The sequence below is a fragment of the Bombina bombina genome, chromosome 10, assembly GCF_027579735.1.
Source record: "Bombina bombina isolate aBomBom1 chromosome 10, aBomBom1.pri, whole genome shotgun sequence".
Lineage (NCBI taxonomy): Eukaryota > Metazoa > Chordata > Amphibia > Anura > Bombinatoridae > Bombina > Bombina bombina.
The window spans coordinates 6,426,551-6,498,639 of NC_069508.1; the positions used below are offsets into that span (position 1 = coordinate 6,426,551).

General features: G+C 44.0%; 2 protein-coding genes across 2 annotated transcripts; both read left to right on the forward strand.

Moving 5' to 3' along the window:
* The first annotated feature begins 35,448 nt into the window (after positions 1–35,448).
* Positions 35,449–36,450, forward strand: LOC128641083 (probable G-protein coupled receptor 88). The gene has a single exon (XM_053693646.1). It carries the CDS (start codon positions 35,449–35,451, stop codon positions 36,448–36,450), a length of 1,002 nt encoding a protein of 333 aa, XP_053549621.1.
* Positions 36,451–41,181: 4,731 nt separating this feature from the next.
* LOC128641123 (probable G-protein coupled receptor 88) lies at positions 41,182–42,183 on the forward strand. Its single transcript, XM_053693695.1, has one exon. The coding sequence runs from the start codon at positions 41,182–41,184 to the stop codon at positions 42,181–42,183; it is 1,002 nt and encodes a 333-aa protein (XP_053549670.1).
* The last annotated feature ends 29,906 nt before the right edge of the window (positions 42,184–72,089 follow it).

Consider the following 72,089-nt stretch of genomic DNA (forward strand, 5'->3'; position numbering starts at 1 on the left):
CAGCCCATTCTACTAGAGCTGTGGCTTCCACTTGGGCCTTTAAGAATGAGGCCTCTGTTGAACAGATTTGCAAGGCTGCAACTTGGTCTTCGCTTCATACTTTTTCCAAATTTTACAAATTTGACACTTTTGCTTCTTCGGAGGCTATTTTTGGGAGAAAGGTTCTTCAGGCAGTGGTTCCTTCTGTATAATGAGCCTGCCTATCCCTCCCGTCATCCGTGTACTTTTGCTTTGGTATTGGTATCCCAGAAGTAATGATGACCCGTGGACTGATCACACATAACAGAATAAAACATAATTTATGCTTACCTGATAAATTCCTTTCTTCTGTTGTGTGATCAGTCCACGGCCCGCCCTGTTTTTTTTTTAAGGCAGGTAAATATCTTTTAAATTATACTCCAGTCACCACTTCACCCTTGGTTTCTCCTTTCTCGTTGATTCTTGGTCGAATGACTGGGAGTGACGTAGAGGGGAGGAGCTATATGCAGCTCTGCTGGGTGAATCCTCTTGCATTTCCTGTTGGGGAGGAGTTATATCCCAGAAGTAATGATGACCCGTGGACTGATCACACAACAGAAGAAAGGAATTTATCAGGTAAGCATAAATTATGTTTTTTTTTTTTAATTTTTTTTTATGGTTCATACCAGACTGCTGATGTGACATGGGGAACACACACATTCAGTCCTAATACTGTCACAGTTCAAAGTACTCTGCTTATATTTTTTTTAAAAACTGTGCCAGACCATGCCGGTGTCATGTGACATGCCAAGCTAGTGCCATGTGCTGTTTTAGATGTGCACTGTGCAGCACTGAATGCAAAGCCCTAACTCGGCATCCAGCCATTTCCCACTGCATCAGAAAAGGTCCTACTGGGGTTACCACTGTTACCAGGTCACTGCTCTGGTGGTGGGGATTGTTTCTGGGTAGGGCTGACTGTAGGCGCATGCAGCAGAAAGCTGGAGCGTCAGGCACATGAGGATTTGAGCATCTGTGCAGCTGCATACACTGCTGTCTTCAGTCTAGAGGCTCTGTGTCTCATCTCACACTGTATCCATGCAGCCTTGCACAGACAGCATCCAGTCTACTGGTCCCCTTAGCCCTGCTCTTTCTGCTGTGGCCCTAAGATCAACTAACTGAAGTTTGTTAGGGGAATAGTGCTTTGTAGAAAGGTGTCAGTGGGAAGAATAAGTGAGTGCACACACGCCCCTCCCCATGCAGCATTGTCTAGTTCAGGATGAGAGGGAACTTGTTCCTAGCAAAGAAGCGACATGTGCTGGTGTGGCTGATGTATAGCGTCATGCTGATAATTCACACATTAATGTAAGGTTTATTTTTATAGTTTTTATTTTTTCTCTGTCTCAGATTTTACAGCTTCCCATAGTAGTTCTGCTGTTCCAGTCAGTAAACTTATATTTGTCTGCACCTCCATGCTTCCTCCTTTACCTTGCTTTGCTCCTGTTGGCTGCCCTAAATCTCTTTAACCAGCTAACCTCACACCAGAATCACATTGAAAAGAATATTAAATTAATCCACAGTGGAGGAATTTATAAATTTATTTAATCGTACTGCTTAGGTCCAGTTTCACATATTGCAATTTTTTTTTTTTAAATGATTAGCCCAGCAGTGGATGATCCACCGCTGGGCTAATAAAAAAAAAAAATTGATTTAGTTGTTTTTTGGGATGTTGGGGTGGAGAGCGAAATTGCATGGGGTGGGGGGGGCCCAAGAAATTTTTTGCCCAGGGTCCAATCAATATTAAAGACGGCCCTGATGGCCGCTATTGTACAGACATGGCCGCTATTTTTAAGTTTTAGGTCAAAGTTGTAAACAAAATGATGCTTACTTTATTCATTGTATTCAGGATAGTGAGAGTTCACCTGTGGGATTAAAGCCCTGTCCCCTAGGAGGAGGCAAAACACCCAACATAATCCCTCCCACTTTCCCATGATTCCTCACTGATACATATGGCCAAGAGACAGGAGAAAATTAAAAAAAGCATGAAAGATAAAGCACGGTAAGTGACGTGCAAACTGGTACTGCTGCCAATATAATGAAGAAACAAGGGCGGTTCTCGTGGACTCCCCATCATGAAAGAAATTAACCCTTTCATGACATAGGCAATTGTCCAAGTTCTGAACGTAAACAAAACCTTGAATTTCAGCTATATGTCTTTTCAACCATAATTTACCCCTTTCACATTAAGTGCACCCACACTAATTATATATTGTTTTTTTAGAGGACAGATAGGGATTTCTTTTGGCATCAAATATATGTTTCTCAACTATAATTTTATATGAAAAAATTCTAAGTAAGTGTGAGAAATTAAGAAATGTTAAGTTTGCCAAACGATTTTATTGTGAATATCATCATCCTGATATATATTACTGCAATAAAACACCCATACTTGTGTTCAGTGATGTCCCATGAGTATAACGATACCCCCCATGTAAGGTTTTCTGAGATTTCTGGAATTTACAAGGCCCAACATGGGGCCTACCCATTTACATAGAAATCTGCCACATTCATTTTCTGGGCTTAAGTTGCCTTTCATACATTATAGCAGCCCAGGAATGAAAATTACCCCATCATGGCATACCATTTACAAAAGTAGACACCCCAGGGTATTCCAAAAGGGCCATGTCACGCCTTTTTGTGAGGCCCTTAGTCACAACACCTGGCCAAATGTAGTGGTCATATTTTTTTAATGCATTTTTTTACACTATCACTGCCTTTTTTCTATTTGGATAATCATCCTTATTTGTTTTACTGCTATAATACACCCATATTTGTGTTCAGTGATGTCCCATGAGTGTAACAATACCCCTCATGCACAGGTTTTATGGGGTTTACAGAAGTTAGAGGGCCAAATATAGGGTCTGCACATTTACATGGAAATTTGGCACATTGATTTTCTGGACCTATGCTGCCTTTGAGACAGTATGGCAGCCCAGGAATGAAAATTACCCCCCTCATGACATACTATTTGCAAAAGTGGATAACTCAGGATATTCTAAAAGGAGTATTTTAGTTGTTTTGTATAACTTATCATGGCCTTAGAGTGGATGGGCTTAACATATAAAGGGGCAGGACAAGGTCAGGGGATTTATGAAGTTAGGAATACAGAATAATAAAATAAATTAGGAACAGATACAGGTTGCTTTCAAATTAAAAGTTTAACTCTGTGTGATGTATTCGAAAGCAATTGGTGATACAGAGGTCAGGTAGAGAGGAACAGTCAGGGCAATGTTAACTAAAATCCCTCCTCACTCCTTTTTTATAGAAGACTCTGCATCTTTTCTGGGGTTTTCATTTGCAGGCAGTGGGGGGGTCCTAGTGAGAAAATGCCGGCCGCAAAGTTGCTGGACATTTTCAGAATGAACAGTGGGAGGTTTAGGGGTCTGGTTAAACACAATATCAGATGTTACATTTAACACAAATTACAAAAAAAGTATAAGGTTTCCCTGTGCCTGATTTTTTGTACAGCACATATGCATTATATACTGCGATCTGCATAATATAAAAGGCTACTTTTTTGTACCAAGTTCTAGTTTTTCTTTGAATTAGATATGGCTGCAGGCACCGGTCAGCTCAATCTACCTCCCATGTTTTTGTTGTACTCCACAATGCACTTTGGCTTTAGGATCTGTGCAGATCTTCCCTTCACAGACACTGGCACTGTAGCTTCATCGTGCATTGTGGAGAGCATGTACACATCTTTTTTATCAGTGTACCGAAGGGACAGTAGCTCATTGTGGCGTAAAGCTGACGTTGTGACGTTTTTTTCCATACGTCAGCTTCTGGGGGAAACCTGTGCGATTTTTTCTTGTTGTGCCACAGGCCACAATTTCAAAATAAAATAAAAATGTTAATAGCTCTGTGCTGGTGTAAAAATTATCGAGCCACAAATGGTACCCTTTATTTAGCAGGGGTAGTAGGAGATCCCACACAATTTTCCCACTTGTGCCAACTGAATCTGGGCAGCCAGGTAGATCCAAGTGGCTATTTTTACCCTGGTAGATGTGAAATGCCCAGGTATATCCAGTACTGCATTCACAGAGTTTATAAAATGTTACCCTATAGCGGGACCTCTTGGATGGTATATATTGCTTGAAAAGCAATCTCCCCTTAAATGAGGGACTCATCTATGCCAATGTCCTGCTCAGGGATGTACAATTCTTCAAATTTTTGGGACAGGGGGCTTATCAGGGGCCTTAGCTTATATAACCTGTCATGCAGGGGGTAATTTCTGGGGGGGGCACTGGGTATTATCATTAAAATGGAGAAACCGCAGCAACTGTTCATATCTGTCCCTCTTCATAACCCCTGGAAAAAGAGGGTTAGCTAGGATGGGGTTCTGGCTCCAGTATGAACAGATGCTGGGTTTCTTCACAATCCCCATTACTAATGTCAGAGCCCAAAACTTTTTAATCTCCGGTATGTCAGTGGGGTGCCAGGTATTTTTTCTGACATACAGAGATTGTGGATTTTTTGACAGATACTGGCTGGCATATAAATTTGTTTGAGCAACTATATGCTCAAACATGGTATCCGTCAGAATCAGGGAGAGATAGTTTATTGGCTCACATACTGGAACATCAGTTGTGATGCCAGGAGTCTCTGTAAATTCGGGCATTTCCGGGACAGTTAAATTTGGGGGTAGCCAATTTTGGTAATTTGTTAGACGCCTCCTTTTATTTTGGCGGGCAGGGAGCACCAGCATTAGATGAATCACTCAGGGGCTTTATATCTGATGCCGTAAGGGTTGCGCTGAGCAGAGAGGGTTTCACTCGCTGAATCGTCGGCAAGAATGGCAAAAGCCTCTTATGCTGAATAGCGTGCCATAAGGGATTTTTTTCTCTACCAATTACCACTTCACCTCCCCCAAAATCCCACTAAACCACCCAATTACCACCTCCCAATTACCACCCACCTTTTCTCACCCACCCTATTCCCTCACATTTTTTTAATGATTTTTTTATAAATATATTTTAATATAAACTTAAAAAAAAATTAGAAAAGCACTGGGAAGGGCGGTGATTGGGAACAGCAGGGAATGGGGTTAACAGTAACTAAAGATCCCCATAAATAAACTTTTGGGCACTGATCAAAGTCCTAACAGGCTGATCACAGTGATATTAGATTGATCACAGTAGCAGCTCTGTGATCATCAGCAAAAAAATATATATATTTTTTGTATTTATATTTTTTTCTCCCTCTCTATCTTTCTTACAACACACACCAATGCTAAACTGTCTTCCTCTCTCCCTCATATCTCAGTGAGGGAAGAGAGGAAGCGGATAGAGAGGAAGCGGATACACTTGTAGCAGCCAATGATTCCACTCATTGGCTGTTACAGTGTTACAGGGGACAATCGATACACCCCCTCCATGCTGATTGGATCCTGGAGGAGTGCCAAAGGTTTTACGCACGTCCCCCAACCTGATCCATAACGGAGAAAACAACAGAGGGGGCACAGGAGGTACAAACCGTTAGGACGTTCTATTCTGTCATAACGGCACTAAACCCCAGTGTAATTATGATGGAACAGAATGGCATAACAGCGTTAAAAGGTTAATTTATCAGGTACGTATATATTTTGTTTTCTTTCATAAGATGGTAAGAGTCCACAAGCCATTAAGTGGGATCCTATACCCAAGCTGCAAGTCCACAAAACCATTATTAAATATGGCTGGAAAACAGTTTAGGCAGGTAAAAGGCACTGAAAAACTTTCCTACCAAAAGCAGCCTTAGAAGAGGAAAACGGGACAAAATGGTAACATTTAGTTAAAGTATGCAAAGAGGACCATGTCGCTGCCTTACTGTGTTCAGTGGAAGCTTCATTCCTGGAAGACCAAGAGGTGACACCTGCTCTAGTAGAATGAGCAGTAATTTGCTCTGGGGGAGACTTTACTGCTACCAAGTATGCTTTGCAAATCAAACCGTTAAGTCAAGCTGCTAAGGTAATTGCTGCTGCTTATTGTACCTTGCAGGGACCAGGGAGATGAATACATAAAGAAGATGTATTTCTAAATTATTTAGTGGCCTAAAGATAAAACTTCAAATCCCTGACCAAATGCAAGTTGTGAAGTAATCTCTCTTTAGTATCCCTTGTAGCTGGAAGAGAGATGGAGACATAATTTCCCAATTAATGTTTTCTAAAGATACCACTTTAAGAAGGAAACACTAGTTGTGCTGATGAATATTTAAGTAAGGGGACTCACAGTATAGTGCAGAAAGTTCAGACACTCTTCTGACCGAGGAAATGGCATAAGGAAAAGAACCTTCCAAGATAACAGTTAAGTACTGGTTTATCCTATGATTCAAGTGTGAAGCAATGAGGTCTATGCCTTGCCTTCCCCAACAACTCACATTTTGGTTGAATACTTCCTGAATCAGGGACCATTCGCCAGGGTGATGGTATTGACAACTGAGAAAATCTGCTTCACAGTTGCCCACACCCAGAATGTGGATTGCAGAAATCATGCAATAACGGCGTAATGCCAAAGTCAGAATGTGAGCTACCTCTTTCATCACTAAGGAGTTTTGAGTACCTTCTTGATGATCGAAAAAGGTTTGATCTGCCTCCCCACCAGAACTTCGTCTGGATTGGGGACTGTACCTTTGGAGCAGGGGGTTGGCTTCTTGGCCTGTATGGACTTAGATCAATAGGAACCAGGCTTCCATGTGGACTTGGAGGTATCTGACTTTTGACATACTGAGCAGTGGAACCTTTGCGTCTTGGAATGAAGAAAGGAGTGAAAATATCCAGCTGACTTAATCCTGCCCCAAGCTTTTTTTTTCCTGCAACAGGAAAGCTTCTTTACCTCCAGTGACTGTTGCAACAATAGCATCCAGTCCAGGTCCAAACAAAATCTTTCCCTGGATTTTTTTTTTATATATATAAAATATCAGCAGAACATGACTTGAGCCTTGAGGCTCTTCTAGCCAGAACATTTATAGCAACACTCTTTGCAGTAATGCAAGTTATTTCAATAGATGCATCAGACATGAAGTAGTTTGCAGTCTTGACCAACCTCAGTTGATCCTGGATTTCTTTCTCAAAAAATTGTCACATTAAACTGCAGTAGCTGCAGGGACATGTTACACTGACAGCTGGACAAAACATATAGCCTTCCATCTGGAAGAATCATCTGTGAAGGATTTCAAGATTTCTGTCCATTGGATCCTTGAAAGAGGTCCTGTAAGGGAATGGTAGTACCATCTGTTAGTGATTAGGCCAGAAACTGAATCAGGTACAGTATTTCATATCTGTAAATATTTTATTATATCTTTTCATGTGACAACACTGAAGAAATTACACTTTGCTACAATGTAAAGTAGTGAGTGTACAGCCTGTATAACAGTGTCAATTTGCTGTCCCCTCAACATAACTCAACACACAGCCATTATTTGGCAACAAAAGTGAGTAGACCTCTAAGTGGAAATGTCCAAAATTGGGTCCAATTAGCCATTTTCCCTCCCCGATGTCATGTGACTCGTAAGTGTTACAAAGTCTCAGGTGTGAATGGGGAGCAGGTGTGTTAAATTTGGTGTTATCGCTCTCACACTCTCTCATACTGGTCACTGGAAGTTCAACATAACACCTCATAGCAAAGAACTCTCTGAGGATCTGAAAAAAAGAATTTTTGCTCTACATAAAGATGGCCTAGGCTATAAGAAGATTGCCAAGACCCTGAAAATGAGCTGCAGCATGGTGGGCAAGACCATACAGTGGTTTCACAGGACAGGTTCCACTCAGAACAGGCCTCACCATGGTCGACCAAAGAAGTTGAGTGCACATGTTCAGCGTCATATCCAGAGGTTGTCTTTGGGAAATAGACGTATGAGTGCTGCCAGCATTGCTGCAGAGGTTGAAGGGGTGGGGGGTCAGCCTGTCAGTGCTCAGACCATACGCCGAACACTGCATCAAATTGGTCTGCATGGCTGTCATCCCAGAAGGAAGCCTCTTCTAAAGATGATTCACAAGGAAGCCGCAAACAGTTTGCTGAAGACAAGCAGACTAAGGACATGGATTACTGGAACCATGTCCTGTGGTCCGATGAGACCAAGATAAACTTATTTGATTCAGATGGTGTCAAGCGTGTGTGGCGGCAACCAGGTGAGGAGTACAAAGACAAGTGTGTCTTGTCTACAGTCAATCATGGTGGTGGGAGTGTCATGGTCTGGGCCTGCAGGAGTGCTGCCGGCACTGGGGAGTTACAGTTCATTGAGGGAACCATGAATGCCAACATGTACTGTGACATACTGAAGTAGAGCATGATAACAACCCCAAACACATCTCCAAGATGACCACTGCCTTGCTAAAGAAGCTGAGGGCAAAGGTGATGGACTGGCCAAGCATGTCTCCAGACCTAAACCCTATTGAGCATCTGTGGGGCATCCTCAGATGGAAGGTGGGGGAGCGCAAGGTCTCTAACATCCACTAGCTCCGTGATGTCGTCATGGAGGAGTGGAACTCCAGTGGCAACCTGTGAAGCTCTGGTGAACTCCATGCCCAAGAGGGTTAAGGCAGTGCTGGAAAATAATTGTGGCCACACAAAATATTGACACTTTGGGCCCAATTTGGACATTTCCACTTAGGGGTGTACTCACTTTTGTTGCCAACAGTTTAGACATGAATGGCTGTGTGTTGAGTTATTTTGAGGGGACAGCAAATTTACACTGTTATACAGGCTGTACACTCACTACTTTACATTGTTGCAAAGTGTAATTTCTTCAGTTTTGTCACATGAAAATATATAATAAAATATTTACAAAAATGTGAGGGGTGTACTCACGTTTGTGATATACTGTACAGGGAAGATAGATGGCTTTTTTTGAGTGTCTTAATGAAAAACTAAAGTCAAAATCATTCATATAGAACACACAATCATAAACAACTTTGCAATTCAGATCTATTATCAAAATGTGCACAATATGTTTGAGGCACCAGTTACTACTGACCGTGTGCAAGAGATCACAGTGTATTCAGATATGAGTATGTGATTAGCTGATGGCTTACAGCCGAAACGCGTAAGCAAGCCTATCCCTTGGTGCTTATGTGTGCGCTCTGAACATGCACTTTCTGCTCTTTGACCATCTGTTTTTAAAGATTTTTTTCAAATAAAGGACTTTTATTTCACTGAATTTCAGCCGTCCGCTTTTGCTTTTTCACTATGGTAAGATTAGCTGATGGCTGTCACATGATACAGTCATATGCACACTGTCTGAGGCATCAGCTACTACTGAGCATGTGCAAGAGATCACAGTGTACACTTTGCTTACACCCCGAGTCTCAGTGATGTAAAAGATATATATGCCAAATTTCAAGAAGATTGGATAATATTTAGTGGTTGCACACTTTGATCACTTTTATCACAAACTAGTGAAATTTCTAACATTGAAGTGCTTTACACTAATGGTCTTCTCATGTATTTCTTACATCTTTTGCAGGTAATTGAACTTTAAAATGGGAACCAAAAGAGGAATTTGGCTGCTAGAAAAGGTGCCTAGTGGTGAGTTTTTAGGAGCTTGGCTTCCTTCAAAGGAACAAGTACTTTTAGTTTTTATTTACCATCACAAGGAAATGAAAGAAACACTTTCGGATGCTGCTAAATCTACCAGTTCTAAACTACAGGAAGTGTGGAGGAAAGCAAATATCCCTGTTAAGACGGAGGAGAATATCCGTGCTGGTATACAGAACAGAAGCTGTACAAAGAATACCAAAATCTGGGTAAAGAGAAATCGAGAAACACAGATAAATGTGAAATGGCTCATTTGGAAAGGTGATCTCGTCGAGTTATTTGACATTTCCCGACAAAATGTGATGGACATGAATAGCGTATCACAAGAAGATAAAGAATTTCTTAGGTCACAAAGAGAAGATCGTATGAGTTCGTCAATGAGTGGAGTAGACAAGGTTTTCGCCTCGAAAATAAGAACTAAGTGTACAAAAGAAGAAAAAAAAGATTCATACAAGAATAAACAACATTACATTCAGGATCCCAGGGGCACTGCATCAAGCAAGGTGGGTGGCAAAGGCGATATATGCACTTAAAATGATCCTCTTCACTAAACAGTTGAATATTCCTCAGCGACAATTGGAAGGAATGAAACGGGTTGCACATTTTGTCAGCCTCATATGTGTTCGCTTTTGGCATGAGGCAATTGTAAGTCGATGGGCTCCAAAGAATGATTTGGATTTGCTACAGCTTCTGAGCACTTACCCAGATGCAGACGTCACAAAATGTGCTCTCACAGTTGCTAAGAGACACCTTTGGCATCTGTCAGAAACAAACGTAGGATTGGCTTTTTTGGACGACTGTATTACTCAGGCTGTTAAGGAAAATATGACTAAAAATTTAGAAACTAAACCTGCAAAGAAAAAGGAAGTGAAACGATTAGAGGGTAAAAACATGGTTTATGAAGGAAAAGACCTGAGCCATTTCGTTACTAATAAAACAAAGACGTTCTTTGAATTGTTTGGGATTCACGACGTGACAGAATACTGCAGTGATTCTCTAACAAGCCATGTGCACGCTCTGTCAATGATACCGCAGAAAGAGGAATTGCTCTGATAAACAAGTATAACGAATCGGTCAGGGATGAACAACAAAAACAATTCTTGTTGAGGGTAGTCGAGCATCACAGAAAAGTCGTCACCAAGCGAACAAAACAAGGGATTGCATCGTTCAAAGTTGTTTAATATAAAACATTTTGCCTATCATATTACCTATTAATCTTAGTGTATAGTTCTAATAGTAGTTTAAGTTTCTGATTTCTAGGTTTCCCAATAAAAGTAATTAACATTGACAAATCGTATTTTTTGCCTACTTTTATAAAGCAGATCAAAGTGCGCAACCTCTAAATATTATCCAATCTTCTTGAAATTTAGCATTTGTATCTTTTACATCACTGAGACTCGGTGGGCGTAAGCAAAGTCTGCAAACATTTTACAGTTTATTTTTTGCCTTAGAAAATGAAACACCCTAATATACTGTCTGTGATTAGCTGATGGCTGTCACATGATACAGTCATATGCACACTGTCTGAGTCATCAGCTACTACTGAGCATTTGCAAGAGATCAGTGTATACGTATATGAGTCTGTGATTAGCTGATGGCTGTCACATGATACAGTTATATGCACACTGTCTGAGTCATCAGTTACTACTGAGCATGTGCAAGAGATCACAGTGTATACGTATATGAGTCTGTGATTAGCTGATGGCTGTCACATGATACAGTTATATGCACACTGTCTGAGTCATCAGCTACTACTGAGCATTTGCAAGAGATCACAGTGTATACGTATATGAGTCTGTGATTAGCTGATGGCTGTCACATGATACAGTTATATGCACACTGTCTGAGACACCAGTTACTACTGAGCATGTGCAAGAGATCAGTGTATACGTATATGAGTCTGTGATTAGCTGATGGCTGTCACATGATACAGTTATATGCACACTGTCTGAGTCATCAGCTACTACTGAGCGTGTGCAAGAGATCACAGTGTATATGTATATGAGTCTGTGATTAGCTGATGGCTGTCACATGATACAGTTATATGCACAATGTCTGAGGCACCAGTTACTACTGAACATGTGCAAGAGATCACAGTGTATATGTATATGAGTCTGTGATTAGCTGATGGCTGTCACATGATACAGTTATATGCACACTGTATGAGGCGCCAGTTACTACTGAGCATGTGCAATAGATCACAGTGTATACGTATATGAGTCTGTGATTAGCTGATGGCTGTCACATGATACAGTTATATGCACACTGTCTGAGTCATCAGCTACTACTGAGCATTTGCAAGAGATCACAGTGTATACGTATATGAGTCTGTGATTAGCTGATGTCTGTCACACAATACAGTTATATGCACACTGTCTGAGTCATCAGCTACTACTGAGCATTTGCAAGAGATCACAGTGTATACGTATATATGAGTCTGTGATTAGCTGATGTCTGTCACATGATACAGTTATATGCACATTTACTGAGGCACCAGTTACTACTGAACATGTGCAAGAGATCACAGTGTATACGTATATGAGTCTGTGATTAGCTGATGGCTGTCACATGATACAGTTATATGCACACTTACTGAGGCACCAGTTACTACTGAACATGTGCAAGAGATCACAGTGTATATGTATATGAGTCTGTGATTAGCTGATGGCTGTCACATGATACAGTTATATGCACACTGTCTGAGACACCAGTTACTACTGAGCATGTGCAAGAGATCACAGTGTATACGTATATGAGTCTGTGATTAGCTGATGGCTGTCACATGATACAGTCATATGCAAACTGTCTGAGTCATCAGCTACTACTGAGCATTTGCAAGAGATCACAGTGTATACGTATATGAGTCTGTGATTAGCTGATGTCTGTCACATGATACAGTTATAGGCACACTGTACTGAGGCACCAGTTACTACTGAGCATGTGCAAGAGATCACAGTATATACGTATATGAGTCTGTGATTAGCTGATGGCTGTCACATGATACAGTTATATGCACACTTACTGAGGCACCAGTTACTACTGAGCATCTGCAAGAGATCACAGTGTATACGTATATGAGTCTGTGATTAGCTGATGGCTGTCACATGATACAGTTATATGCACACTGTCTGAGACACCAGTTACTACTGAGCATGTGCAAGAGATCACAGTGTATACGTATATGAGTCTGTGATTAGCTGATGTCTGTCACATGATACAGTTATAGGCACACTGTACTGAGGCACCAGTTACTACTGAGCATGTGCAAGAGATCACAGTATATACGTATATGAGTCTGTGATTAGCTGATGGCTGTCACATGATACAGTTATATGCACACTTACTGAGGCACCAGTTACTACTGAGCATCTGCAAGAGATCACAGTGTATATGTATATGAGTCTGTGATTAGCTGATGACTGTCAAATGATAGTTATATGCACACTGACTGAGGCACCAGCTACTACTGAGCATGTGCAAGAGATCACAGTGTATATGTATATGAGTCTGTGATTAGCTGATGTCTGTCACATGATACAGTTATATGCACACTTACTGAGGCACCAGTTACTACTGAGCATTTGCAAGAGATCACAGTGTATACGTATATGAGTCTGTGATTAGCTGATGTCTGTCACATGATACAGTTATATGCACACTTACTGAGGCACCAGTTACTACTGAGCGTGTGCAAGAGATCACAGTGTATATGTATATGAGTCTGTGATTAGCAGATGGCTGTCACATGATACAGTTATATGCACACTGTCTGAGACACCAGTTACTACTGAGCATGTGCAAGAGATCACAGTGTATACGTATATGAGTCTGTGATTAGCTGATGTCTGTCACATGATACAGTTATAGGCACACTGTACTGAGGCACCAGTTACTACTGAGCATGTGCAAGAGATCACAGTATATACGTATATGAGTCTGTGATTAGCTGATGGCTGTCACATGATACAGTTATATGCACACTGTCTGAGACACCAGTTACTACTGAGCATGTGCAAGAGATCACAGTGTATACGTATATGAGTCTGTGATTAGCTGATGTCTGTCACATGATACAGTTATAGGCACACTGTACTGAGGCACCAGTTACTACTGAGCATGTGCAAGAGATCACAGTATATACGTATATGAGTCTGTGATTAGCTGATGGCTGTCACATGATACAGTTATATGCACACTGTCTGAGGCACCAGTTACTACTGAACATGTGCAAGAGATCACAGTGTATATGTATATGACTGTGATTAGCTGATGGCTGTCACATGATACAGTTATATGCACACTGTCTGAGTCATCAGCTACTACTGAGCATTTGCAAGAGATCACAGTGTATACGTATATGAGTCTGTGATTAGCTGATGTCTGTCCCATGATACAGTTATGGGCACACTGTACTGAGGCACCAGTTACTACTGAGCATGTGCAAGAGATCACAGTATATACGTATATGAGTCTGTGATTAGCTGATGGCTGTCACATGATACAGTTATATGCACACTGTCTGAGACACCAGTTACTACTGAGCATGTGCAAGAGATCACAGTGTATACGTATATGAGTCTGTGATTAGCTGATGGCTGTCACATGATACAGTTATATGCACACTTACTGAGGCACCAGTTACTACTGAACATGTGCAAGAGATCACAGTGTATATGTATATGAGTCTGTGATTAGCTGATGGCTGTCACATGATACAGTTATATGCACACTGTCTGAGACACCAGTTACTACTGAGCATGTGCAAGAGATCACAGTGTATACGTATATGAGTCTGTTATTAGCAGACGACTGTTACATACATGATACAGTTATATGCACACTTACTGAGGCACCAGTTACTACTGAGCATCTGCAAGAGATCACAGTGTATATGTATATGAGTCTGTGATTAGCTGATGGCTGTCACATGATACAGTTATATGCACACTGTCTGAGACACCAGTTACTACTGAGCATGTGCAAGAGATCACAGTGTATACGTATATGAGTCTGTGATTAGCTGATGGCTGTCACATGATACAGTTATATGCACACTGTCTGAGACACCAGTTACTACTGAGCATCTGCAAGAGATCACAGTGTATACGTATATGAGTCTGTGATTAGCTGATGGCTGTCACATGATACAGTTATATGCACACTGTCTGAGACACCAGTTACTACTGAGCATCTGCAAGAGATCACAGTGTATACGTATATGAGTCTGTGATTAGCTGATGGCTGTCACATGATACAGTTATATGCACACTTACTGAGGCACCAGTTACTACTGAGCATGTGCAAGAGATCACAGTGTATACGTATATGAGTCTGTGATTAGCTGATGGCTGTCACATGATACAGTTATATGCACACTTACTGAGGCACCAGTTACTACTGAGCATGTGCAAGAGATCACAGTGTATACGTATATGAGTCTGTGATTAGCTGATGGCTGTCACATGATACAGTCATATGCACACTGTCTGAGTCATCAGCTACTACTGAGCATTTGCAAGAGATCACAGTGTATTCAGATATGAGTGTGTGATTAGCTGATGTCTGTCACATGATACAGTCATATGCACACTGTCTGAGTCATCAGCTACTACTGAGCATTTGCAAGAGATCACAGTGTATACGTATATGAGTCTGTGATTAGCTGATGGCTGTCACATGATACAGTTATATGCACACTGTACTGAGGCACCAGTTACTACTGAGCATGTGCAAGAGATCACAGTATATACGTATATGAGTCTGTGATTAGCTGATGGCTGTCACATGATACAGTTATATGCACACTTACTGAGGCACCAGTTACTACTGAACATGTGCAAGAGATCACAGTGTATATGTATATGAGTCTGTGATTAGCTGATGGCTGTCACATGATACAGTTATATGCACACTGTCTGAGACACCAGTTACTACTGAGCATGTGCAAGAGATCACAGTGTATACGTATATGAGTCTGTGATTAGCTGATGGCTGTCACATGATACAGTTATATGCACACTGTCTGAGTCATCAGCTACTACTGAGCATTTGCAAGAGATCACAGTGTATACGTATATGAGTCTGTGATTAGCTGATGTCTGTCACATGATACAGTTATAGGCACACTGTACTGAGGCACCAGTTACTACTGAGCATGTGCAAGAGATCACAGTATATACGTATATGAGTCTGTGATTAGCTGATGGCTGTCACATGATACAGTTATATGCACACTTACTGAGGCACCAGTTACTACTGAACATGTGCAAGAGATCACAGTGTATATGTATATGAGTCTGTGATTAGCTGATGGCTGTCACATGATACAGTTATTATATGCACACTGTCTGAGACACCAGTTACTACTGAGCATGTGCAAGAGATCACAGTGTATACGTATATGAGTCTGTGATTAGCAGACGACTGTTACATACATGATACAGTCATATGCACACTGTCTGAGTCATCAGCTACTACTGAGCATTTGCAAGAGATCACAGTGTATACGTATGAGTCTGTGATTAGCTGATGTCTGTCACATGATACAGTTATATGCACACTGTCTGAGACACCAGTTACTACTGAGCATGTGCAAGAGATCACAGTATATACATATATGAGTCTGTGATTAGCTGATGGCTGTCACATGATACAGTCATATGCACACTGTCTGAGTCATCAGCTACTACTGAGCATTTGCAAGAGATCACAGTGTATACGTATGAGTCTGTGATTAGCTGATGTCTGTCACATGATACAGTTATATGCACACTGTCTGAGACACCAGTTACTACTGAGCATGTGCAAGAGATCACAGTATATACATATATGAGTCTGTGATTAGCTGATGGCTGTCACATGATACAGTTATATGCACACTTACTGAGGCACCAGTTACTACTGAGCATCTGCAAGAGATCACAGTGTATACGTATATGAGTCTGTGATTAGCTGATGGCTGTCACATGATTCAGTTATATGCACACTGTCTGAGACACCAGTTACTACTGAGCATGTGCAAGAGATCACAGTGTATACGTATATGAGTCTGTGATTAGCTGATGTCTGTCACATGATACAGTTATAGGCACACTGTACTGAGGCACCAGTTACTACTGAGCATGTGCAAGAGATCACAGTGTATACGTATATGAGTCTGTGATTAGCTGATGGCTGTCACATGATACAGTTATATGCACACTGTCTGAGGCACCAGTTACTACTGAGCATGTGCAAGAGATCACAGTATATACGTATATGAGTCTGTGATTAGCTGATGGCTGTCACATGATACAGTTATATGCACACTTACTGAGGCACCAGTTACTACTGAGCATCTGCAAGAGATCACAGTGTATATGTATATGAGTCTGTGATTAGCTGATGGCTGTTACATGATACAGTTATATGCACACTGTCTGAGACACCAGTTACTACTGAGCATGTGCAAGAGATCACAGTGTATACGTATATGAGTCTGTGATTAGCTGATGGCTGTCACATGATACAGTTATATGCACACTGTCTGAGACACCAGTTACTACTGAGCATGTGCAAGAGATCACAGTGTATACGTATATGAGTCTGTGATTAGCTGATGGCTGTCACATGATACAGTCATATGAACACTGTCTGAGTCATCAGCTACTACTGAGCATTTGCAAGAGATCACAGTGTATACGTATATGACTGATTAGCGGATGACTGTCACATGATACAGTTATATGCACACTGTCTGAGGCACCAGCTACTACTGAGCATGTGCAAGAGATCACAGTGTATACGTATATGAGTCTGTGATTAGCTGATGGCTGTCACACTATACAGTTATATGCACACTGTCTGAGGCACCAGCTACTACTGAGCATGTGCAAGAGATCACAGTATATACGTATATGAGTCTGTGATTAGCTGATGGCTGTCACATGATACAGTCATATGCACACTGTCTGAGTCATCAGCTACTACTGAGCATGTGCAAGAGATCACAGTATATACGTATATGAGTCTGTGATTAGCTGATGGCTGTCACATGATACAGTTATATGCACACTTACTGAGACACCAGTTACTACTGAGCATGTGCAAGAGATCACAGTGTATACGTATATGAGTCTGTGATTAGCTGATGGCTGTCACATGATACAGTTATATGCACACTGTCTGACGCACCAGTTACTACTGAGCATGTGCAAGAGATCACAGTGTATATGTATATGAGTCTGTGATTAGCTGATGGCTGTCACATGATACAGTTATATGCACACTGTCTGAGGCACCAGCTACTACTGAGCATATGCAAGATATCACAGTGTATAAGTATATGAGTCTGTGATTAGCTGATGGCTGTCACATGATACAGTTATTATATGCACACTGTCTGAGACACCAGTTACTACTGAGCATGTGCAAGAGATCACAGTGTATACGTATATGAGTCTGTGATTAGCTGATGTCTGTCACATGATACAGTTATATGCACACTGTCTGAGACACCAGTTACTACTGAGCATGTGCAAGAGATCACAGTGTATACGTATATGAGTCTGTGATTAGCTGATGTCTGTCACATGATACAGTTATATACACACTTACAGAGGCACCAGTTACTACTGACCATGTGCAAGAGATCACAGTGTATACGTATATGAGTCTGTGATTAGCTGATGGCTGTCACATGATACAGTTATTATATGCACACTGTGTGAGGCACCAGTTAATACTGAGCATGTGCAAGAGATCACAGTGTATACGTATATGAGTCTGTGATTAGTGGACGACTGTCACATGATACAGTTATATGCACACTTACTGAGGCACCAGTTACTACTGAGCATCTGCAAGAGATCACAGTGTATACGTATATGAGTCTGTGATTAGCTGATGGCTGTCACATGATACAGTTATTATATGCACACTGTCTGAGGCACCAGCTACTACTGAGCATATGCAAGATATCACAGTGTATATGTATATAAGTCTGTGATTAGCTGATGGCTGTCACACTATACAGTTATATGCACACTGTCTGAGGCACCAGTTACTACTGAGCATGTGCAAGAGATCACAGTGTATATGTATATGAGTCTGTGATTAGCTGACGGCTGTCACATGATACAGTTATATGCGCACTGTATGAAGCACCAGTTACTACTGAGCATATGCAAGAGATCACAGTGTATATATATATGAGTCTGTGATTAGCTGATGGCTGTCACAATACAGTTATATGCACAATGCACACTGTCTGAGGCACCAGTTACTACTGAGCATGTGCAAGAGATCACAGTGTATATGTATATGAGTCTGTGATTAGCTGATGGCTGTCACACAATACAGTTATATGCACAATGCACACTGTCTGAGGCACCAGCTACTACTGAGCATGTGCAAGAGATCACAGTGTATACGTATATGAGTCTGTGATTAGCTGATGGCTGTCACATGATACAGTTATTATATGCACACTGTCTGAGGCACCAGCTACTACTGAGCATATGCAAGATATCACAGTGTATATGTATATAAGTCTGTGATTAGCTGATGGCTGTCACACTATACAGTTATATGCACACTGTATGAGGCACCAGTTACTACTGAGCATGTGCAAGAGATCACAGTGTATACGTATATGAGTCTGTGATTAGCTGATGGCTGTCACATGATACAGTTATATGCACACTGTCTGAGGCAACAGTTACTACTGAGCATGTGCAAGAGATCACAGTGTATACGTATATGAGTCTGTGATTAGCTGATGGCTGTCACATGATACAGTTATATGCACACTGTCTGAGACACCAGTTACTACTGAGCATGTGCAAGAGATCACAGTGTATACGTATATGAGTCTGTGATTAGCTGATGGCTGTCACATGATACAGTTATATGCACACTGTCTGAGACACCAGTTACTACTGAGCATGTGCAAGAGATCACAGTGTATACGTATATGAGTCTGTGATTAGCTGATGGCTGTCACACTATACAGTTATATGTACACTGTCTGAGGCACCAGCTACTACTGAGCATGTGCAAGAGATCACAGTGTATACGTATATGAGTCTGTGATTAGCTGATGGCTGTCACATGATACAGTTATATGCACACTGTCTGAGGCACCAGTTACTACTGAGCATGTGCAAGAGATCACAGTGTATACGTATATGAGTCTGTGATTAGCAGATGGCTGTCACACTATACAGTTATATGCACACTGTCGGAGGCACCAGCTACTACTGAGCATATGCAAGAGATCACAGTGTATACGTATATGAGTCTGTGATTGGCTGATATCAGTCACACAGTGCATGGGGAAGGAAAATTGAACTGACTTTACAATTTGTCAGAAAAAAAATCTAATTTGAAATTCAGAGTTAGTGCATTTGCATTGTGTTTTTATTATGCATTTGTTGATTATGCAAATCTGCTGTATTAATCTCTTTAACAGATTGTTTTTCCATAGATGGAGGATCTTCAACCTCAGAGAGCCTGTATGTGCTCCAACCAGAAATGAACGCATCTTCTGCTATTTCATCCGCAGGGTTTTTTTTTTTTTTTTAAATAATAGTCCTCAGGTAACCAGGATTTACCTGTAGGCGGGGCTTCCACATAGACCATGTCACGCCCTGGAAATCAGCGCCATTTTAGACGCATCACAGATCTAGCTCCACCCCTCGTTACACACCCACATCACACAGTGAGGCCGTTTTGCATCAAACACCACAGGCGGATTAGGTTTTATAATAAAAGCCAAACGTTTATTATCATCCATAAGATCATGTAGAAACACAGCAGCGAAAGACACAAAATATCTACAGCATGCAACGGAGACCGGGCACCTAGGCAGACATGTTTCATGCTGTACACACACTTGTTCACTGCTCTCGGGAGTAACCGTCTCTTCCACTTTATATTACAAAACTTCTAAAGGTACAGTACAAGTGTACAAAATCCTTATATACAATTGATTCATTCTATGCTACATTCTTATTTGAGGATATATGTTACAATTTCAGTAAGTAAGGAAATCAGTCAAATATTTATCTAGTGCATACACAATGTTAGTGGTACATATTACAACATATTAGTGATACATATTAGTGGTACATATTAGTGGTACATATTACAACATATTAGTGGTACATATTAAAACATATTAGTGGTACATATTAGTGGTACATATTAGTGGTACATATTACAACATATTATTGGTACATATTAGTGGTACATATTAGTGGTACATATTACAACATATTAGTGGTACATATTAGTGGTACATATTACAACATATTAGTGGTAGCTATAATACCTGAAAATTCATATGATTATTTCGACTTGTAACTTTTAATGGTTGAATTTTCATTCATCCCTTATATACAAATTCTGGTTAGAGTCCCTTAAGATAACAGAATACAATCATATCCCACAAAAATGAATATCTAAATATGATACAAACAGATATATTATTCATATTATGAAAACATATCTATCTATCTATCTATCTATCTATCTATCTATCTATATACATGTGACAAAACCAATCTCGCCATTGTACATTGGAGGGCCTGTTATGGAACATTCTTTGGGCTGGAGGTACATGGGCTTAAGGATACCCAGAGACTGCATGGAAATATGGAATGTTATATGCTGGACACCCCATGTACTTTCATAACTCTGTCTTATGTCTATGTCACCCTGTATCCATAAATACAGGATGGGTACAGGGTGTGAGTGCCCCTTGTGGGAGCAATTGTGACTCTATAAGCCAAGTGGGCATAAAAGACTTTATAGCTAATAAGAACTGTTCCTATATTCAGTAATAAGATGTATTCTATGTATGTTTCAGATCTGATTGTGTCTCAGGAGTCTGTCTGGGTAAACTGATTGTGTCCTTGTGTGATTATGTTAACTAGACTGCCCAACATCAGATTGTCTGAGTAAACGTTCTTCCCTAGTTAATTAACTTAATATGTTAATCTGTTTTACCTGTGAATAGACAAGCCAAATGTGTTTAAGTTGTTATCTGCCTAAGTAAAGTATTTAAGTAATATAATTCTATTGTATCATGTCAAGGGCGCTTCTCCCTTTTATCTAATGTACAACATTCTTTCAACCCCCATCTGAGGGGGGGTCAAAAACCTGTATAAATCTGTGTGCTGCCTTCAAATAAAGTTGTCATTCTGTTTTAAACCTGAAACTGGCTGGGTTGTGAATTGCTGATTCCCTATGCAGGACATTGTTCATCTGGTATTAACCCTTGGTACACAGTTGGTACCGTAACATTGGTGGCAGCGGCGGGATGAACCTTATCGCCCAGAAGAGCAACTACACAAGCCAGTAACCTCAGGAAGAGGGGGATTATTACAATACTGACTAAGATGGAAAAGAGAAAAGTAAATTTTGCAGCTTTTAAAAACTTCCTGGAAACAGAAGGAGAGATTGATGGGTACCTTGCGGATTTTGAGAGGCAATGTGCACTACACAAGGTACCCGCAGAGGACTGGGTCACGATATTATCTGGAAAATTATCCGGCCGGGCCAGAGAGGCTTTTCGGGCCATTCCAGATGAGGAAGTCAGGGATTATAATACTGTAAAAGAGGCTCTGCTCTCCAGGTATGCGGTTACACCGGAGGCATACCGGAGGCGGTTCAGAGACACTGTTAAATTAGCTGGAGATTCCTACCTTGAGTGGGCATGTAAGGTGCACCGCACAGCAGCTCACTGGATAGCGGGGTGCCAAGCCATATCTGGGGAAGAGGTGCTGCAGCTATTCCTGTTGGAACATTGCTTCGACAAGTTACCCGCAGGAGTTCGAGAGTGGGTTCGGGACCGTAAACCCTCCACCCTGCAGGAAGCGGCTCGCTTGGCAGATGAGTATACGGATGCCCGCAAACTGGACACTGCTACCACTAAGCCCCCTGCTAGAGTGGAGTACAGACCCCCAGTCACCCCAGCAGCTGCCAGTTACCAAACCCCGGCGCACCGCTATACCACACGGCCTCCGGCCACGAACTACCCTCAGAGAGCCCTGTTCAATTTGCGGTGCTACTCACAACCTATTCGGTGCTTTAGATGTAAGCAACTAGGGCACAAAAGACCAGAGTGTCCCCTAAATGCAGCGAACCAAGCGCAGTCCTGGAGAAGACCCGCCGGCGGAATCCCACGTAATCCTCAGCCTACGGCCCGCTACATAGAGGCGCAAGAATGCTGGAGCATCCTACATGAGGCAGACCTTGTGCAAGCTGCCCATCGGAATAACCGGCAACTGGTTAAAGTGAATGGGAAGAAGGTCAGTGGTCTACGGGATACTGGTGCTACCATGACCTTGCTTCAAAAGAACTTGGTGTCTGAGAAACAGTACACGGGAGACACTGTGGCTGTGAGGTTAGCAGGGGGCGATGTGTTCAGCCTACCTGTTGCCAGGGTACATTTGGATTGGGGAGTGGGCGCTAGACCTGTGAATGTGGGGGTCAAGAAGGACTTACCTGCTGATGTTCTTCTTGGAAATGACTTGGCCCCCCTTGTTTCTGCCTACGCTCCTATGGGTCCCGCTGATGTTAACTCTGTGACTACCCGTGCCCAGATCCATGCAGCAGAGACTGACCCACCTGCTGCTAAGCCCCAGGACGATGAGCTCAGTAAATCTCTATCCGCTATTGATATGTGGAGGTCCCGTTACAATGCGCTGATGAAGGAGAAGAGGAGCGCAGAGGAAAAAGCACGTTTAGAACGTGAATCTCTGCTAGACAAGCTGCACCGACAGACTGCAGAAAACACCAGCTTGAGAGTGGGACATGAAACCTTAAAGACAAACTTAGCGACACTTGAGGAGAAGCTGACGCTGGCTCATAGTGAGGTGCAGCAACTCAAGGGCACCCTATGTCAGTATGAAGGGATTGTGGATACCTATAAAGAGCAGGTACAGAAAACTCGTAAAGAAGCTGATGGGATTTTGAAGGACTGTTTGGCCCTGGTCTGGGCACTGAGGAATTTGAACCCTTGGTTGTATGGACAGGAATTCTCTCTCATAACGGGAATCCAGATGGATTGTCCCAGCAAACTGACATGCCTACCAGGCGCTCTGGTGGTATATGGCACATTATATACCCTGGACAGCCGAGCATGACAAACCAGAGGGAGAGGAGTTTGATGGTCCTGGCTTGTTATGGGAGTCCTTTGCAGAGCCTGACTTTGGGAGCCCAGACTCCATTCCCCAGCGGCAGGCTGCGTTACAAGGGGTAGGGACAGTTGGTCCTGTCCCCCAGCAACACGGCTGTTTAGCCAAAGGGGAGACGAATGGTCTCCCCCTCCAGCAGCACAGCTAGGTATCCAAAGGGGAGACAGTCGGTCTCCCCCTCCAGCAACCAGGCTCCCACCAGGCTACTTCCATGGTAGTGCTGGCACCCGGGCAGAGTACAGCTGGTCTCTGCCCACCTTGCAACCCACCAATTCAGCGTACCAGTCCCCCACACAGCTGTGGTGAGGTACCTGGACATGGACAAGTTTTCCCCGTACTCAGGTGTAGTAACCATTTATTGTGGGTGGGCTGTACAACTAATTGTGTTTTATGGGTGGGTTGCTGGACTAACCAGGGCACTGACCGGCAGGAGGTCAGATACCCTGTTAGTCTGTTTGGAAAAGGGGAGAGATGTGACAAAACCAATCTCGCCATTGTACATTGGAGGGCCTGTTATGGAACATTCTTTGGGCTGGAGGTACATGGGCTTAAGGATACCCAGAGACTGCATGGAAATATGGAATGTTATATGCTGGACACCCCATGTACTTTCATAACTCTGTCTTATGTCTATGTCACCCTGTATCCATAAATACAGGATGGGTACAGGGTGTGAGTGCCCCTTGTGGGAGCAATTGTGACTCTATAAGCCAAGTGGGCATAAAAGACTTTATAGCTAATAAGAACTGTTCCTATATTCAGTAATAAGATGTATTCTATGTATGTTTCAGATCTGATTGTGTCTCAGGAGTCTGTCTGGGTAAACTGATTGTGTCCTTGTGTGATTATGTTAACTAGACTGCCCAACATCAGATTGTCTGAGTAAACGTTCTTCCCTAGTTAATTAACTTAATATGTTAATCTGTTTTACCTGTGAATAGACAAGCCAAATGTGTTTAAGTTGTTATCTGCCTAAGTAAAGTATTTAAGTAATATAATTCTATTGTATCATGTCAAGGGCGCTTCTCCCTTTTATCTAATGTACAACATTCTTTCAACCCCCATCTGAGGGGGGGTCAAAAACCTGTATAAATCTGTGTGCTGCCTTCAAATAAAGTTGTCATTCTGTTTTAAACCTGAAACTGGCTGGGTTGTGAATTGCTGATTCCCTATGCAGGACATTGTTCATCTGGTATTAACCCTTGGTACACAGTTGGTACCGTAACAATACACTTATAATTATATATAGGTATAGATATATACAGATAAAGAGAGGAACAGAGGCGCCAACATGGCCTAGTATTGCCAGAACATATAATCAACAAATGCAGAAAATGGAGTATACTCACAAGCAGGGCGCACCCATATGGTGCTATTGTAGCAGACTGGAACTAAGTATTGGTCCAGCTCACTGATCGCCACCAGCATAAATCCAGAGGGTCCTTGAGAGAGCCTGTTGGTTAGTACCTGAAAGGAGAAAGGATACACACGCATAGCCCAGTAACGTTTGGACCAAAGAGGTATGGGACTAATAAGTTGCACTTACAGGAAACAGAGCACCTCCAGGTGCAATACCAGCATACTGGGACCTCTCAGCCGCCCAGTGGACTGTATCACCAAGAAGCAGGACAGTAGCTATCCCCAGCAAAATGCCCGAATGGCCAGCAAAAAATAATAATAATGTATGGTGACAAGAACCATACAACAGCAAGTGTATATTTAAAAAACTTTATTTTAAAAAGCGACGCGTTTCTCAGCCACCTATGGGCTGTTTCATCAGGCTATAAAACAACATTACAACACACTTGCTATATAACAGGAAATGAAAAAAGCACAATGATCTGATAGGTCAACCAATTAATACATTTAAACACCTACACCTGTGTGTGTTAATTAGTAGTTACTTGATATGGTAACCTCAGTATACAAACCTAACAGGTGATATATAAAATATTTAAAAATACAAATCAAAACATGTATAAACTAAAATGCGCATCATATCATATATTAAGGACCCAAAAAATATACAATATAATATAAAACAATTAAAATGATCAGTGTTTAAGTATTTATCACACTTGGTAAATTGTGCATCAAAAAACCACAAACAATCATATCAGCAAGATCTTATATATACTAAAAGAAGTTTCTTAATTCGCTCTTTTTAGGCAGTAGCACACTACAGCTGACACTTGATGCAATAATAATGCTAGCTTAGCCCTAAAGATATAGCATTGCTCTCATCAAGACAGTCTTATATTAGCGTGAAGCTTTTACATAGTAGGAGAGGGACCCAAGCTTGTATATGTTCACTCCTATTATAATCATAAAAAAGGATACATTGTTTCCGATGGGGCCCATAAATTATAATAGCTAAATGTTTGTTACCGTGTTCGCCATTAGGCCCCGCCCTCCTGCGTAACTAAATGAGGTGTGTGTCTTAGATCCAATCACAGAGGGATTGTATATAGTAGAAGAGGCCCGAAACTACAGGATTCCCCAAACTCCACAGTCACAAAGCCATGTATGTTCATTCCCATTGTGATTGACCCATAAGAAAAGAGCATATTGTCCACAATAGGGCCCTTAGATTCTATACTAAATGTTTGCGATCTTGATCGCCAATAAGACCCCGCCCTCTTACGTGACTGAAGTGGGTGTGTATATTTACTCCAATCACCGGGGGAATTAAACATGATAGACAAGCTGAGGCTGTATAATGCTCCAATCTCAGCAGAGATCGGCCCCAGTGTATAGGACCATAGACCGTGTATAAATCTAATGCAATGTGTAAGCGTAGATTACCTACACCTTCTTAGTTAAAAGTCCAAATGTATTGAAGTTTCCATAAAATGAGAACAAAGTAAAGTGCAATAGCTATTTAAGGTACTAGCTTGTCTAACATGTTTCGGCCATAGCCTTAATCATAGACCTAGTTAAAACAAATGTGTGATTAAAACATATACCCTTAGCTCAATGCTTATTGGATAGAATTTGACCAATTGAACGTCACTAGGATTAACTCCCTCAAGTCATATTAACCCTTATATGGGCTACATTATACAAACATTTGCTTGCTTTGTTTGAAACAATAAAATTGAAGTCACAGTAATGCACTATGTCTAAATTTACAATATATAAATAATATTGTGTACATAATGCAGAAAAAATGTTAAAGTAAATGACAATTAAACACATAGGTAAAGTATATTACATTATTATGTCAGTATACATCACTACAGTATCATTCTAAAGCACTAAAGTATCAGTATACAGCTGTACAGTATCATTATGCAGCTTTATTAGATCATTCAGCTGTACAGTATACAGCTGTACATTATCAGTATACAGCTGTACATCATCAGTATACAGCTGTACATTATCACTATACAGCTGTACATCATCAGTATACAGCTGTACAGTGTCATTATGCAGCTTTATTAGATCATTCAGCTGTACAGTATACAGCTGTACATTATCAGTATACAGCTGTACATCATCAGTATACAGCTGTACATTATCAGTATACAGCTGTACATCATCAGTATACAGCTGTACAGTGTCATTATGCAGCTTTATTAGATCATTCAGCTGTACAGTATACAGCTGTACATCATCAGTATACAGCTGTACATCATCAGTATACAGCTGTACATTATCAGTATACAGCTGTACAGTGTCATTATGCAGCTGTATGTAGGACAAGGTAAATCTGCTCATATAGTAAAGCAATAGCAGGGGCACAAAGAACATACATTACACAGGCGTACAATGCAGTGAGTCTGGGTGCCAATATTACACAGGCATACAATGCAGTGAGTCTGGGAGCCATTAGACAGACATTACACAGGCGTACAATGCAGTGAGTCTGGGAGCCATTAGACAGACATTATACAGGCGTACAATGTAGTGAGTCTGGGAGCCATTAGACAGACATTACGCAGGCGTACAATGTAGTGAGTCTGGGAGCCATTAGACAGACATTACGCAGGCGTACAATGCAGTGAGTCTGGGAGCCATTAGACAGACATTACACAAGCATACAAAGCAGTGAGTCTGGGAGCCATTAGACAGACATTACACAGGCGTACAATGCAGTGAGTCTGGGAGCCATTAGACAGACATTACACAGGCGTACAATGCAGTGAGTCTGGGAGCCATTAGACAGACATTACGCAGGCGTACAATGCAGTGAGTCTGGGAGCCATTAGACAGACATTACGCAGGCGTACAATGCAGTAAGCCTGGGAGCCATTAGACAGACATTACGCAGGCGTACAATGCAGTGAGTCTGGGAGCCATTAGACAGACATTACACAGGCGTACAATGCAGTGAGTCTGGGAGCCATTAGACAGACATTACACAGGCGTACAATGCAGTGAGTCTGGGAGCCATTAGACAGACATTACACAGGCGTACAATGTAGTGAGTCTGGGAGCCATTAGACAGACATTACGCAGGCGTACAATGTAGTGAGTCTGGGAGCCATTAGACAGACATTACGCAGGCGTACAATGCAGTGAGTCTGGGAGCCATTTGACAGACATTACGCAGGCGTACAATGCAGTGAGTCTGGGAGCCATTAGACAGACATTACGCAGGCGTACAATGCAGTGAGTCTGGGAGCCATTAGATAGACATTATACAGGCGTACAATGTAGTGAGTCTGGGAGCCATTAGACAGACATTACGCAGGCGTACAATGTAGTGAGTCTGGGAGCCATTAGACAGACATTACGCAGGCGTACAATGCAGTGAGTCTGGGAGCCATTAGACAGACATTACACAGGCATACAAAGCAGTGAGTCTGGGAGCCATTAGACAGACATTACACAGGCGTACAATGCAGTGAGTCTGGGAGCCATTAGACAGACATTACACAGGCGTACAATGCAGTGAGTCTGGGAGCCATTAGACAGACATTACGCAGGCGTACAATGCAGTGAGTCTGGGAGCCATTAGACAGACATTACGCAGGCGTACAATGCAGTAAGCCTGGGAGCCATTAGACAGACATTACGCAGGCGTACAATGCAGTGAGTCTGGGAGCCATTAGACAGACATTACACAGGCGTACAATGCAGTGAGTCTGGGAGCCATTAGACAGACATTACGCAGGCGTACAATGCAGTGAGTCTGGGAGCCATTAGACAGACATTACGTAGGCGTACAATGCAGTGAGTCTGGGAGCCATTAGACAGACATTACACAGGCGTACAATGCAGTGAGTCTGGGAGCCATTAGACAGACATTACACAGCCGTACAATGCAGTGAGTCTGGGAGCCATTAGACAGACATTACGCAGGCGTACAATGCAGTGAGTCTGGGAGCCATTAGACAGACATTACGCAGGCGTACAATGCAGTGAGTCTGGGAGCCATTAGACAGACATTACGCAGGCGTACAATGCAGTGAGTCTGGGAGCCATTAGACAGACATTACGCAGGCGTACAATGCAGTGAGTCTGGGAGCCATTAGACAGACATTACGCAGGCGTACAATGCAGTGAGTCTGGGAGCCATTAGACAGACATTACGCAGGCGTACAATGCAGTGAGTCTGGGAGCCATTAGACAGACATTACGCAGGCGTACAATGCAGTGAGTCTGGGAGCCATTAGACAGACATTACGCAGGCGTACAATGCAGTGCGTCTGGGAGTCATTAGACAGACATTACACAGGCGTACAATGCAGTGAGTCTGGGAGCCATTAGACAGACATTACGCAGGCGTACAATGCAGTAAGTCTGGGAGCCATTAGACAGACATTACACAGCCGTACAATGCAGTGAGTCTGGGAGCCATTAGACAGACATTACACAGGCGTACAATGTAGTGAGTCTGGGAGTCATTAGACAGACATTACGCAGGCGTACAATGCAGTGAGTCTGGGAGTCATTAGACAGACATTACACAGGCGTACAATGCAGTGAGTCTGGGAGCCATTAGACAGACATTACGCAGGCGTACAATGCAGTGAGTCTGGGAGTCATTAGACAGACATTACGCAGGCATACAATGCAGTGAGTCTGGGAGCCATTAGACAGACATTACGCAGGCGTACAATGCAGTGAGTCTGGGAGCCATTAGACACACATTACGCAGGCGTACAATGCAGTGAGTCTGGGAGCCATTAGACAGACATTACGCAGGCGTACAATGCAGTGAGTCTGGGAGTCATTAGACAGACATTACGCAGGCATACAATGCAGTGAGTCTGGGAGCCATTAGACAGACATTACGCAGGCGTACAATGCAGTGAGTCTGGGAGCCATTAGACAGACATAACGCAGGCATACAATGCAGTAAGTCTGGGAGCCATTAGACAGACATTACGCAGGCGTACAATGCAGTGAGTCTGGGAGCCATTAGACAGACATTACGCAGGCGTACAATGCAGTGAGTCTGGGAGCCATTAGACAGACATTACGCAGGCATACAATGCAGTGAGTCTGGGAGCCATTAGACAGACATTACGCAGGCGTACAATGCAGTGAGTCTGGGAGCCATTAGACAGACATTACGCAGGCGTACAATGCAGTGAGTCTGGGAGCCATTAGACAGACATTACGCAGGCGTACAATGCAGTGAGTCTGGGAGCCATTAGACAGACATTACGCAGGTGTACAATGCAGTGAGTCTGGGAGCCATTAGACAGACATTACGCATTCGTACAATGCAGTGAGTCTGGGAGCCATTAGACAGACATTACACAAGCATACAAAGCAGTGAGTCTGGGAGCCATTAGACAGACATTACACAGGCATACAATGCAGTGAGTCTGGGAGCCATTAGACAGACATTACACAGGCGTACAATGCAGTGAGTCTGGGAGTCATTAGACAGACATTACACAGGCATACAATGCAGTGAGTCTGGGAGCCATTAGACAGACATTACACAGGCGTACAATGCAGTGAGTCTGGGAGCCATTAGAAAGACATAACGCAGGCATACAATGCAGTGAGTCTGGGAGCCATTAGACAGACATTACGCAGGCGTACAATGCAGTGAGTCTGGGAGCCATTAGACAGACATTACGCAGGCGTACAATGCAGTGAGTCTGGGAGCCATTAAACAGACATTACGCAGGCGTACAATGCAGTGAGTCTGGGAGCCATTAGACAGACATTACACAGGCGTACAATGCAGTGAGTCTGGGAGCCAACATTACACAGGCGTACAATGCAGTGAGTCTGGGAGCCATTAGACAGACATTACGCAGGCGTACAATGCAGTGAGTCTGGGAGCCATTAGACAGACATTACGCAGGCGTACAATGCAGTGAGTCTGGGAGCCATTAGACAGACATTACGCAGGCGTACAATGCAGTGAGTCTGGGAGCCATTAGACAGACATTACGCAGGCGTACAATGCAGTGAGTCTGGGAGTCATTAGACAGACATTACGTAGGCGTACAATGCAGTGAGTCTGGGAGCCATTAGACAGACATTACACAGGCGTACAATGCAGTGAATCTGGGAGCCATTAGACAGACATTACACAGCCGTACAATGCAGTGAGTCTGGGAGCCATTAGACAGACATTACGCAGGCGTACAATGCAGTGAGTCTGGGAGCCATTAGACAGACATTACGCAGGCGTACAATGCAGTGAGTCTGGGAGCCATTAGACAGACATTACGCAGGCGTACAATGCAGTGAGTCTGGGAGTCAATAGACAGACATTACACAGGCATACAATGCAGTGAGTCTGGGAGCCATTAGACAGACATTACACAGGCGTACAATGCAGTGAGTCTGGGAGCCATTAGACAGACATTACACAGGCATACAATGCAGTGAGTCTGGGAGCCATTAGACAGACATTACGCATTCGTACAATGCAGTGAGTCTGGGAGCCATTAGACAGACATTACGCAGGCGTACAATGCAGTGAGTCTGGGAGTCATTAGACAGACATTACGCAGGCGTACAATGCAGTGAGTCTGGGAGCCATTAGACAGACATTACGCAGGCGTACAATGCAGTGAGTCTGGGAGCCATTAGACAGACATTACACAGGCGTACAATGCAGTGAGTCTGGGAGCCATAAGACAGACATAACGCAGGCGTACAATGCAGTGAGTCTGGGAGCCATTAGACAGACATTACACAGGCGTACAATGCAGTGAGTCTGGGAGCCATTAGACAGACATTACACAGGCGTACAATGCAATGAGTCTGGGAGCCATTAGACAGACATAACGCAGGCGTACAATGCAGTGAGTCTGGGAGTCATTAGACAGACATTACGCAGGCGTACAATGCAGTGAGTCTGGGAGCCATTAGACAGACATTACACAGGCGTACAATGCAGTGAGTCTGGCAGCCATTAGACAGACATTACGCAGGCGTACAATGCAGTGAGTCTGGGAGCCATTAGACAGACATTACGCAGGCGTACAATGCAGTGAGTCTGGGAGCCATTAGACAGACATTACGCAGGCGTACAATGCAGTGAGTCTGGGAGCCATTAGACAGACATTACACAGGCGTACAATGCAGTGAGTCTGGGAGCCATTAGACAGACATTACACAGGCGTACAATGCAGTGAGTCTGGGAGCCATTAGACAGACATTACGTAGGCGTACAATGCAGTGAGTCTGGGAGCCATTAGACAGACATTACGCAGGTGTACAATGCAGTGAGTCTGGGAGCCATTAGACAGACATTACACAGGCGTACAATGCAGTGAGTCTGGGAGCCATTAGACAGACATTACACAGGCGTACAATGCAGTGAGTCTGGGAGCCATTAGACAGACATTACGCAGGCGTACAATGCAGTAAGTCTGGGAGCCATTAGACAGACATAACGCAGGCATACAATGCAGTGAGTCTGGGAGCCATTAGACAGACATTACGCAGGCGTACAATGCAGTGAGTCTGGGAGCCATTAGACAGACATTACACAGGCGTACAATGCAGTGAGTCTGGGAGCCATAAGACAGACATAACGCAGGCGTACAATGCAGTGAGTCTGGGAGCCATTAGACAGACATTACACAGGCGTACAATGCAGTGAGTCTGGGAGCCATTAGACAGACATTACACAGGCGTACAATGCAATGAGTCTGGGAGCCATTAGACAGACATAACGCAGGCGTACAATGCAGTGAGTCTGGGAGTCATTAGACAGACATTACGCAGGCGTACAATGCAGTGAGTCTGGGAGCCATTAGACAGACATTACACAGGCGTACAATGCAGTGAGTCTGGCAGCCATTAGACAGACATTACGCAGGCGTACAATGCAGTGAGTCTGGGAGCCATTAGACAGACATTACGCAGGCGTACAATGCAGTGAGTCTGGCAGCCATTAGACAGACATTACGCAGGCGTACAATGCAGTGAGTCTGGGAGCCATTAGACAGACATTACACAGGCGTACAATGCAGTGAGTCTGGGAGCCATTAGACAGACATTACACAGGCGTACAATGCAGTGAGTCTGGGAGCCATTAGACAGACATTACGTAGGCGTACAATGCAGTGAGTCTGGGAGCCATTAGACAGACATTACGCAGGTGTACAATGCAGTGAGTCTGGGAGCCATTAGACAGACATTACACAGGCGTACAATGCAGTGAGTCTGGGAGCCATTAGACAGACATTACACAGGCGTACAATGCAGTGAGTCTGGGAGCCATTAGACAGACATTACGCAGGCGTACAATGCAGTAAGTCTGGGAGCCATTAGACAGACATAACGCAGGCATACAATGCAGTGAGTCTGGCAGCCATTAGACAGACATTACGCAGGCGTACAATGCAGTGAGTCTGGGAGCCATTAGACAGACATTACGCAGGCGTACAATGCAGTGAGTCTGGGAGCCATTAGACAGACATTACACAGGCGTACAATGCAGTGAGTCTGGGAGCCATTAGACAGACATTACACAGGCGTACAATGCAGTGAGTCTGGGAGCCATTAGACAGACATAACGCAGGCGTACAATGCAGTGAGTCTGGGAGCCATTAGACAGACATTACACAGGCGTACAAAGCAGTGAGTCTGGGAGCCATTAGACAGACATTACGCAGGCGTACAATGCAGTGAGTCTGGGAGCCATTAGACAGACATTACACAGGCGTACAATGCAGTGAGTCTGGGAGTCATTAGACAGACATTACACAGGCATACAAAGCAGTGAGTCTGGGAGCCATTAGACAGACATTACGCAGGCGTACAATGCAGTGAGTCTGGGAGCCATTAGACAGACATTACGCAGGCGTACAATGCAGTGAGTCTGGGAGCCATTAGACAGACATTACGCAGGCGTACAATGCAGTGATTCTGGGAGCCATTAGACAGACATTACACAGGCGTACACTGCAGTGAGTCTGGGAGCCATTAGACAGACATTACACAGGCGTACAATGCAGTGAGTCTGGGAGCCATTAGACAGACATTACGCAGGCGTACAATGCAGTGAGTCTGGGAGCCATTAGACAGACATTACGCAGGCGTACAATGCAGTGAGTCTGGGAGCCATTAGACAGACATTACGCAGGCGTACAATGCAGTGAGTCTGGGAGCCATTAGACAGACATTACGCAGGCGTACAATGCAGTGAGTCTGGGAGCCATTAGACAGACATTACGCAGGCGTACAATGCAGTGAGTCTGGGAGCCATTAGACAGACATTACGCAGGCGTACAATGCAGTGAGTCTGGGAGCCATTAGACAGACATTACGCAGGCGTACAATGCAGTGAGTCTGGGAGCCATTAGACAGACATTACACAGGCGTACAATGCAGTGAGTCTGGGAGCCATTAGACAGACATTACGCAGGCGTACAATGCAGTGAGTCTGGGAGCCATTAGACAGACATTACGCAGGCGTACAATGCAGTGAGTCTGGGAGCCATTAGACAGACATTACGCAGGCGTACAATGCAGTGAGTCTGGGAGCCATTAGACAGACATTACACAGGCGTACAATGCAGTGAGTCTGGGAGTCATTAGACAGATGTTCATGTGTTGAACACACAATTAAGCTGCTGCTGTTTAGAAAACGCTACTAGGCAGAGCGTCTGCACCTGTGCACACAATAGTTGGATTATTTACTGCTTTCTGGAGGGATGAGCTACCAATTGCCTGCCAGTCTCTCCCCCCCCCCCCCCCACCGCACACACTCAAACCTGTTGAATAATCCATTATAGATGGAGTATAATGTCACAGGGATAATAGAACCCTGTCAGTACCGTGTCAGCCCTCCCACCAGAATTACTTGCTCTCCTCTATTCTCTCTTATCCTCACATGTACACACTCTCTATTCTCTCTTATCCTCACATCTACACTCTGTCTAGTCATTCTCTCTTATCCTCACATCTACATCCTCTATAGTCATTCTCTCATCCTCACATCTACATCCTCTATAGTCATTCTCTCTTATCCTTACATCAACATCCTCTATAGTCAGTCTCTCATCCTCACATCTACATCCTCTCTAGTCATTCTCTCTTATCCTCACATCTACATCCTCTCTAGTCATTCTCTCTTATCCTTACATCTACATCCTCTCTAGTCATTCTCTCTTATCCTCACATCTACATCTTCTCACACATTTAACCTGCCTGGCAGATTGTGCCTCTCACAAATTCCTGTCTCATCTCTGTTTTCAATAGCAACTTGCTTGAACCCTTTTCTTTTTACTCAATACTTCCTCTACTTTTGTGAGCTACCATCTAATCCTGAGGATATCATTTCTGGTGATGGCCTATCTGCTCTGAGAAGGATGACTAACTTTACTTCCTCCTTTGTCAACTGTGAGGGGCACTCAGTTTCTCAGGTATTTGTCGCTATTGCCTACTCCATTTTCTCAGTCTTTGGAACTGTGTCCAACTTCCTGGTGATCTACCTGGTCTGCTCCTTTAAGAAGCTGAAGACCACTAGTAATGCTTTCATAGTGAATGGCTGCATATCAGACCTCCTAGTTTGTGCTTTCTGGATGCCTCAAGAAGTCGTACTAATTTCTACTGGTTGGGTAAAAAATTCAACTTACCATGTCTTTATGGAAGGTGTTTTCTTCCTATGGATGACTGTCTCTCTACTCTCTCATTCTCTCATTGTCCTGAATCGTTTTGTATTGATCACCAAACTGCCAACTGTCTACATCTCTGTGTATCAGAAGCGTAACACAGAGTGGATGATAGCCATGGTCTGGGTGTTGCCTCTGGCCTTTCTGCTGCCATGGGCCTTTGGTCAGAGGACATATGAAATTTCTTCTCCATGTATTCTCCTACGCCTTTATGTGTTCTCAGGCGATGAGATTCCTCTGAGCAGTTTCTACACAGCCATCCTCTCTGCTGGTACAGTACTGAGTCAAACAGCCATTCTTCTCTACTGCTACATCTGTATTTTTAGGAAAGTGCAGGTCAGCCTGAAGAGGGTGAGTGTACTGAACTTTCAGGTGGTTCAAGACTTGCCTTGTTCATGCCCTCGCAAGGAAAAGCGACTAGGCCTCTATGTTTTCATTGTGTGCTGTGTCTTCTTGCTGACAACAGAGCCTTTTGCCTGGACTGTGCTCTATGGACTTTTTCAACCCATGCCCCACGGTCTACCAACAGCCAGCTGGCTGCTTCTCTGCCTACTCTTCGTCTTCAACCCATATATGTACACTTGGAAAAATGAGGAATTCAGGAGATCCTTCAGATCTATGGTAGGTGGGGAATTATGGAAAAACACTGTGGTTAGTGTGGATCCTGCTGTGCAAATAATTTCTCAGAATGATTCTTGACTGTTCCTTTAAAGCTTTAAGACAAAAAGCAACAGATGATGTAGGTGAACTGAAGCAGATTCTCAGCTCCGTCTTACATCTTTATTTATGGTTTCCATGGAAACTTCTTCTATTCTGCGCAGTCTAGCAGCGGCCCAGAAAATCAAGTCCACATATTTGATGTGGGACAGAAGGGAACAAAATAAATGGAGAAATTACACTGAATAAAGACACTTAGCAACCCCAATAAAACCAACTTCACAAATCTCATAACTAATCTGTTTTCAAAGAAATGTGGAATAAACAAATAAAACTGTAACCAGCTCTGTCTTTTTTTAGTCAGTTATTTTCTCTCTCTTTTTTTAACTGGAAGGAAATACTTCAAAATATATATTCATGCAGCAAATGGAGTTGACAAGTGAAAGGTAAGACTTCCTAATGAATAGGAAAGATCAATTTCCTTAATAGTAATTTATAGCTATAATAGACTATTAACACAATAAAATACATAAGTTTTCTCAAACATCAAAAAGAGAAACATTTCCCTCATCAACCAACAAGCGGCTGACAGATTTACTTACAGGTCAGTCAGAGTCCTAAGAAAAAGGACAAATATTGCTTTTAGGAGTCAGGAAAGGGACTGAAATAGAAATATACCCAGGAGGTAACATTCTAGGACTGATGGTTTTATGGACCTCCGCTCCGGCATTTGCCAAGCTCTGCATTTATTTTAAATCATGTCATACAATAGTCTAAAGAACCACACTGCTCTTATTTACAAATTAACACAACATTCCATACCAGTGTACCAATATCAGTATTAGATAGCACATAGTCACATACCGGTGTACCAATATCAGTATTGGATAGCACATAGTCACATACCAGTGTACCAATATCAGTATTAGATAGCACATAGTCACATACCGGTGTACCAATATCAGTATTGGATAGCACATAGTCACATACCAGTGTACCAATATCAGTATTAGATACCACATAGTCACATACCGGTGTACCAATATCAGTATTGGATAGCACATAGTCACATACCAGTGTACCAATATCAGTACTACATAGCACATAGTCACATACCGGTGTACCAATATCAGTATTGGATAGCACATAGTCACATACCAGTGTACCAATATCAGTATTAGATACCACATAGTCACATACCGGTGTACCAATATCAGTATTGGATAGCACATAGTCACATACCGGTGTACCAATATCAGTACTACATAGCACATAGTCACAACCCGGTGTACCAACATCAGTACTACATAGCACATAGTCACATACCGGTGTACCAATATCAGTACTACATAGCACATAGTCACATACCAGTGTACCAATATCAGTACTACATAGCACATAGTCACATACCGGTGTACCAATATAAGTACTACATAGCAGATAGTCACATACCAGTGTACCAATATCAGTACTACATAGCACATAGTCACATACCGGTGTACCAATATCAGTACTACATAACACATAGTCACATACCAGTGTACCAATATCAGTACTACATAGCACATAGTCACATACCGGTGTACCAATATCAATACTAGATAGCACATAGTCACATACCGGTGTACCAATATCAGTACTACATAACACATAGTCACATACCGGTGTACCAATATCAGTATTAGATAGCACATAGTCACATACCGGTGTACCAATATCAGTACTACATAACACATAGTCACATATCGGTGTACCAATATCAATACTAGATAGCACATAGTCACATACCGGTGTACCAATATCAGTACTACATAACACATAGTCACATACCGGTGTACCAATATCAGTACTAGATGTCATATACCAGTGTACCAATATCAGTACTAGATAGCACCTACTCACATACCAGTGTACTAATATAAGTACTACATAGCAGATAGTCACATATCGGTGCACCAATATCAGTACTACATAGCACATAGTCACATACCGGTGTACCAATATCAGTACTACATAGCACATAGTCACATACCGGTGTACCAATATCAGTACTAGATAGCACATAGTCACATACCAGTGTACCAATATCAGTACTACATAGCACATAGTCACATACCGGTGTACCAATATCAATACTAGATAGCACATAGTCACATACCGGTGTACCAATATCAGTACTACATAACACATAGTCACATACCGGTGTACCAATATCAGTACTAGATAGCACATAGTCACATACCAGTGTACCAATATCAGTACTACATAGCACATAGTCACATACCGGTGTACCAATATCAATACTAGATAGCACCTAGTCACATACCGGTGTACCAATATCAGTACTAGATAGCACATAGTCACATACCGGTGTACCAATATCAGTACTAGATAGCACATAGTCACATACCGGTGTACCAATATCAATACTAGATAGCACATAGTCACATACCAGTGTACCAATATCAGTACTACATAGCACATAGTCACATACCGGTCTACCACTATCAGTACTAGATAGCACACAGTCACATACCGGTGTATCAATATCAATACTAGATAGCACATAGATACATACCGGTATACCAATATCAATACTAGATAGCAAATAATCACATACCGGTGTACCAATATCAATACTAGATAGAACCTAGTCACATACCGGTATACCAATATCAGTACTAGATAGCACCTAGTCACATTCCGCGGTGTACCAATATCAGTACTAGATAGCACCTAGTCACATACCGGTGTACCAATATCAGTACTAGATAGCACATAGTTACATACCGGTATACCAATAGCAATACTAGATAGCAAATAATCACATACCGGTGTACCAATATCAATACTAGATAGAACCTAGTCACATACCGGTATACCAATATCAGTACTAGATAGCACCTAGTCACATTCCGCGGTGTACCAATATCAGTACTAGATAGCACCTAGTCACATACCGGTGTACCAATATCAATACTATAGAGCACCTAGTCACATACCGGTGTACCAATATCAATACTAGATAGCAAATAATCACATACCGGTGTACCAATATCAATACTAGATAGCACATAGTCACATACCAGTGTACCAATATCAGTACTACATAGCACATAGTCACATACCGGTCTACCACTATCAGTACTAGATAGCACACAGTCACATACCTGTGTATCAATATCAATACTAGATAGCACATAGTTACATACCGGTATACCAATATCAATACTAGATAGCAAATAATCACATACCGGTGTACCAATATCAATACTAGATAGAACCTAGTCACATACCGGTATACCAATATCAGTACTAGATAGCACCTAGTCACATTCCGCGGTGTACCAATATCAGTACTAGATAGCACCTAGTCACATTCCGCGGTGTACCAATATCAGTACTAGATAGCACATAGTCACATACCGGTGTACCAATATAAGTACTAGATAGCACATAGTCACATACCGGTGTACCAATATAAGTACTAGATAGCACCTAGTCACATACCGGTGTACCAATATAAGTACTAGATAGCACCTAGTCACATACCGGTGTACCAATATAAGTACTAGATAGCACCTAGTCACATACACGATTCGGAGGTGCTATGTGACAGATAAGGCTGAGAGGGGAAATATGAGAGCTTAGGAGAGAGGGTGGGACAGTGGCAGTTGTAGAACTTAATATTTGGAAGGGCTAATTGGGGGGTTAACAAAGGAACTCATACTATATGGAGCCATTTCTATCTCCATGTGGGTTCTACATGTGCGTAATGAGGCGGATAGCTCCCCTCAGCACCTCCATAGAACCACCACTGGGGTGGGATAACCTCAAATAGAAGAGGCAGAAGCTATTGAAAAAAGCAGAGTCTGAATTAAGGCAGAGTGGGAGAAGCCAAAGTATGAAGTCAGGGAGAATGGAAGGAGCAGAAAAGAGAGGGAAGGTAGAAATAAAAGAGAAGAGAAGCTGGGACAGTTAAAGAATCAACACTAGAGACAGGGAGGGTACGAAAAATCCAAAGAGAAAGAGGACATTGTAGAGTCGCCTAACAGAAGATTTGTTTTTGGAGGATCTTACAGCATTTACGGGGGGGGGGGGGGGGGCTTTCTGGAGGGATGAGCTACCAATTGCCTGCCAGTCTCTCCCCCCCCCCCCCACCGCACACACTCAAACCTGTTGAATAATCCATTATAGATGGAGTATAATGTCACAGGGATAATAGAACCCTGTCAGTACCGTGTCAGCCCTCCCACCAGAATTACTTGCTCTCCTCTATTCTCTCTTATCCTCACATGTACACACTCTCTATTCTCTCTTATCCTCACATCTACACTCTGTCTAGTCATTCTCTCTTATCCTCACATCTACATCCTCTATAGTCATTCTCTCATCCTCACATCTACATCCTCTATAGTCATTCTCTCTTATCCTTACATCAACATCCTCTATAGTCAGTCTCTCATCCTCACATCTACATCCTCTCTAGTCATTCTCTCTTATCCTCACATCTACATCCTCTCTAGTCATTCTCTCTTATCCTTACATCTACATCCTCTCTAGTCATTCTCTCTTATCCTCACATCTACATCTTCTCACACATTTAACCTGCCTGGCAGATTGTGCCTGTCACAAATTCCTGTCTCATCTCTGTTTTCAATAGCAACTTGCTTGAACCCTTTTCTTTTTACTCAATACTTCCTCTACTTTTGTGAGCTACCATCTAATCCTGAGGATATCATTTCTGGTGATGGCCTATCTGCTCTGAGAAGGATGACTAACTTTACTTCCTCCTTTGTCAACTGTGAGGGGCACTCAGTTTCTCAGGTATTTGTCGCTATTGCCTACTCCATTTTCTCAGTCTTTGGAACTGTGTCCAACTTCCTGGTGATCTACCTGGTCTGCTCCTTTAAGAAGCTGAAGACCACTAGTAATGCTTTCATAGTGAATGGCTGCATATCAGACCTCCTAGTTTGTGCTTTCTGGATGCCTCAAGAAGTCGTACTAATTTCTACTGGTTGGGTAAAAAATTCAACTTACCATGTCTTTATGGAAGGTGTTTTCTTCCTATGGATGACTGTCTCTCTACTCTCTCATTCTCTCATTGTCCTGAATCGTTTTGTATTGATCACCAAACTGCCAACTGTCTACATCTCTGTGTATCAGAAGCGTAACACAGAGTGGATGATAGCCATGGTCTGGGTGTTGCCTCTGGCCTTTCTGCTGCCATGGGCCTTTGGTCAGAGGACATATGAAATTTCTTCTCCATGTATTCTCCTACGCCTTTATGTGTTCTCAGGCGATGAGATTCCTCTGAGCAGTTTCTACACAGCCATCCTCTCTGCTGGTACAGTACTGAGTCAAACAGCCATTCTTCTCTACTGCTACATCTGTATTTTTAGGAAAGTGCAGGTCAGCCTGAAGAGGGTGAGTGTACTGAACTTTCAGGTGGTTCAAGACTTGCCTTGTTCATGCCCTCGCAAGGAAAAGCGACTAGGCCTCTATGTTTTCATTGTGTGCTGTGTCTTCTTGCTGACAACAGAGCCTTTTGCCTGGACTGTGCTCTATGGACTTTTTCAACCCGTGCCCCACGGTCTACCAACAGCCAGCTGGCTGCTTCTCTGCCTACTCTTCGTCTTCAACCCATATATGTACACTTGGAAAAATGAGGAATTCAGGAGATCCTTCAGATCTATGGTAGGTGGGGAATTATGGAAAAACACTGTGGTTAGTGTGGATCCTGCTGTGCAAATAATTTCTCAGAATGATTCTTGACTGTTCCTTTAAAGCTTTAAGACAAAAAGCAACAGATGATGTAGGTGAACTGAAGCAGATTCTCAGCTCCGTCTTACATCTTTATTTATGGTTTCCATGGAAACTTCTTCTATTCTGCGCAGTCTAGCAGCGGCCCAGAAAATCAAGTCCACATATTTGATGTGGGACAGAAGGGAACAAAATAAATGGAGAAATTACACTGAATAAAGACACTTAGCAACCCCAATAAAACCAACTTCACAAATCTCATAACTAATCTGTTTTCAAAGAAATGTGGAATAAACAAATAAAACTGTAACCAGCTCTGTCTTTTTTTAGTCAGTTATTTTCTCTCTCTTTTTTTAACTGGAAGGAAATACTTCAAAATATATATTCATGCAGCAAATGGAGTTGACAAGTGAAAGGTAAGACTTCCTAATGAATAGGAAAGATCAATTTCCTTAATAGTAATTTATAGCTATAATAGACTATTAACACAATAAAATACATAAGTTTTCTCAAACATCAAAAAGAGAAACATTTCCCTCATCAACCAACAAGCGGCTGACAGATTTACTTACAGGTCAGTCAGAGTCCTAAGAAAAAGGACAAATATTGCTTTTAGGAGTCAGGAAAGGGACTGAAATAGAAATATACCCAGGAGGTAACATTCTAGGACTGATGGTTTTATGGACCTCCGCTCCGGCATTTGCCAAGCTCTGCATTTATTTTAAATCATGTCATACAATAGTCTAAAGAACCACACTGCTCTTATTTACAAATTAACACAACATTCCATACCAGTGTACCAATATCAGTATTAGATAGCACATAGTCACATACCGGTGTACCAATATCAGTATTGGATAGCACATAGTCACATACCAGTGTACCAATATCAGTATTAGATAGCACATAGTCACATACCGGTGTACCAATATCAGTATTGGATAGCACATAGTCACATACCAGTGTACCAATATCAGTATTAGATACCACATAGTCACATACCGGTGTACCAATATCAGTATTGGATAGCACATAGTCACATACCAGTGTACCAATATCAGTACTACATAGCACATAGTCACATACCGGTGTACCAATATCAGTATTGGATAGCACATAGTCACATACCAGTGTACCAATATCAGTATTAGATACCACATAGTCACATACCGGTGTACCAATATCAGTATTGGATAGCACATAGTCACATACCGGTGTACCAATATCAGTACTACATAGCACATAGTCACAACCCGGTGTACCAACATCAGTACTACATAGCACATAGTCACATACCGGTGTACCAATATCAGTACTACATAGCACATAGTCACATACCAGTGTACCAATATCAGTACTACATAGCACATAGTCACATACCGGTGTACCAATATAAGTACTACATAGCAGATAGTCACATACCAGTGTACCAATATCAGTACTACATAGCACATAGTCACATACCGGTGTACCAATATCAGTACTACATAACACATAGTCACATACCAGTGTACCAATATCAGTACTACATAGCACATAGTCACATACCGGTGTACCAATATCAATACTAGATAGCACATAGTCACATACCGGTGTACCAATATCAGTACTACATAACACATAGTCACATACCGGTGTACCAATATCAGTATTAGATAGCACATAGTCACATACCGGTGTACCAATATCAGTACTACATAACACATAGTCACATATCGGTGTACCAATATCAATACTAGATAGCACATAGTCACATACCGGTGTACCAATATCAGTACTACATAACACATAGTCACATACCGGTGTACCAATATCAGTACTAGATGTCATATACCAGTGTACCAATATCAGTACTAGATAGCACCTACTCACATACCAGTGTACTAATATAAGTACTACATAGCAGATAGTCACATATCGGTGCACCAATATCAGTACTACATAGCACATAGTCACATACCGGTGTGCCAATATCAGTACTACATAGCACATAGTCACATACCGGTGTACCAATATCAGTACTAGATAGCACATAGTCACATACCAGTGTACCAATATCAGTACTACATAGCACATAGTCACATACCGGTGCACCAATATCAATACTAGATAGCACATAGTCACATACCGGTGTACCAATATCAGTACTACATAACACATAGTCACATACCGGTGTACCAATATCAGTACTAGATAGCACATAGTCACATACCAGTGTACCAATATCAGTACTACATAGCACATAGTCACATACCGGTGTACCAATATCAATACTAGATAGCACCTAGTCACATACCGGTGTACCAATATCAGTACTAGATAGCACATAGTCACATACCGGTGTACCAATATCAGTACTAGATAGCACATAGTCACATACCGGTGTACCAATATCAATACTAGATAGCACATAGTCACATACCAGTGTACCAATATCAGTACTACATAGCACATAGTCACATACCGGTCTACCACTATCAGTACTAGATAGCACACAGTCACATACCGGTGTATCAATATCAATACTAGATAGCACATAGTTACATACCGGTATACCAATATCAATACTAGATAGCAAATAATCACATACCGGTGTACCAATATCAATACTAGATAGAACCTAGTCACATACCGGTATACCAATATCAGTACTAGATAGCACCTAGTCACATTCCGCGGTGTACCAATATCAGTACTAGATAGCACCTAGTCACATACCGGTGTACCAATATCAGTACTAGATAGCACATAGTTACATACCGGTATACCAATAGCAATACTAGATAGCAAATAATCACATACCGGTGTACCAATATCAATACTAGATAGAACCTAGTCACATACCGGTATACCAATATCAGTACTAGATAGCACCTAGTCACATTCCGCGGTGTACCAATATCAGTACTAGATAGCACCTAGTCACATACCGGTGTACCAATATCAATACTATAGAGCACCTAGTCACATACCGGTGTACCAATATCAATACTAGATAGCACATAGTCACATACCAGTGTACCAATATCAGTACTACATAGCACATAGTCACATACCGGTCTACCACTATCAGTACTAGATAGCACACAGTCACATACCGGTGTATCAATATCAATACTAGATAGCACATAGTTACATACCGGTATACCAATATCAATACTAGATAGCAAATAATCACATACCGGTGTACCAATATCAATACTAGATAGAACCTAGTCACATACCGGTATACCAATATCAGTACTAGATAGCACCTAGTCACATTCCGCGGTGTACCAATATCAGTACTAGATAGCACCTAGTCACATTCCGCGGTGTACCAATATCAGTACTAGATAGCACATAGTCACATACCGGTTGTACCAATATAAGTACTAGATAGCACATAGTCACATACCGGTGTACCAATATAAGTACTAGATAGCACCTAGTCACATACCGGTGTACCAATATAAGTACTAGATAGCACCTAGTCACATACCGGTGTACCAATATAAGTACTAGATAGCACCTAGTCACATACACGATTCGGAGGTGCTATGTGACAGATAAGGCTGAGAGGGGAAATATGAGAGCTTAGGAGAGAGGGTGGGACAGTGGCAGTTGTAGAACTTAATATTTGGAAGGGCTAATTGGGGGGTTAACAAAGGAACTCATACTATATGGAGCCATTTCTATCTCCATGTGGGTTCTACATGTGCGTAATGAGGCGGATAGCTCCCCTCAGCACCTCCATAGAACCACCACTGGGGTGGGATAACCTCAAATAGAAGAGGCAGAAGCTATTGAAAAAAGCAGAGTCTGAATTAAGGCAGAGTGGGAGAAGCCAAAGTATGAAGTCAGGGAGAATGGAAGGAGCAGAAAAGAGAGGGAAGGTAGAAATAAAAGAGAAGAGAAGCTGGGACAGTTAAAGAATCAACACTAGAGACAGGGAGGGTACGAAAAATCCAAAGAGAAAGAGGACATTGTAGAGTCGCCTAACAGAAGATTTGTTTTTGGAGGATCTTACAGCATTTACGGGGGGGGGGGGGGGGTAAGGGAGAGAAGGGTGAGAGAAGCCCAAAGGGAGAGTCATACAATGGGGAGACAATGTTAATGAGACCACCAGGGTAGGGTTACTCACTCCTGAAGAAGTAATGTAACAATATAAATCCTGGAGAGGCATCAGAGCTCAGAGCAAAATGTGTCTTTGGAACAAGCAAGAGAGACGAGCAGTATAGGATGAACGTATAAAAAGATATGAGAAGAGCCCTAGGTAAAAGGAAATCAAAGCATGAGAGGCAGTAGTATAGGGTAATACATGAGCAGAGAAGTGACAGCTGATGTTGCATAGAAGGAGCCTTCCTACAGTCATAGGCACAGGAACAATAAAGACAATATATGGAATCAGTCAGTGAGCAGAGGACATATAGGAGCAGTCAGTGACAGTGAGCAGAGGACATATAGGAGCAGTCAGTGAGCAGAGGACATATAGGAGCAGTCAGTGAGCAGAGGACATATAGGAGCAGTCAGTGACAGTGAGCAGAGGACATATAGGAGCAGTCAGTGAGCAGAGGACATATAGGAGCAGTCAGTGACAGTGAGCAGAGGACATATAGGAGCAGTCAGTGACAGTGAGCAGAGGACATATAGGAGCAGTCAGTGACAGTGAGCAGAGGACAAATAGGAGCAGTCAGTGACAGTGAGCAGAGGACATATAGGAGCAGTCAGTGACAGTGAGCAGAGGACATATAGGAGCAGTCAGTGACAGTGAGCAGAGGACATATAGGAGCAGTCAGTGACAGTGAGCAGAGGACATATAGGAGCAGTCAGTGACAGTGAGCAGAGGACATATAGGAGCAGTCAGTGAGCAGAGGACATATAGGAGCAGTCAGTGACAGTGAGCAGAGGACATATAGGAGCAGTCAGTGAGCAGAGGACATATAGGAGCAGTCAGTGAGCAGAGGACATATAGGAGCAGTCAGTGACAGTGAGCAGAGGACATATAGGAGCAGTCAGTGACAGTGAGCAGAGGACATATAGGAGCAGTCAGTGACAGTGAGCAGAGGACATATAGGAGCAGTCAGTGACAGTGAGCAGAGGACATATAGGAGCAGTCAGTGACAGTGAGCAGAGGACATATAGGAGCAGTCAGTGACAGTGAGCAGAGGACATATAGGAGCAGTCAGTGACAGTGAGCAGAGGACATATAGGAGCAGTCAGTGAGCAGAGGACATATAGGAGCAGTCAGTGAGCAGAGGACATATAGGAGCAGTCAGTGAGCAGAGGACATATAGGAGCAGTCAGTGAGCAGAGGACATATAGGAGCAGTCAGTGAGCAGAGGACATATAGGAGCAGTCAGTGAGCAGAGGACATATAGGAGCAGTCAGTGAGCCGAGGACATATAGGAGCAGTCAGTGAGCAGAGGACATATCGGAGCAGTCAGTGAGCAGGGGACATATAGGAGCAGTCAGGCAGCAGAGGACATATAGGAGCAGTCAGTGAGCAGAGGACATATAGGAGCAGTCAGTGAGCCGAGGACATATAGGAGCAGTCAGTGAGCAGAGGACATATAGGAGCAGTCAGTGAGCAGGGGACATATAGGAGCAGTCAGGCAGCAGAGGACATATAGGAGCAGTCAGTGAGCAGAGGACATATAGGAGCAGTCAGTGAGCCAAGGACATATAGGAGCAGTCACTGAGCAGAGGACATGTAGAAGCAGTCAGTGAGCAGGGGACATATAGGAGCAGTCAGGCAGCAGAGGACATATAGAAGCAGTCAGTGAGCAGGGGACATGTAGGAGCAGTCAGTGAGCAGAGGACATATAGGAGCAGTCAGTGAGCAGAGGACATATAGGAGCAGTCAGTCAGCAGAGGACATATAGGAGCAGTCAATGAGCAGAAGACATATAGGAGCAGTCAGGCAGCAGAGGACAAATAGGAGCAGTCAGGCAGCAGAGGACATATAGGATCAGTCAGTGAGCAGAGGACATATAGGAGCAGTCAGTTAGCAGAGGACATATAGGAGCGGTCAGGCAGCAGAGGACATATAGGAGTAGTCAGTGAGCGGAGGACATATAGGAGCAGTCAGTGAACAGAGGACATATAGGAGCAGTAAGTGAGTAGAGGACATTTAGGAGCAGTCAGTGAGCAGAGGACGTAGAGGAGCAGTCAGTCAGCAGAGGACATATAGGAGCAGTCAGTCAGCAGATGACGTATAGGAGCAGTCAGTCAGCAGAGGACACATAGGAGAAGTCAGTGAGCAGAGGACATATAGGAGCAGTCAGTGAGCCGAGGACATATAGGAGCAGTCAGTGATCAGAGGGCATATAGGAGCAGTCAGTGAGCAGAGGACATATAGGAGCAGTCAGTGAGTAGAGGACATATAGAAGCAGTCAGTCAGCAGAGGACACATAGGAGAAGTCAGTGAGCAGAGGACATATAGGAGCAGTCAGTGAGCCGAGGACATATAGGAGCAGTCAGTGATCAGAGGGCATATAGGAGCAGTCAGTGAGCAGAGGACATATAGGAGCAGTCAGTGATCAGAGGGCATATAGGAGCAGTCAGTGAGCAGAGGACATATAGGAGCAGTCAGTGAGCAGAGGACATATAGGAGAAGTCAGTGAGCAGAGGACATATAGGAGCAGTCAGTGAGCCGAGGACATATAGGAGCAGTCAGTGATCAGAGGGCATATAGGAGCAGTCAGTGAGCAGAGGACATATAGGAGCAGTGAGTGATCAGAGGGCATATAGGAGCAGTCAGTGAGCAGGGGACATATAGGAGCAGTCAGTGACAGTGAGCAGAGGACATATAGGAGCAGTCAGTGAGCAGAGGACATATAGGAGCAGTCAGTGACAGTGAGCAGAGGACATATAGGAGCAGTCAGTGAGCAGAGGACATATAGGAGCAGTCAGTGACAGTGAGCAGAGGACATATAGGAGCAGTCAGTGACAGTGAGCAGAGGACATATAGGAGCAGTCAGTGACAGTGAGCAGAGGACATATAGGAGCAGTCAGTGACAGTGAGCAGAGGACATATAGGAGCAGTCAGTGACAGTGAGCAGAGGACATATAGGAGCAGTCAGTGACAGTGAGCAGAGGACATATAGGAGCAGTCAGTGACAGTGAGCAGAGGACATATAGGAGCAGTCAGTGAGCAGAGGACCTATAGGAGCAGTCAGTGAGCAGAGGACATATAGGAGCAGTCAGTGAGCAGAGGACATATAGGAGCAGTCAGTGAGCAGAGGACATATAGGAGCAGTCAGTGAGCAGAGGACATATCGGAGCAGTCAGTGAGCAGGGGACATATAGGAGCAGTCAGGCAGCAGAGGACATATAGGAGCAGTCAGTGAGCAGAGGACATATAGGAGCAGTCAGTGAGCCGAGGACATATAGGAGCAGTCAGTGAGCAGAGGACATATAGGAGCAGTCAGTGAGCAGGGGACATATAGGAGCAGTCAGGCAGCAGAGGACATATAGGAGCAGTCAGTGAGCAGAGGACATATAGGAGCAGTCAGTGAGCCAAGGACATATAGGAGCAGTCACTGAGCAGAGGACATGTAGAAGCAGTCAGGCAGCAGGGGACATATAGGAGCAGTCAGGCAGCAGAGGACATATAGAAGCAGTCAGTGAGCAGGGGACATGTAGGAGCAGTCAGTGAGCAGAGGACATATAGGAGCAGTCAGTGAGCAGAGGACATATAGGAGCAGTCAGTCAGCAGAGGACATATAGGAGCAGTCAATGAGCAGAAGACATATAGGAGCAGTCAGGCAGCAGAGGACAAATAGGAGCAGTCAGGCAGCAGAGGACATATAGGATCAGTCAGTGAGCAGAGGACATATAGGAGCAGTCAGTTAGCAGAGGACATATAGGAGCGGTCAGGCAGCAGAGGACATATAGGAGTAGTCAGTGAGCGGAGGACATATAGGAGCAGTCAGTGAACAGAGGACATATAGGAGCAGTAAGTGAGTAGAGGACATTTAGGAGCAGTCAGTGAGCAGAGGACGTAGAGGAGCAGTCAGTCAGCAGAGGACATATAGGAGCAGTCAGTCAGCAGATGACGTATAGGAGCAGTCAGTCAGCAGAGGACACATAGGAGAAGTCAGTGAGCAGAGGACATATAGGAGCAGTCAGTGAGCCGAGGACATATAGGAGCAGTCAGTGATCAGAGGGCATATAGGAGCAGTCAGTGAGCAGAGGACATATAGGAGCAGTCAGTGAGTAGAGGACATATAGAAGCAGTCAGTCAGCAGAGGACACATAGGAGAAGTCAGTGAGCAGAGGACATATAGGAGCAGTCAGTGAGCAGAGGACATATAGGAGCAGTCAGTGATCAGAGGGCATATAGGAGCAGTCAGTGAGCAGAGGACATATAGGAGCAGTCAGTGAGCAGAGGACATATAGGAGAAGTCAGTGAGCAGAGGACATATAGGAGCAGTCAGTGAGCCGAGGACATATAGGAGCAGTCAGTGATCAGAGGGCATATAGGAGCAGTCAGTGAGCAGAGGACATATAGGAGCAGTGAGTGATCAGAGGGCATATAGGAGCAGTCAGTGAGCAGGGGACATATAGGAGCAGTCAGTGACAGTGAGCAGAGGACATATAGGAGCAGTCAGTGAGCAGAGGACATATAGGAGCAGTCAGTGACAGTGAGCAGAGGACATATAGGAGCAGTCAGTGAGCAGAGGACATATAGGAGCAGTCAGTGACAGTGAGCAGAGGACATATAGGAGCAGTCAGTGACAGTGAGCAGAGGACATATAGGAGCAGTCAGTGACAGTGAGCAGAGGACATATAGGAGCAGTCAGTGACAGTGAGCAGAGGACATATAGGAGCAGTCAGTGACAGTGAGCAGAGGACATATAGGAGCAGTCAGTGAGCAGAGGACCTATAGGAGCAGTCAGTGAGCAGAGGACATATAGGAGCAGTCAGTGAGCAGAGGACATATAGGAGCAGTCAGTGAGCAGAGGACATATAGGAGCAGTCAGTGAGCAGAGGACATATAGGAGCAGTCAGTGAGCAGAGGACATATAGGAGCAGTCAGTGAGCCGAGGACATATAGGAGCAGTCAGTGAGCAGAGGACATATAGGAGCAGTCAGTGACAGTGAGCAGAGGACATATAGGAGCAGTCAGTGAGCAGAGGACATATAGGAGCAGTCAGTGACAGTGAGCAGAGGACATATAGGAGCAGTCAGTGAGCAGAGGACATATAGGAGCAGTCAGTGACAGTGAGCAGAGGACATATAGGAGCAGTCAGTGAGCAGAGGACATATAGGAGCAGTCAGTGACAGTGAGCAGAGGACATATAGGAGCAGTCAGTGACAGTGAGCAGAGGACATATAGGAGCAGTCAGTGACAGTGAGCAGAGGACATATAGGAGCAGTCAGTGACAGTGAGCAGAGGACATATAGGAGCAGTCAGTGACAGTGAGCAGAGGACATATAGGAGCAGTCAGTGACAGTGAGCAGAGGACATATAGGAGCAGTCAGTGACAGTGAGCAGAGGACATATAGGAGCAGTCAGTGAGCAGAGGACATATAGGAGCAGTCAGTGAGCAGAGGACATATAGGAGCAGTCAGTGAGCAGAGGACATATAGGAGCAGTCAGTGAGCAGAGGACATATAGGAGCAGTCAGTGAGCCGAGGACATATAGGAGCAGTCAGTGAGCAGAGGACATATAGGAGCAGTCAGTGAGCAGGGGACATATAGGAGCAGTCAGGCAGCAGAGGACATATAGGAGCAGTCAGTGAGCAGAGGACATATAGGAGCAGTCAGTGAGCCAAGGACATATAGGAGCAGTCACTGAGCAGAGGACATGTAGAAGCAGTCAGTGAGCAGGGGACATATAGGAGCAGTCAGGCAGCAGAGGACATATAGAAGCAGTCAGTGAGCAGGGGACATGTAGGAGCAGTCAGTGAGCAGAGGACATATAGGAGCAGTCAGTGAGCAGAGGACATATAGGAGCAGTCAGTCAGCAGAGGACATATAGGAGCAGTCAATGAGCAGAAGACATATAGGAGCAGTCAGGCAGCAGAGGACAAATAGGAGCAGTCAGGCAGCAGAGGACATATAGGATCAGTCAGTGAGCAGAGGACATATAGGAGCAGTCAGTTAGCAGAGGACATATAGGAGCGGTCAGGCAGCAGAGGACATATAGGAGTAGTCAGTGAGCGGAGGACATATAGGAGCAGTCAGTGAACAGAGGACATATAGGAGCAGTAAGTGAGTAGAGGACATTTAGGAGCAGTCAGTGAGCAGAGGACGTAGAGGAGCAGTCAGTCAGCAGAGGACATATAGGAGCAGTCAGTCAGCAGATGACGTATAGGAGCAGTCAGTCAGCAGAGGACACATAGGAGAAGTCAGTGAGCAGAGGACATATAGGAGCAGTCAGTGAGCCGAGGACATATAGGAGCAGTCAGTGATCAGAGGGCATATAGGAGCAGTCAGTGAGCAGAGGACATATAGGAGCAGTCAGTGAGTAGAGGACATATAGAAGCAGTCAGTCAGCAGAGGACACATAGGAGAAGTCAGTGAGCAGAGGACATATAGGAGCAGTCAGTGAGCAGAGGACATATAGGAGCAGTCAGTGATCAGAGGGCATATAGGAGCAGTCAGTGAGCAGAGGACATATAGGAGCAGTCAGTGAGCAGAGGACATATAGGAGAAGTCAGTGAGCAGAGGACATATAGGAGCAGTCAGTGAGCCGAGGACATATAGGAGCAGTCAGTGATCAGAGGGCATATAGGAGCAGTCAGTGAGCAGAGGACATATAGGAGCAGTGAGTGATCAGAGGGCATATAGGAGCAGTCAGTGAGCAGGGGACATATAGGAGCAGTCAGTGACAGTGAGCAGAGGACATATAGGAGCAGTCAGTGAGCAGAGGACATATAGGAGCAGTCAGTGACAGTGAGCAGAGGACATATAGGAGCAGTCAGTGAGCAGAGGACATATAGGAGCAGTCAGTGACAGTGAGCAGAGGACATATAGGAGCAGTCAGTGACAGTGAGCAGAGGACATATAGGAGCAGTCAGTGACAGTGAGCAGAGGACATATAGGAGCAGTCAGTGACAGTGAGCAGAGGACATATAGGAGCAGTCAGTGACAGTGAGCAGAGGACATATAGGAGCAGTCAGTGACAGTGAGCAGAGGACATATAGGAGCAGTCAGTGAGCAGAGGACCTATAGGAGCAGTCAGTGAGCAGAGGACATATAGGAGCAGTCAGTGAGCAGAGGACATATAGGAGCAGTCAGTGAGCAGAGGACATATAGGAGCAGTCAGTGAGCAGAGGACATATAGGAGCAGTCAGTGAGCCGAGGACATATAGGAGCAGTCAGTGAGCAGAGGACATATAGGAGCAGTCAGTGACAGTGAGCAGAGGACATATAGGAGCAGTCAGTGAGCAGAGGACATATAGGAGCAGTCAGTGACAGTGAGCAGAGGACATATAGGAGCAGTCAGTGAGCAGAGGACATATAGGAGCAGTCAGTGACAGTGAGCAGAGGACATATAGGAGCAGTCAGTGAGCAGAGGACATATAGGAGCAGTCAGTGACAGTGAGCAGAGGACATATAGGAGCAGTCAGTGACAGTGAGCAGAGGACATATAGGAGCAGTCAGTGACAGTGAGCAGAGGACATATAGGAGCAGTCAGTGACAGTGAGCAGAGGACATATAGGAGCAGTCAGTGAGCAGAGGACATATAGGAGCAGTCAGTGAGCAGAGGACATATAGGAGCAGTCAGTGAGCAGAGGACATATAGGAGCAGTCAGTGAGCAGAGGACATATAGGAGCAGTCAGTGAGCAGAGGACATATAGGAGCAGTCAGTGAGCCGAGGACATATAGGAGCAGTCAGTGAGCAGAGGACATATAGGAGCAGTCAGTGAGCAGGGGACATATAGGAGCAGTCAGGCAGCAGAGGACATATAGGAGCAGTCAGTGAGCAGAGGACATATAGGAGCAGTCAGTGAGCCGAGGACATATAGGAGCAGTCAGTGAGCAGAGGACATATAGGAGCAGTCAGTGAGCAGGGGACATATAGGAGCAGTCAGGCAGCAGAGGACATATAGGAGCAGTCAGTGAGCAGAGGACATATAGGAGCAGTCAGTGAGCCAAGGACATATAGGAGCAGTCACTGAGCAGAGGACATGTAGAAGCAGTCAGTGAGCAGGGGACATATAGGAGCAGTCAGGCAGCAGAGGACATATAGAAGCAGTCAGTGAGCAGGGGACATGTAGGAGCAGTCAGTGAGCAGAGGACATATAGGAGCAGTCAGGCAGCAGAGGACATATAGGAGCAGTCAGTCAGCAGAGGACATATAGGAGCAGTCAATGAGCAGAAGACATATAGGAGCAGTCAGGCAGCAGAGGACAAATAGGAGCAGTCAGGCAGCAGAGGACATATAGGATCAGTCAGTGAGCAGAGGACATATAGGAGCAGTCAGTTAGCAGAGGACATATAGGAGCGGTCAGGCAGCAGAGGACATATAGGAGTAGTCAGTGAGCGGAGGACATATAGGAGCAGTCAGTGAACAGAGGACATATAGGAGCAGTAAGTGAGTAGAGGACATTTAGGAGCAGTCAGTGAGCAGAGGACATAGAGGAGCAGTCAGTCAGCAGAGGACATATAGGAGCAGTCAGTCAGCAGATGACGTATAGGAGCAGTCAGTCAGCAGAGGACACATAGGAGAAGTCAGTGAGCAGAGGACATATAGGAGCAGTCAGTGAGCCGAGGACATATAGGAGCAGTCAGTGATCAGAGGGCATATAGGAGCAGTCAGTGAGCAGAGGACATATAGGAGCAGTCAGTGAGTAGAGGACATATAGAAGCAGTCAGTCAGCAGAGGACACATAGGAGAAGTCAGTGAGCAGAGGACATATAGGAGCAGTCAGTGAGCCGAGGACATATAGGAGCAGTCAGTGATCAGAGGGCATATAGGAGCAGTCAGTGAGCAGAGGACATATAGGAGCAGTCAGTGATCAGAGGGCATATAGGAGCAGTCAGTGAGCAGAGGACATATAGGAGCAGTCAGTGAGCAGAGGACATATAGGAGAAGTCAGTGAGCAGAGGACATATAGGAGCAGTCAGTGAGCCGAGGACATATAGGAGCAGTCAGTGATCAGAGGGCATATAGGAGCAGTCAGTGAGCCGAGGACATATAGGAGCAGTGAGTGATCAGAGGGCATATAGGAGCAGTCAGTGAGCAGGGGACATATAGGAGCAGTCAGTGACAGTGAGCAGAGGACATATAGGAGCAGTCAGTGAGCAGAGGACATATAGGAGCAGTCAGTGACAGTGAGCAGAGGACATATAGGAGCAGTCAGTGAGCAGAGGACATATAGGAGCAGTCAGTGACAGTGAGCAGAGGACATATAGGAGCAGTCAGTGAGCAGAGGACATATAGGAGCAGTCAGTGACAGTGAGCAGAGGACATATAGGAGCAGTCAGTGAGCAGAGGACATATAGGAGCAGTCAGTGACAGTGAGCAGAGGACATATAGGAGCAGTCAGTTACAGTGAGCAGAGGACATATAGGAGCAGTCAGTGACAGTGAGCAGAGGACATATAGGAGCAGTCAGTGACAGTGAGCAGAGGACATATAGGAGCAGTCAGTGACAGTGAGCAGAGGACATATAGGAGCAGTCAGTGACAGTGAGCAGAGGACATATAGGAGCAGTCAGTGACAGTGAGCAGAGGACATATAGGAGCAGTCAGTGAGCAGAGGACATATAGGAGCAGTCAGTGACAGTGAGCAGAGGACATATAGGAGCAGTCAGTGACAGTGAGCAGAGGACATATAGGAGCAGTCAGTGACAGTGAGCAGAGGACATATAGGAGCAGTCAGTGACAGTGAGCAGAGGACATATAGGAGCAGTCAGTGACAGTGAGCAGAGGACATATAGGAGCAGTCAGTGACAGTGAGCAGAGGACATATAGGAGCAGTCAGTGACAGTGAGCAGAGGACATATAGGAGCAGTCAGTGACAGTGAGCAGAGGACATATAGGAGCAGTCAGTGAGCAGAGGACATATAGGAGCAGTCAGTGAGCAGAGGACATATAGGAGCAGTCAGTGAGCAGAGGACATATAGGAGCAGTCAGTGAGCCGAGGACATATAGGAGCAGTCAGTGAGCAGAGGACATATAGGAGCAGTCAGTGACAGTGAGCAGAGGACATATAGGAGCAGTCAGTGAGCAGAGGACATATAGGAGCAGTCAGTGACAGTGAGCAGAGGACATATAGGAGCAGTCAGTGAGCAGAGGACATATAGGAGCAGTCAGTGACAGTGAGCAGAGGACATATAGGAGCAGTCAGTGACAGTGAGCAGAGGACATATAGGAGCAGTCAGTGACAGTGAGCAGAGGACATATAGGAGCAGTCAGTGACAGTGAGCAGAGGAGATATAGGAGCAGTCAGTGACAGTGAGCAGAGGACATATAGGAGCAGTCAGTGACAGTGAGCAGAGGACATATAGGAGCAGTCAGTGACAGTGAGCAGAGGACATATAGGAGCAGTCAGTGAGCAGAGGACATATAGGAGCAGTCAGTGAGCAGAGGACATATAGGAGCAGTCAGTGAGCAGGAGGACATATAGGAGCAGTCAGTGAGCCGAGGACATATAGGAGCAGTCAGTGAGCAGAGGACATATAGGAGCAGTCAGTGAGCAGGGGACATATAGGAGCAGTCAGGCAGCAGAGGACATATAGGAGCAGTCAGTGAGCAGAGGACATATAGGAGCAGTCAGTGAGCCGAGGACATATAGGAGCAGTCAGTGAGCAGAGGACATATAGGAGCAGTCAGTGAGCAGGGGACATATAGGAGCAGTCAGGCAGCAGAGGACATATAGGAGCAGTCAGTGAGCAGAGGACATATAGGAGCAGTCAGTCAGCAGAGGACATATAGGAGCAGTCAGTGACAGTGAGCAGAGGACATATAGGAGCAGTCAGTGACAGTGAGCAGAGGACATATAGGAGCAGTCAGTGACAGTGAGCAGAGGACATATAGGAGCAGTCAGTGAGCAGAGGACATATAGGAGCAGTCAGTGAGCAGAGGACATATAGGAGCAGTCAGTGAGCAGAGGACATATAGGAGCAGTCAGTGAGCAGAGGACATATAGGAGCAGTCAGTGAGCAGAGGACATATAGGAGCAGTCAGTGAGCCGAGGACATATAGGAGCAGTCAGTGAGCAGAGGACATATAGGAGCAGTCAGTGAGCAGGGGACATATAGGAGCAGTCAGGCAGCAGAGGACATATAGGAGCAGTCAGTGAGCAGAGGACATATAGGAGCAGTCAGTGAGCCGAGGACATATAGGAGCAGTCAGTGAGCAGAGGACATATAGGAGCAGTCAGGCAGCAGAGGACATATAGGAGCAGTCAGTGAGCAGAGGACATATAGGAGCAGTCAGTGAGCCAAGGACATATAGGAGCAGTCACTGAGCAGAGGACATGTAGAAGCAGTCAGTGAGCAGGGGACATATAGGAGCAGTCAGGCAGCAGAGGACATATAGAAGCAGTCAGTGAGCAGGGGACATGTAGGAGCAGTCAGTGAGCAGAGGACATATAGGAGCAGTCAGGCAGCAGAGGACATATAGGAGCAGTCAGTGAGCAGAGGACATATAGGAGCAGTCAGTGAGCCAAGGACATATAGGAGCAGTCACTGAGCAGAGGACATGTAGAAGCAGTCAGTGAGCAGGGGACATATAGGAGCAGTCAGGCAGCAGAGGACATATAGAAGCAGTCAGTGAGCAGGGGACATGTAGGAGCAGTCAGTGAGCAGAGGACATATAGGAGCAGTCAGGCAGCAGAGGACATATAGGAGCAGTCAGTCAGCAGAGGACATATAGGAGCAGTCAATGAGCAGAAGACATATAGGAGCAGTCAGGCAGCAGAGGACATATAGGAGCAGTCAGTCAGCAGAGGACATATAGGAGCAGTCAGTTAGCAGAGGACATATAGGAGCGGTCAGGCAGCAGAGGACATATAGGAGTAGTCAGTGAGCGGAGGACATATAGGAGCAGTCAGTGAACAGAGGACATATAGGAGCAGTCAGGCAGCAGAGGACATATAGGAGCAGTCAGTCAGCAGAGGACATATAGGAGCAGTCAGTGAGCAGAGGACATATAGGAGCAGTCAGGCAGCAGAGGACATATAGGAGCAGTCAGTCAGCAGAGGACATATAGGAGCAGTCAGTTAGCAGAGGACATATAGGAGCGGTCAGGCAGCAGAGGACATATAGGAGTAGTCAGTGAGCGGAGGACATATAGGAGCAGTCAGTGAACAGAGGACATATAGGAGCAGTAAGTGAGTAGAGGACATTTAGGAGCAGTCAGTGAGCAGAGGACGTAGAGGAGCAGTCAGTCAGCAGAGGACATATAGGAGCAGTCAGTCAGCAGATGACGTATAGGAGCAGTCAGTCAGCAGAGGACACATAGGAGAAGTCAGTGAGCAGAGGACATATAGGAGCAGTCAGTGAGCCGAGGACATATAGGAGCAGTCAGTGATCAGAGGGCATATAGGAGCAGTCAGTGAGCAGAGGACATATAGGAGCAGTCAGTGAGTAGAGGACATATAGAAGCAGTCAGTCAGCAGAGGACACATAGGAGAAGTCAGTGAGCAGAGGACATATAGGAGCAGTCAGTGAGCAGAGGACACATAGGAGCAGTCAGGCAGCAGAGGACATATAGGAGCAGTCAGTGAGCAGAGGACATATAGGAGCAGTCAGTCAGCAGAGGACATATAGGAGCAGTCAGTGACAGTGAGCAGAGGACATATAGGAGCAGTCAGTGACAGTGAGCAGAGGACATATAGGAGCAGTCAGTGACAGTGAGCAGAGGACATATAGGAGCAGTCAGTGAGCAGAGGACATATAGGAGCAGTCAGTGAGCAGAGGACATATAGGAGCAGTCAGTGAGCAGAGGACATATAGGAGCAGTCAGTGAGTAGAGGACATATAGAAGCAGTCAGTCAGCAGAGGACACATAGGAGAAGTCAGTGAGCAGAGGACATATAGGAGCAGTCAGTGAGCAGAGGACACATAGGAGCAGTCAGGCAGCAGAGGACATATAGGAGCAGTCAGTGAGCAGAGGACATATAGGAGCAGTCAGTCAGCAGAGGACATATAGGAGCAGTCAGTGACAGTGAGCAGAGGACATATAGGAGCAGTCAGTGACAGTGAGCAGAGGACATATAGGAGCAGTCAGTGACAGTGAGCAGAGGACATATAGGAGCAGTCAGTGAGCAGAGGACATATAGGAGCAGTCAGTGAGCAGAGGACATATAGGAGCAGTCAGTGAGCAGAGGACATATAGGAGCAGTCAGTGAGCAGAGGACATATAGGAGCAGTCAGTGAGCAGAGGACATATAGGAGCAGTCAGTGAGCCGAGGACATATAGGAGCAGTCAGTGAGCAGAGGACATATAGGAGCAGTCAGTGAGCAGGGGACATATAGGAGCAGTCAGGCAGCAGAGGACATATAGGAGCAGTCAGTGAGCAGAGGACATATAGGAGCAGTCAGTGAGCCGAGGACATATAGGAGCAGTCAGTGACAGTGAGCAGAGGACATATAGGAGCAGTCAGGCAGCAGAGGACATATAGGAGCAGTCAGTGAGCAGAGGACATATAGGAGCAGTCAGTGAGCCAAGGACATATAGGAGCAGTCACTGAGCAGAGGACATGTAGAAGCAGTCAGTGAGCAGGGGACATATAGGAGCAGTCAGGCAGCAGAGGACATATAGAAGCAGTCAGTGAGCAGGGGACATGTAGGAGCAGTCAGTGAGCAGAGGACATATAGGAGCAGTCAGGCAGCAGAGGACATATAGGAGCAGTCAGTGAGCAGAGGACATATAGGAGCAGTCAGTGAGCAGAGGACATATAGGAGCAGTCACTGAGCAGAGGACATGTAGAAGCAGTCAGTGAGCAGGGGACATATAGGAGCAGTCAGGCAGCAGAGGACATATAGAAGCAGTCAGTGAGCAGGGGACATGTAGGAGCAGTCAGTGAGCAGAGGACATATAGGAGCAGTCAGGCAGCAGAGGACATATAGGAGCAGTCAGTCAGCAGAGGACATATAGGAGCAGTCAATGAGCAGAAGACATATAGGAGCAGTCAGGCAGCAGAGGACATATAGGAGCAGTCAGTCAGCAGAGGACATATAGGAGCAGTCAGTTAGCAGAGGACATATAGGAGCGGTCAGGCAGCAGAGGACATATAGGAGTAGTCAGTGAGCGGAGGACATATAGGAGCAGTCAGTGAACAGAGGACATATAGGAGCAGTCAGGCAGCAGAGGACATATAGGAGCAGTCAGTCAGCAGAGGACATATAGGAGCAGTCAGTGAGCAGAGGACATATAGGAGCAGTCAGGCAGCAGAGGACATATAGGAGCAGTCAGTCAGCAGAGGACATATAGGAGCAGTCAGTTAGCAGAGGACATATAGGAGCGGTCAGGCAGCAGAGGACATATAGGAGTAGTCAGTGAGCGGAGGACATATAGGAGCAGTCAGTGAACAGAGGACATATAGGAGCAGTAAGTGAGTAGAGGACATTTAGGAGCAGTCAGTGAGCAGAGGACGTAGAGGAGCAGTCAGTCAGCAGAGGACATATAGGAGCAGTCAGTCAGCAGATGACGTATAGGAGCAGTCAGTGACAGTGAGCAGAGGACACATAGGAGAAGTCAGTGAGCAGAGGACATATAGGAGCAGTCAGTGAGCCGAGGACATATAGGAGCAGTCAGTGATCAGAGGGCATATAGGAGCAGTCAGTGAGCAGAGGACATATAGGAGCAGTCAGTGAGTAGAGGACATATAGAAGCAGTCAGTCAGCAGGAGGACACATAGGAGAAGTCAGTGAGCAGAGGACATATAGGAGCAGTCAGTGAGCCGGAGGACATATAGGAGCAGTCAGTGATCAGAGGGCATATAGAGCAGTCAGTGAGCAGGAGGACATATAGGAGCAGTCAGTGATCAGAGGGCATATAGGAGCAGTCAGTGAGCAGAGGACATATAGGAGCAGTCAGTGAGCAGAGGACATATAGGAGAAGTCAGTGAGCAGAGGACATATAGGAGCAGTCAGTGAGCCGAGGACATATAGGAGCAGTCAGTGATCAGAGGGCATATAGAGCAGTCAGTGAAGCAGGAGGGACATATAGGAGCCAGTGAGTGATCAGGAGGGGCATATAGGAGCAGTCAGTGAGCAGGGGACATATTGGAGCAGTCAGTGACACGTGAGCAGAGGACATATAGGAGCAGTCAGTGAGCAGGAGGACATATAGAGCATGTCAGTGACAGTGAGCAGATGGACATATAGGAGCAGTCAGTGAGCAGAGGACATATAGGAGCAGTCAGTGACAGTGAGCAGAGGGACATATAGAGCAGTCAGTTCAGCAGAGGACATATAGGAGCAGTCAGTGACAGAGCAGAGGACATATAGGAGCAGTCAGTCAGCAGAGGACATATAGGAGCAGTCAGTCAGCAGATGACGACATAGGAGAAGTTCAGTAAGCAGAGGACACATAGGAGCCAGTCAGTGAGCCAAGGGACATATTAGGAGCAGCTCAGTGAGCAGAGGGCACTATTAGGAGCTAGTCTGTGATAGAGGGCATATAGGGAGCGTCAGTGAGCAGAGGACATAGTGGAGCCAGTCAGTGAGCCGAGGACATATAGGAGTAGTCAGTGATCCTGAGGGCATATAGGGCAGACAGTCAGTGAGCAGAGGACATATAGGAGCAGTCAGTGATCAGAGGGCGTATAGAAGCAGTCAGTCAGCAGAAGACATATAGGAGCAGTCACTGAGCAGAGGACATATAGGAGCAGTCAGTGAGCAGAGGCCATATAGGAGCAGTCACTGAGCAGAGGACAAATAGGAGCAGTCAATCAGCAGAGGACATATAGGAGCAGTCAGTGAGCAGAGGACATATAGGAGCAGTCAGTCAGCAGAAGACATATAGGAGCAGTCAATCAGCAGAGGACATATAGGAGCAGTCAATCAGCAGAGGACATATAGGAGCAGTCAGTCAGCAGAAGACATATAGGAGCAGTCAGTCAGCAGAAGACATATAGGAGCAGTCAATCAGCAGAGGACATATAGGAGCAGTCAGTGAGCAGAGTACATACAGGAGCAGTCAGTGAGCAGAGGACATATAGGAGCAGTCAGTGAGCAGAGGACATATACGAGCAGTCAATGAGCAGAGGACATATAGGAGCAGTCAGTGAGCAGAGGACATATAGGAGCAGTCAGTCAGCAGAGGATATATAGAAGCAGTCAGTCAGCAGAAGACATATAGGAGCAGTCAATCCGCAGAGGACATATAGGAGCAGTCAGTGAGCAGAGGATATATAGGAGCAGTCAGTCAGCAGAAGACATATAGGAGCAGTCAGGCAGCAGAGGACATATAGGAGCAGTCAGTGAGCAGAGGACATATAGGAGCAGTCAGTCAGCAGAGGACATATAGGAGCAGTCAGTGAGCAGAGGACATATAGGAGCAGTCAGTCAGCAGAGGACATATAGGAGCAGTCAGTGAGCAGAGGACATATAGGAGCAGTCAGTGAGCAGAGGACATATATGAGCAGTCAGTGAGCAGAGGACATATAAGAACAGTCAGGCAGCAGAGGACATATAGGAGCAGTCAGTGAGCAGAGGACATATACGAGCAGTCAATGAGCAGAGGACATATAGGAGCAGTCAGTGAGCAGAGGACATATAGGAGCAGTCAGTCAGCAGAGGATATATAGAAGCAGTCAGTCAGCAGAAGACATATAGGAGCAGTCAATCCGCAGAGGACATATAGGAGCAGTCAGTGAGCAGAGGACATATAGGAGCAGTCAGTCAGCAGAAGACATATAGGAGCAGTCAGGCAGCAGAGGACATATAGGAGCAGTCAGTGAGCAGAGGACATATAGGATCAGTCAGTGAGCAGAGGACATATAGGAGCAGTCAGTGAGCAGAGGACATATAGGAGCAGTCAGTCAGCAGAGGACATATAGGAGCAGTCAGTCAGCAGAGGACATATAAGAGCATAAATAAAAAGAGAGAAGCGCTCAACCTGGGAACGAACAATAGCATAATAGCTTGTTCTATGGCAAGTTACCACCCTAGAAGCAGCCTCTTTTTGCTCAATATGTGCCTTTCACAGAGAAGAACTTTCCTGTAGCATATCAGTCTGATCCTGACTTCACAGTACAGTCCAGCCCCGAAATACCAGGCAATCCCTCTCTGAACAAGAGAAACAGCAAAACCCCAGACGTACGTTTCGGCCTATAGTGGGCCTCGTCAGTGAGGTGCAGCCATATCCCTCTAGGCACACTGAGCAACGGGTCCACGTCTGGATTCCCGCATCACACTTAGGGAGACTTCCCCAAGTGTCATAATTTACATAAATAAAAAGAGAGAAGCGCTCAACCTGGGAACGAACAATAGCATAATAGCTTGTTCTATGGCAAGTTACCACCCTAGAAGCAGCCTCTTTTTGCTCAATATGTGCCTTTCACAGAGAAGAACTTTCCTGTAGCATATCAGTCTGATCCTGACTTCACAGTACAGTCCAGCCCCGAAATACCAGGCAATCCCTCTCTGAACAAGAGAAACAGCAAAACCCCAGACGTACGTTTCGGCCTATAGTGGGCCTCGTCAGTGAGGTGCAGCCATATCCCTCTAGGCACACTGAGCAACGGGTCCACGTCTGGATTCCCGCATCACACTTAGGGAGGCTTCTTGGGTGGTAACTAGCCATAGAACAAGCTATTATGCTATTGTTCGTTTCCAGGTTGAGCGCTTCTCTCTTTTATTTATGCAAATTATGACATATAAGAGCAGTCAGTGAGCAGAGGACATATAGGAGCAGTCAGTCAGCAGAGGACATATAGGAGCAGTCAGTCTGCAGAGGACATATAGGAGCAGTCAGTGAGCAGAGGACATATAGGAGCAGTCACTGAGCAGAGGACATATAGGCGCAGTCAGTCAGCAGAGGACATATAGGAGCAGTCAGTGAGCAGAGGACATATAGGAGCAGTCACTGAGCAGAGGACATATAGGAGCAGTCCGTGAGCAGAGGACATATATGAGCAGTCAGTGAGCAGAGGACATATAGGAACAGTTTTATAAATAATAGTAGTGAGATACTGTAATAGTAAGACACATATTAGATCCCCAACACAATTATACCTAATAATCAGAATGAAAAAGGGTTTTTTCTTTTTAACTAATTAATAGGGTGGGGGGTGCTCAATATCCTAGATAAACATTGAAAAAATGTAGAGAAAAATATGGATATAACAGAGCACTCAAATAGTACTAATAGTAAATAGTTCTGTATGATGAGTTTGCAGGATTGGTTGTAATATATAAAACGTAACTTTTAATATATATTGAAATTAAAATAAATTGTGACAAACATTCACACAAATAAGTGTATATAAAAGCATTTAAAATAAATGATAAATGCTGAGATGCCGGTTTGTGACTATCTATTGTGTGTTAAGTGGGTAGGTCTGGCAAGGAAGCACCATAATATGCTCACGGATTGCACGATTGCTAGTCTAAAAAGAGGATTGACCTCACACAAAATTAACTGACTGGTGCAATACTGGAGCAGTGCTGTCTCTGTCAGAATCCCACACTATTGAATATACTCAAATTAAGTTAAATACAAGCTCATACAATTGTCATGGTTAGTAATGAGCCTGGACATAAATCGATGTCCAGAAATGATTACCAACGAAATAGCTTGTAAGTAAATGTCTCAAAGAATTAAGGGTTTAACACACTAACTAATAAATTCTCAGCATTTATCAGAGCGCCTGATGCGCATTTCGCCACGTCCGTGGCTTTCTCAAAGGCTAACCCGTCCTGCCTCATGCTTAGGGTTTAAGTATTACTTGGAGCCAATCATAGGTGAGTATTCATACACACCCCTAAGTGCTGGCCAATCACCTTAAGTCTGTCCTATTGGTCGATCGTATGTCACATGACTTTGTAATAACAAAGAGGCGTGACTCCTCACGCCGGTGTCAACATGAATGAATGTAAACACTCAGGCGCATTTAATCAGAGGAATATTAGTGTTGCATTGTTAATAATGAATTGTATATATTCTCCAGTATGGTTAGATAAGCGTCTAGCACGTCTGTACCCCCGCCATCAATATTTGCATTACTATTCTCTGTTATCATGATCTACAGGGATGAGAATGACCATATCAAAACTGACCTGTTTAGGAAGGAAACTGCAACCAACTCAATACTACAATATGACAGTTGCCATACCAGAGGAACTAAAAATGCAATCCCTACGGGGGAATTCCTTAGGATAAAGAGAAACTGTACGGACTTCAAAGTATTTAACGAGAGAGCCAGAGAACTTAAGACACGGCTAAAGAATAGAGGATACAGTCGCAGGATAATACGCAAAGCCTATCAGAGAGCAAAGACAACACCCAGGGAATCATTACTAATCCCTAAAAAGAAACTACAATCTGCAGAAAAGGAAGTCAGATTTGTTACTACATATAATAATAACCATAATAAAATTACAAATATTTTGAACAAACACAGTGGAATTCTCAAATCTGACAAAGATCTATCACCATTTGTAGGTGAGAGAATAAAGACAAGCTGGAGAAGAGCTCCGACAATAGGCAATATGTTGGTTAAGAGCCACTTTATCAAGAGAAGAACGAACAAATATATATGTGGTACATATGCATGCTGTTACGGTACCAACTGTGTACCAAGGGTTAACCCCAGATGAACAATGTCCTGCATAGAAAATCAGCAATTCACAACCCAGCCAGTTTCAGGTTTAAAACAGAATGACCACTTTATTTGAAGGCAGCACACAGATTTATACAGGTTTTTGACCCCCCCTCAGATGGGGGTTGAAAGAATGTTGTACATTAGATAAAAGGGAGAAGCGCCCTTGACATGATACAATAGAATTATATTACTTAAATACTTTACTTAGGCAGATAACAACTTAAACACATTTGGCTTGTCTTATCACCTAGCGTCTGTTCTCTGAGGGTGATTAAACAATGGCCTGTTTATTACTTAAATGCAATTATAGCACACAATAGCTGAGGCCAGAAAACCTGTCTTTAGAAATTAGATTCTTAAAGCTAAACACAGTTAACTCTTTCAGTCCTGACAGAAGGGTCTGTCACATAGCTCCCCCCTTGTGGAACACTCCGGCAGACCCGGCTTGACCCTTTTGCGGGTCAACCTGGGGATGACCGGACTAAGGGGTGGTAGGCATGTCAGTTTGCTGGGACAATCCATCTGTATTCCCGTTATGAGAGAGAATCCCTGTCTGTATAAATAAGGGTTCAACCTCTTCAGTGCCCCGACTAGGGCTAAACAGTCCTTCAAAATATCATCGGCTTCTTTACGTGGTTTTTGTACCTGCTCTTTATAGGTATCCACAATCCCTTCATACTGACATAGGGTGCCCTTGAGTTGCTGCACATCCCTATGAGCCAGCGTCAGCTTCTCCTCCAGTGTCACTAAGTTTGTCCTTAATGTTTCATGTTCCACTCTCAAGCTGGTGTTTTCTGCAGTCTGTCGGTGCAGCTTGTCTAGCAGAGATTCCTGTTCTAAACGTGCTTTTTCCTCTGCACTCCTCTTCTCTCCCGCTAGCACTGTTACATGATTATTTAACGTGACCATTTTATCCTCTACGTGACTCTTCTCCTTCATCAGCGCATTGTAACGTGACTCCCACATATCAATAGCGGATAGAGATTTACTGAGCTCAGCGTCCTGGGGCTTAGCAGCAGGGGGGTCAGTCTCTGCTGCACGGATCTGAGCACGGGTAGTCACAGGGTTAACATCAGCGGGACCCATGGGAGCATAGGCAGAAACAAGGGGGACCAAGGTATTTCCAAGGAGAACATCAGCTGGTAAATCCTTCATGACCCCCACATTCACAGGTCTAGCGCCCCCTCCCCAATCCAAATGCACCCTGGCAACAGGTAGGCGGAACACAGTGCCCCCTGCTACCCTCACAGCCACAGTGTCTCCTGTGTGCTGTTTCTCAGACACCAAGTTCTTTCGAAGCAAGGTCATGGTAGCACCAGTATCCCGTAGACCACTGACCTCCTTCCCATTCACTTTAACCAGTTGCCGGTTATTCCGGTGGGCAGCTTGCACAAGGTCTGCCTCATGTAGGATGCCCCAGCATTCTTGCGCCTCTACATAGCGGGCCGCAGGCTGAGGATTACGTGGGATTCCGCTAGCGGGTCTTCTCCAGGACTGTGCTTGGTTCGCTGCGTTTAGGGGACACTCTGGTCTTTTGTGCCCTAGTTGCTTACATCCAAAGCACCGAATAGGTTGTGAGTAGCCCCGCGAATTGAACCAGGCTCTCTGAGGGTAGTTCGTGGCCCGAGACCGTGTGGTATAGCGGTGCGCTGGGGGTTGGTAACTGGCAGGTGCTGGGGTGACTGGGGGTCTGTACTCCACTCTGGCAGGGGGCTTAGTGGTAGCAGTGTCCAGTTTGCTTAATATTCCTTGTTCTTTAGCCTGATCTAGAGTCTGCAATAGTTCCTTCTTATACACACCTAGCGGATTTGAGGGTAGTTTTCGATATGTCTCTCGGTCTCCCAAGATCCTAGCATTTTCCAGTTTGTAGTCAGCTCGGTCCATGATGACAATTCCACCACCCTTGTCCGCTGGTTTAATGGTCAAATTGTGGTTGTCTTCTAGTGTCTTGATCGTCTTAATCTGTTGGTTTGTGAGGTTTCTTGTTCTCAACTTTAATTTTTTAGATTGTAACTCCTTGATTTCTTTGCAGACTATTGTCTCAAATGCCTCAATTGAGGCCCCTTTGCTATTTATGGGGAAAAAAGATGATTTTGGTCTCAGGCTTGTGTGTCTGTAGCTGTCGTTTTGTTCCTGTGGGCTCCCCATAGTTCTTTCTGTTGCTAACTTAGCAAAGAATCTTTTTAATGTGAGTTTCCGGATGAATTCTTTTGTGTTAATGAAGGTCTGGAATTTATCCAAACTTCTCGTTGGTGCAAAGGAGAGACCGAACTTGAGAATGGTGTTTTCTTCTTCAGTTAGAGTGTGCGTGCTTAAATTGAATATCCCCTCGGTGTTTCCCGTGGTGGTTATTCCATTCTTCTCGATCCCTCTCTTATTTAGTTTCGCCCCTCCTCGCCTTCCTCTGTGTGTCTTCTTCTTGTCGAGGTTGTTGGTTTGTCTTGTTCTGTTTCTCTCTGTGGTCTTGGGGCTCTGTCTCTCTCTCTGCTGTATGCATGGTTCAATCCTAAAAAAGATTGATCTGTCATGATGCCTGATGTGGATCTTTGAAGTTCTTTCTGTGATTCCATTTTTTTGGGTCGTTGCTGGATTTTCCATTCTTCCCTTGTATGCCCCTCATCTTTTCTATGAGTACTTGGTCCTTCTTTCTTAGTTGGCGTTCTGTACATATTGTTCCTCCTGTGGTATGTATCATCTCTGTTGTCATTTTCCTCATGGTGATAAAATTCCCTCTGGTTTTGATAGCTGTATCCATTATCGTTCCGTCTATAGTAATTCATTCTCCCCTCGTAATATTGTTGTTTTGGTGAATATTGATGTTGGTAATCTCCCCTATTGTGTCTTTTATCCTGGTTATAGTCCCATCTACTATGCCAGTTTTCCCTCCTTCCTCTGGGTGTATATTCTTCCCTCCCTCTGTATTCTCTTTCTTTATTGTGTTCCCACCGATTCCCGTAATTTTGTCCTCTATTGTTATAGTAGGGTCTCGGTCTATTGTTGCCAAATGGCGTTTGAATATGGTGGTGGGGTCTTGTATAATTTCTCCTATAGGATCTATTCATGTCTTCATTTTTTGGTCTGTATTGTCTAGTCGTTTGTCTCCTTGAGTCATAATCATATCCCATATCCTGTTGATGATCACCCCTTGATTCAGTGTGTGTAATTATGTCTTCCTTTTCCCCCTCCAATTGCGTGCCTATGGTTTCTTCTGTCGTGGTGTTAGTGTGTTCGTCATTTTTTATCTCTTTATTTTCTAATTCTCTTAGCAATTTTTTGGTTTTTTTCTGTATGACGTCATCTCTGATCTTTTTTATCTTTTTAAATAGGTTTATCTTTCCTTTCTATAATGTCTGCGGAATCCTGTCCGGAGTGTTCTAAATTAATTAGAATTTCTTCATTTTCCTTAATTTTTAGGTCCATGTGTAATGCTAATGATTCTCTGTACTCTATAATAAGTCTGATCAACTGTCTAGACGTATTTATTAAGACAAGTCTCCATTTCTCAGAAATGGGGTCTGATAGAGGGAAAGCACATTCTTTATGCGTCATGAGCCCTTTTGGAATAATTTCTAATTCCAAACATTTTTTCAGAAATGCAATTTCTGCTTTGTATTTTACTTCTGAAATTAGAAGTTTTTCTAATTCCCTAAATATAGATTGTATGTCTACAGTTTCATCTTCGTCTAGTTCGACACATATCATTTTGGTTTGTTTATTTACATTAAATGATACATCTTGGCGAAGTGAGGCTAAAGACTCCATAGCTATATGTTCCAAATAGTCTATGAAGAATGTAAAATATCAATGTCGATGTAGTGGCTGCTAGAATATTACTAGGATAAGTAACTAAGAGTAAGAAAAGGGGAAGGATATCCCAGCGCCAGCCAAACCTTATATGCCTGAGACAGTGGTACCTAGCTACCACTAAGTGAAAACAGAAATGTGAGAAGTGAACTCAGGCGCCAACAATACTGAGGCTAAGGTTAAAAAATGAGGATTTATTACATATAATCACAAATATACATATACATATATAGCTGCATGGATCCACGCTAAAAATGGTCTAAAAATTAATCTAAAAATTCTAAAAACACTCTAAAAGCAATCTATGAGGAACAGACTGTTACGTGTGTCCCAATGCGGTACAATTGGTCCCTAAAAGTTACATAGTGATTGTGAGTGACCTTGCGAAAAATGTTAAATTCAAACAATTAAAACAAAGTGTAAAATCAATGAAACAATCCAACTCCTGGAAAATGTGGAAGATGATAAAGTTGTTAAAACTGAAAATTGTGACTGTGTGTACGGTGCCCCTAGTAAAGGGGGGTGCTAAAAGTCTGAAAAATTCAAAAAAATAAAAAAAAAATGGTCCAAACAGATTCCAATGTTAAATCCAAGACAATTCTGTGGTGTGTCTTAAATGTGACCTTAAATGATTTACAGAGGTCCTGTAAGTGTCCAAGAAAAATAAAAGTGGAAGTCAATTTGCTCTGTACTTGTCCAGTGTGAAATATCCTTCAGTGCACAAAAATAGCCAAAAATACAACAGAAAAATGGCAAAAAATAATAAATAAATAAAAAATCAAAAAGTGAAAATAACAGAAAAAAACCTGCGAAGAGAAGATGAGACACAATGTGTAAAACCTTTACAGAAATATCCTCCTAATGAAATAGAGCTTACCAGGTCTACGCGTTTCGGCCTCTCCTAGGCCTTTATCAAGACTGAATGGTAAGCTGTTAATGTTGGCCTTTTATAGGGCCTTTAGTGTTGTAACCGGAAATGGAAGTAGTTGATGACTTCCGGTTTTCGTTAAAAATTATATTTCACATTAATATTGTTAAGGGGTCTTAATCTGTATGATGTGATATCCTCTTGTAAGATATTTGTTTACACTACCTCTTGTTTTTGTACTTTTTGTCTTACTATTACTTTCAATCCTTAGCCTCTGTATACCTAATGACGTCACTTCCGGTTTGGGTCCGTAATTTATAGTTTAGACGGTTTGGCTATTAGTTCCAATGCTATGGATTGCCCTTTTGTTGGTTACCTAGAGCATTATTCTGTTGAAATTTTGTTGAAATTTTGTAAGTGATATTTTTAAAAGTCGGATTACACGGTTTACTACGTTCCGGTTTTCTAAGGATCCCATTGGTCGTGACGTCATTGGTTGGCGGTATTGGTTGGCGGTATGCGATTCTTAGCCTTACTCCTTTTGTGACTGGTAGGGGTGTGTCAGGCCCCTGTACTCTGATTGGTTGTCTATTTGTGTACATAGTGCTGGATTTTCTTATAATTCCATCGCTGTTTACGATTGTTACTATTGTTATTGAAGGGGGAATATTAGTTACTTATATAATCGCTCAAACAATATCTATAGTTTGGAAATAATACAAAGTTTTTGGAAACCTTATATTTTGGGTGATATGCAAATCACGATGTTTGATTTAGGTCACTTTTCAAAAGCATTTTATGCTGTTGAGAATATAAAAGTATTAGTATTTATATGAATCTTACAACATTTGAAAAAGCTATTTGATTTTCAAAATCTTTTTGTGCTGTTGAGATATAAACATGTATTAATGATTTATGACGGATGGTGGACATTTCATGTTTTGTTTGCTAAGAGTCAAAATGTTATCATAAATAATGTTAGAGAAATACTATTAAAGAATATATATATATATATATATATATATATATATATATATATATATATATATAATTAACCCTTACTGTGAGTGGTTTTCCAAAGGTTTCCAATTGCTCTCCTTCATAGTATAAAATTTCTTGTCCACTATGGGTTGACAGCGATTTTGTCATCTTATCCATTATTAGTTGGGGGGGGGGGGAGCGGTGTGTCGGGGGAAGGATGGTCATTCTAAGTACTGATCGTATTCTATTTTAGGAGACAGTCAGCCAGAATCTGGCTTTTTGGTCTGGCGTCTTCATCTTTATCTGGATGAAGTATAATTTTTTAGTCCTTAGTCTGGCACCTTCATCTTATCTAGATAAAGTGTCATTAGGAATCCTGTGATTATATAATGATGAGCTTACTTCTTTCTTATTGCTCAAAATAGGATGGATATTATTTAATATCTATATTCGGGCTGTAGATATATATACAATATGGACGCTTCTACTATTGATCTTAACATTAATGTGAGGGGTGAATCCGGATTGTCTATCTTTGAATTAGGCAG

Excerpts from the sequence above, each read along its gene's own strand:
- LOC128641123 (XM_053693695.1), top strand. The coding sequence starts at position 41,182 with ATGACTAACTTTACTTCCTCCTTTGTCAACTGTGAGGGGCACTCAGTT.
- LOC128641083 (XM_053693646.1), top strand. The coding sequence starts at position 35,449 with ATGACTAACTTTACTTCCTCCTTTGTCAACTGTGAGGGGCACTCAGTT.